Source organism: Thalassophryne amazonica, chromosome 4, assembly GCF_902500255.1.
Source record: "Thalassophryne amazonica chromosome 4, fThaAma1.1, whole genome shotgun sequence".
Classification (NCBI taxonomy): Eukaryota; Metazoa; Chordata; class Actinopteri; order Batrachoidiformes; family Batrachoididae; genus Thalassophryne; species Thalassophryne amazonica.
This window is the reverse complement of record NC_047106.1, coordinates 61,240,402-61,312,490: the sequence shown is the minus strand read 5'-3', so window position 1 is coordinate 61,312,490 and position 72,089 is coordinate 61,240,402. Positions and strand designations below refer to the sequence as shown.

Here is a 72,089-nt window from a genome sequence, read left to right as displayed (position 1 = left end):
GAAAATGAGGTAGAAATAGAATATGTATGTATATATGTATGTATATATATATATATATACACTCAACAAAAATATAAACGCAACACTTTTGGTTTTGCTCCCATTTTGTATGAGATGAACTCAAAGATCTAAAACTTTTTCCACATACACAGTATCACCATTTCCCTCAAATATTGTTCACAAACCAGTCTAAATCTGTGATAGTGAGCACTTCTCCTTTGCTGAGAAAATCCATCCCACCTCACAGGTGTGCCATATCAAGATGCTGATTAGACACCATGATTAGTGCACAGGTGTGCCTTAGACTTTCCACAATAAAAGGCCACTCTGAAAGGTGCAGTTTTATCACACAGCACAATGCCACAGATGTCGCAAGATTTGAGGGAGCGTGCAATTGGCATGCTGACAGCAGGAATGTCAACCAGAGCTGTTGCTCGTGTATTGAATGTTCATTTCTCTACCATAAGCCGTCTCCAAAGGCGTTTCAGAGAATTTGGCAGTACATCCAACCAGCCTCACAACCGCAGACCACGTGTAACCACACCAGCCCAGGACCTCCACATCCAGCATGTTCACCTCCAAGATCGTCTGAGACTAGCCACTCGGACAGCTGCTGAAACAATCGGTTTGCATAACCAAAGAATTTCTGCACAAACTGTCAGAAACCGTCTCAGGGCAGCTCATCTGCATGCTCGTCGTCCTCATTGGGGTCTCGACCTGACTCCAGTTCGTCGTCGTAACCGACTTGAGTGGGCAAATGCTCACATTCGCTGGCGTTTGCCACGTTGGAGAGGTGTTCTCTTCACGGATGAATCCCGGTTCACACTGTTCAGGGCAGATGGCAGACAGCGTGTGTGGCGTCGTATCCGTGAGCAGTTTTCTGATGTCAATGTTGTGGATCGAGTGGCCCATGGTGGCGGTGGGGTTATGGTATGGGCAGGCGTCTGTTATGGACGAAGAACACAGGTGCATTTTATTGATGGCATTTTGAATGCACAGAGATACCGTGACGAGATCCTGAGGCCCATTGTTGTGCCATACATCCAAGAACATCACCTCATGTTGCAGCAGGATAATGCATGGCCCCATGTTGCAAGGATCTGTACACAATTCTTGGAAGCTGAAAATGTCCCAGTTCTTGCATGGCCGGCATACTCACCGGACATGTCACCCATTGAGCATGTTTGGGATGCTCTGGACCGGCGTATATGACAGCATGTACCAGTTCCTGCCAATATCCAGCAACTTCGCACAGCCATTGAAGATGAATGGACCAACATTCCACAGGCCACAATTGACAACCTGATCAACTCTATGCGAAGGAGATGTGTTGCACTGCATGAGGCAAATGGTGGTCACACCAGATACTGACTGGTATCCCCCCCAATAAAACAAAACTGCACCTTTCAGAGTGGCCTTTTATTGTGGACAGTCTAAGGCACACCTGTGCACTAATCATGGTATCTAATCAGCATCTTGATATGGCACACCTGAGAGGTGGGATGGATTATCTCAGCAAAGGGGAAGTGCTCACTATCACAGATTTAGACTAGTTTGTGAACAATATTTGAGGGAAATGGTGATATTGTGTATGTGGAAAAAGTTTTAGATCTTTGAGTTCATCTCATACAAAATGGGAGCAAAACTAAAAGTGTTGCGTTTATATTTTTGTTGAGTGTATATATATACACACACACACATACGAGGTCTGTTAGAAAAGTATCCAACCTTTTAATTTTTTTCAAAAACCTGATGGATTTGAATCACGTGTGCTTGCATGAGCCAACCTTGAACCTTCGTGCGCATGCGTGAATTTTTTCATGCCTGTCGATTGCGTCATTTGTTTGTAAGCAGCCTTTGTGTGAGGATGGGTGGAGCCTCTAATTGTTTTTTCTTTGCAAGGAAAATGGAGGAACGACTGGAGCAGCGCGACTGCATCAAATTTTACCAGAAACTGGGCGACAGCCAGGTGGAAACCATTCGGATTATTCAGACGGCTTTCAGTGACGATGCTATGGGCATCACACAGCTTAAGGAGCAGTACAACCGGTTTAAAGACGGCCGCACAACGGTGGAGAGGGAGCCGCGCTCCGGTCGGCCATCAACATGCTGAAATGACCGGATCATTTCCAAAGTGAACGCTGTGGTGATGCGGGACCGTCGTGTGACTATCCCAGAAATTGCGGAAGAGGTGGACCTCAGCACTTTTTCGGTACATTCCACTGTGACAGAAAATTTTGCCATGAAAAGAGTTGCAGCGAAATTCATGCCGATGGCTTTGGCACGAAGCTGATGGCGGAACAAAAGCGCCTTCGTGTTGAAGTCTCACAGGACATGCTGTGACACGCCCACCTCTTCCACAATTTCTCGGATAGTCACACGACTGAAAAGTCACCGAAAGCCACCTGAATCTTCCGAATGGTTTCCACCTGGCTGTCGCCCAGTTTCTGGCAAAATTTGATGCAGTCGTGCTCCTCCAGTCGTTCCGCCATTTCCTTGCAAAGAAAAAACGATGAGAGACTACACCCATCCTCACACAAAGGCTGCTTACAAGCAAATGACGCAATCGACAGGCGTGAAAAAATTCACACATGCGCACGAAGGTTCAAGGTTTGCTCATGCAAGCACACATGATTCAAATCCGTCAGGTTTTTGAAAAAAATAAAAAGGTCGGATACTTTTCTAACAGACCTCATACATGCATATGTATATATATATATATATATATATATATATATATATATATATATATATATATATATATATATATATGCAGATGATTCATTCATCCTGTCCCTTTTGCACGGTGATGACTCCACAGACCATAGTTTGGTCTTGCCGGACTTTTTAGAGTGGTGTCATTCATCTTTTCTACATATAAATGTGGATAAAACCAAAGAAATGCACATTGATTTCAGGAAAACACCACCTGTTCTGAATCATATGTCCATTGATGGGAAGCCCATAGATATTGTTGAGAATTATAAGTATCTGGGCACCCAAATTGACAATAAATTATCCTTTGAATTGCAGGTTAATGCAGTGTGCAGTAAGGCTCATCAGAGAATGCACTTTCTGCGAAAACGTAGGAATTATAATGTAGATGGTGTCTTCATAAAAATGTTCTACAGTTGCTTTGTGGAGTCTGTGTTAACCTTTTCCTTCCTGTGTTGGCTCAACTTATTGAACCTTAAGAATCGCAATCGTCTTTGTAATATTGTCAAGGAATGTAGTAAAATTGTGGGAACTCAGTGCACGGACATCATGGACCTTTTTAAAACAAGGGTTGTGTCAAAAGCTAGGAAAATTATGGCCGATTCTGCATACCCTCTGCACCCACAATTTAAGTTTCTGCCCTCGGGCAGATGCCTGGTAATGCGTGGATGTATATATATATATATACATCCACACATACATGGGGAGTCAGAGGCCGTGTTCAGCTCCCACTGGCTGAAGGATGACAACGGGGATATCCTGTGTCCCTACCTGCGCCACTACGTGTGTCCACTGTGCGGCACAACCGGCGCCAAAGCGCACATGAAGCACTTCTGCCCCAAAGTGGACAGCGCCTACAGCACCGTGTACGCGCATGGACTCGAACCCTCGATGTGATATTATTTATTTGTTTGAAAAGAAAACCTGTGTGATGTGCTGTCCCCTTACGAAAAAATCTATAGGCTAATCTATAAAAGTTCCATAGATATAGACATCTGAACATATCACACCCATTTTGGCATCTCTGCACTGGCTCCCTGTCTCTGTGAGAGCAGATTTTAAGGTTTTGTGATTGACTTTTAAGGTTGTTCATGGACTGGCGCCATCTTATCTGGCTGATCTGATGGAACTTTACGTGCCGCCCCGGGCTTGCGGTCACAGGATGCGGGACTTCTCTGTGTTCCCAGGGTGAAGAAGAAGTCAGTGGGTCAAAGAGCCTTTTTGTATCATACACCCACCCTGTGGAACAGTCTTCCTGTGACCGTGAGGCAGTCGGAGTCCGTATATATATTTATAGTTTTATATGTATTGTCAAATTTGGACATTGTCTTACTAATGCTAATGCTAATTTTATTTGTCTAACCGAAATGTCTTTGGAAGTGTGAGGAACCCAGAGCAACCTGGAGGGAACCCACACAGTCCATGGCAACTTTACCTTCAAATTACACTGACGTCTCAGACGGCTTCAGTCCTGCTCAGCTGCTTTGTTGTTAATGACTGAAGTCAAATATCAAAAAGCCAAATGTTTTTTTAATTCCTGTGGTACTGGTTTAGTTTGAATTTCAGGACCAAGCAACAGTGCAGAAATGGTTAATAGGCTGCATTTATATAGCCCTTTTCCACCTGCATCAGATGCTCAAAGCGCTTTACAATTATGCCTCACATTCACCCATTCACACAGACACACTCAAACACCGATGTCAGGGTGCTGCCATGCAAGGCGCCCATTACACACTGGGAGTAACTCTGGGATTAAGCACCTTGCCCAAGGGCCCTTAGTGATTATCTGGTCAGGATGGGGTTTGAACTGAGGATCCTCTGGTCTGAAGCCCAACACTTAATGTCTACACCATCACCTCCCCAAAAATCATTCTAAAATGCTGACGGTAAAATGGTAAATGACTGTGGCTCTCATATGAGACAACATGAAGTCAACGAGGATGAAATTTACAGACGTAGATGCTGTTAATTAGTGGATTGTCTCAGTTTGATCCACAACAAATAAGAATCCACACAACACTTTGCATGCAAGCAGCATGAAAAAAATATTCACACATCAAAGCTTTTGAATCAGAAACTTTTTAATGATAAATATCCAATCTTAATACAATGTACATATTTACACAACAAAACAACAACAAAAAACAAGACATGGCGCACAGGCACTGGCAGTCACCAGACTGTCATGTCAACAGAGACCGAACATCCTCCTGAAAAACGTGTCAGATGTGTCCTCCAGGTTTTCCTGGTCTCTGTTGGCACCTCTAAGAATCACACAGAAATATTTTGTTAGTTTGAATCAAACATTAAAGAACCAGAGACTGTCAGCACAGTTTTGATTCCTCCTGCCTCATAGAGATGTGGTTCTCGGTCAGAGCAAAATGTTCCTCTGCAAAGACGAGTGGTTCATTTGCCACATTGTCCACATTGTTGGGGGAGGTGATGGTCTAGTGGCTAAGGTGTTGGGCTTGAGTCCAGAAGACCATGGGTTCAAATCCAAATCCAAATCCCCTGGAAAATCCTTGCAAGCCTTGCAAGGCCTGTGTAGTGAGCACCTTGTATGGCAGCACCCTGACATTGGGGTGAATGTGAGGCATAATTGTAAAGCGCTTTGAGCGTCTGATTCAGATGGAAAAGCGCTATATAAATGCAGTCCATTTACCATTTACCATTGTTCTCTTCCAGGAACGGGTGTTTCAAAACATCAGCAGGTCTGATGCGCTGGTCTTTGTCGACACACATCATGCAATTTAGAAGGTCCACAAACAAATGACCCTCCATCTTGGATGTGTTTGCGTCCATCATCTGATGAAGCAAGAAGTCACAAAAAACATGTCACATGACCCAAATGACGTGGTAATCATAGGTTGCAAAGAAAACAAAGCCACTGTGACATCACCAATAGGTTTTCTGAAGAGCAGTTTTGAAGCTGAAATAATGCAGCTCTTGATGTCGCGATGCTGGTAGCACTTACTACACCTAATAACATCCATGAAATATAGAGTTTAAAGGTTGCTCTAAACTGACTGGACCCTATCAAGGTTTAGGTAAGCTTTAATCAGTGCTGCCCTGCAGGAATGTTGCCTTTCAGGTGGGGGGAGATTTCCAGGGTGGGAGGGAAGATATTCAGGGGGGAAGATATACTGTTACACTGGGTCTGATCCAGATTATAGATTTTGTGGTCATTTAAACTGAACATTGAAAACCACATCTAACATATATTTTACATTATATCTTAAACAATCATGCCTCAGTCACTCTCATATTTGTAAGTAAGGTGCAGACTGGCACTCACTATTACCTCACAAAAGTCTGATCCGGATTGTGGATTTTGTGGACATTTGAATTTTGTATTGAAAAGCCCATTTGGTGTACATTTTGAATTATACCTCAATCAAAAGTGCCTCAATCACTTTCATTTTTCTGTTATGGATTTACCTAAACCATCAAAACTGGATACAGGTTCCAATTTTATGCCCATTTATCTTCCAGTTATCAGTCAGAAACAAAGTGCCAAAAAGCAATGCCAAAGTGTACATTGCAAAGATAACCAATGTTGTATGAAAATTATTTGAAAACAAATCAAGAAACTGAAAAAGTAAAAAAAACAAAACAAACAAAACTAACATACAATGAAATGATACCAACGCTGGTATTGATATTGAACGATCCTCATGTAAAAAGATCGATACTCAAGCTTTTTTTCTCTCCCGCATGCACTGACTGCTGCGCACAGATTCATCAAAGTCTACTCTCTGTCTGTAAGAGCAGCACTGCGCTGTGTCACACAACATGGAGCAGCGCACCTTGTATTGTGGTTTGTCAGACCTGTACCTCAGATTTTGTTTTAAGTTGTGTTGAGTGATATTTTTTTAAACAAAAATGTTGATTGTGATAATAAAGTATTTTGTTGTCACGTACAATGTTTGGTGAACTTTTATCCTAGGTCTTTTGGATCCTTTGGATCTATGAAGCTTAAATATGAAAAAGTATCGGTATCAATATCACCAATACTGGGCCTGTATTTACTTGGTATCAGATCAATACCAAAATTCCCGGTATCGCCGACCACTAATCTCCATCCAGAGATGGGTGTGGTATTTGTGCTGAAGACCCTCCTGTGCTGTGCACAACAGCATTTCTTGTATATTCGTTTTGTGAATTGTTCTGTAATTTGTGTCTGTAGCATGGCCCAAGCAGAGGATCATCCCTTTGAGTCTGGTCTCCTTGAGGTTTCTTCCTCAGAGGAAGTTTTTCCCTTACCACTGCTGCTCTGGGGATTAGTAAGGTTAGACCTTAGTTGTGTGAAGCGCATTGAGGCAACTCTGTTGTGATTTGGCACTATACGAGGTCTGTCAATAAAGTATTGTACCTTTTTATTTTTTTCAAAAACTATATGGATTTCATTCATATGTTTTCACATCAGACATGCTTGAACCCTAGTGCGCATGCGTGAGTTTTTCCACGCCTGTCAGTGACGTTATTGGGACATGTCTATCTCGGCTTTCAGTACTTACCAGTCGAGTGAGTATAAGAGAAATTGTGGAGACCTGGATATGTCCCAACTTGTCCTCTAACACTCCAAAACGGAGGTGTTCCTTTGTCTCGCTTCATCAGCGAATCGGTCGTGACGCACAAAGCCTCCGTGCGGCTTTCCATGACAAAATCTCTTGTTAAAAGTGAAATCTGCTGGAAAATGGCTGATGTCCAGCTCTTGTGATAACCAGAGAAAGAGCACATGACGGTCTCGTATCCACAGAGCCATCAGCTTAGAAATGATCCAGTGGTTTGTGCCGCGTCGTCGCAGCTCGGAGCGCGGCGCACCGACCGTCGTTAAAGCAGTCCTGAAAGCTGTAGTAAAAGCTGTGAAGCCCGTAAAATTTTCACCGAAAGCCAGATAAATTTTTCGAATGGTTTCCAGGTGCCAGTCTCTAAAAGCTTCTGAAAACATTCTGATGGAAAAAAAAGTCCTTTTCATTCCGCCATTCCCAGACAATGAAAATCCGACGAGGCGGCGGGACCACTCCTTCCCAAGGCGTGCTCACAGGCGAATGACGTCACCGACAGGCGTGGAAAAACTCATGCATGCGCACGAGGGTTCAAGCATGTCTGACGTGAAAACATATGAATGAAATCCATATAGTTTTTGAAAAAAATAAAAAGGTCCGATACTTTATTGACAGACCTCGTATAAATGAAAATAAATTGAAATTCATCCAGAGACTGAATATGGACTAAACCTATGAGCTCCATCTTCTGCATGAAACATTTCCTGGCTACATAGCGATGACATATACTGGACACATTTTAAAATCTACACTACAGTAATAATAGGCAGATTTTACTGAAGAATGATATTTTTCAACAGTGTAATTATTTAAAGGACCTTCGTGTGATATTTGGACCTTTTTAATAATTGTTGATTAATAATAGTCACTTAGCATGTGTTAAACAGTTATGACTTTGGATTTGATCTTTGAAGGTCACCCAAGGTTAAACGTTCACATAACCAATAGGAAGGCAAAAATAACTTGTTACAATTCTACATTTTGTTTCGCATTTTACACAGTCAACTTATGTGGGACCAGCTGATGATTAAGTAAATAAAGCAGTTCTTTTGTTGGACTGCAGGGCCGGTTTGGACAAAGATGAGACAATGTTTGGAGTCTGGGCAAATGGTACAACACGTACCCAATGACATGATGTCTGACCAACACAGACTGTGTCAAAATTTGTCAGATGAGTCTCATGTTCTTGTCAGATAATTCTGATGTGGCAACACCATATAATCATTTTAAAAATGTTTTTCAGTTCCGAGAAATAGGAGTCAAGTTCTTTTTCTGTTTCCCCTCTTTGCTCAGGGTTGCCACAGATCCACTATTGTCCCTGTACTTCAAAATATGGTGAAACTGACTGCAAAAACACCACCCAAGAGGCTGATGCAGCAGGGAAGACCGTTCTCTGGGTAAAGGTCCTGAGAGTCCAGCTCACCTGTCATACAACCCCAATTACAATGAAGTTGGGACCTTGTGTAAAATGTAAATAAAAACAGAATACAATGATTTGCAAATCCTCTTCAACTTATATTCAATTGAATACACCACAAAGACAATATTATAACAATATACAATATACAATATACAATAATAATATTCAAACTGATAAACTTTATTGTTTTTGTGCAAATATTTGCTCTTTGTGAAATAGATGCCTGCAACAATTTCAATTTCAGTTTATTTCCTTTAAATAGCGCCAAATCACAACAGAGCTGCCTCAAGGCGCTTCACACAGGTAAGGTCTAACCTTACCAACCCCCAGAGAACAGTGGTAAGGAAAAATTCCCTCTGAGGAAGAAACCTCAAGCAGACCAGACTCAAAGGGGTGACCCTCTGCTTGGGCCATGCTACAGACATAAATTACAGAAATAATTCACAGAACAATTCACGGACGAATATACAAGAATTGCTGTTGGTGCACAGGACAGGAGGATCGCCAACACAAACACAACTCCCATCTCTGGATGGAGCTGCACCTTAAACAGAGAAAAAACAGAGGCACCAGAAAGACAAAAAATACTGTATAATTTGCCAGCATTAATCAACAAGAAAAACAGAAGAAATACTAAGGTGATCGCTGGCCGCTAGCCCTAAGCTTCACTAAAAGACCCAGAATTTAGGTGAAGTTGAGGCAGCGGCCCACTTCAATTACTAATAACATGAATTAAAAGAGTAAAAAGCGTAAAACAAAACTGCACCAGTATGCTAGCCATATGAAAGGGAAAATAAGTGCGTCTTAAGTCTGGACTTGAAAGTCTCCACAGAATCTGATTGTTTTATTGACGCAGGGAGATCATTCCACAGAACAGGGGCATGATAAGAGAAAGCTCTGTGACCCGCAGACTTCTTATTCACCTTAGGGACACAAAGTAGTCCTGCACCCTGAGAACGTAAAGCCCGGGCCAGTACGTATGGTTTAATTAGGTCAGCTAGGTAGGGAGGTGCCAGTCCATGAATAATTTTATAGGTTAGTAGCAGAACCTTAAAATGTGATCTCACTGGGACAGGAAGCCAGTGAAGAGACGCCAAAAATCGGTGTAATGTGGTCAAACTTTCTGCTTCGTGTCAAAAGTCTGGCTGCAGCATTCTGAACCAATTGGAGACCCCTAATGCTAGACTGCGGTAAACCAGAAAATAGAACATTGCAGTAGTCCAATCTAGAAGAGATGAACACATGGATCAGGGTCTCAGCATCAGCCATAGACAGGATGGGATGAATCTTCGCTATATTTCGCAGGTGGAAGAAAGCAGTCCTAGTAATATTTCTAATATGGAGACCAAAAGACAACGAAGGATCAAAAATTACCCCAAGGTTCCTCACTTTGTCAGTGTGATGTATGACACACGAGCCTAGGCTGAGTGTTAACTGGTCAAATTGATGCCGATGTCTCACTGGACCAAGAACCATCAATTCAGTCTTTTCAGAGTTTAAAAGTAGGACGTTTCTAGACATCCAACTTCTCACTGATGCAAGGCAATCTTCTAAGGATTTTATGTGAACGAGATTACCAGCAGTTATCGGCATATATAACTGAGTATCATCTGCATAGCAGTGAAAGGTAATCCCAAAATGCCACAATATGTGCCCAAGGGGTGCTATATAAAGGGAGAAAAGCAGGGGGCCTAAGACAGACCCCTGAGGAACCCCAAATTTCATGTCACTAAGGTTAGAGGTAGTGTTACTGTACAAAACACAGAACGGACTGGTCAAATATGACGTCAGCCATGCAAGGGCACTCCCAGTAATCCCAAAATGATTTTCCAGCCTATCAAGTAGAATATGATGATCCACTGTATCAGATGCAGCACTGAGATCTAACAGCAACAGAACCGTAGTGGTGTCCGAATCCATTGTAAGCAGAAGATCATTCACCACTTTAGTGAGAACCGTTTCTGTGGAATGATATTTTCTAAAAGCAGACTGCAGAGGCTCAGAGATTATTCTCAGTAAGATAGTCTACAAGCTGCCGTGACACCACTTTATCCAGAATTTTAGAGCAAAATGATAGATTTGATATCGGCCGATAGTTTTTCAATACACTAGGGTCAAGATTAGGTTTCTTAAGTAATGGTTTAATCACTGCATATTTGAAACGTTTAGGAACAGATCCAGAAGTTAAAGAAAGATTAATAATTTCCAGCACAATCGGCCCAAGAGTGGGCCACAGGTCCTTAAACAGTTTTGTTGGTATAGGATCAAATAAACAGGTTGTGCTTTTTGTTGACGTTACGAGTTTCGTCAGCATGTCTAGAGAGATACCATCAAATTCTGTAAATCTAGGTAATACCTCAGTAGTGGCGCCCACCTCAATAGCAGGGTGTAGTGGCTGGGTTAAGGCATGCTGGGATATGTTCAACCTAATGTTATCTATTTTCTTCTCAAAGTAATCCAGGAAATCTTGTGCTGTAAAAGGAGAGCGAACTACAGGTGGTCGTCCATGAATAAGTGTTGCCACTGTGTTGAACAAGAAGTTTGAGTTATGCTTGTTTTTGTTGATCAAGTCAGAGTAATAGGTCCGCTTTGTAGCCAATAGTGCATGCTTATAGTCTAAGATAGCATCACGCCATGCAAGGTGGAATACAGAGAATTCACATCTGGCAAATCCAAGGGGAAGAACCGATTCACAGTTCGCACTGGCGAGTGTGATCGGGGTGCCACAACCGGGCACCAAGCCCTACGGGGCTTCATCCGCCTGGCCACAGTCCGAAAGCCGTCCTCCACAGCCGGCATTTCTAAGCTGATGCTAATGGGCTCGCTAGTCGGCCAACACTAACCTCATCTGGAGTGCCCGTAACATCTAACTCCACTGCGCTAAGAAGCTGCTCTAACATACGGACACGGCTCTCTAAGAGAGCCACCCTATCTTCCAACATCACGCAGGATTTACGGAGGGTGTAAAGTAGAATTAGTAGTGTACTTTGTGCACTAAGAAATTCAAAAATGTAGCCAAGCAAACACGAGCTAACCAATAATGGATAAGCTAACCACCCCTAAGGCTCACACAGACGCAGATAAATGAATTAAAATTCACAGCAGTTACACTGAAAAACTAACAGAAGTATTAAACAAGTAAAAAAGCAGCAGCTATAAAATACACTAAACAGTTAATTAACTAACAGGAGTGTAAAAAAATGAAATGAAAAAATGACAAGGGTCAGAAATAGCTAACACAAGCTAACCGCTAGCGAAAATGCTAGCCTATCCTAAGATTTTAAACAGGAGTAAAAATTACTTAAAATTCACAGCAGTTCAACTGAAAAACGAACAGAAGTATTAAATGGGTAGAAAAGAAATAGCTATAAAAAGTAACAACGGAGAGGGGAGCCCTTACCAAAAGTAGTACATACAAGTATGTTTCAAGTATACTTCCAGTTTACTTTTTATATACTTATCAGTACTATTTTGGTAAGGGAGGTGTCGACCTAGCTAGCGAAAGCTAACCGCTAGCGAATGCTAACTGCTAGCGAATGCTAACTGCTAGCGATTCACAACAAGACTGTTGTTATATAACTTTCAGAGTCAATACAATTAATAACCAGAAGACTGCTAAACAGAAATAAAAGAAGCGTACCGTGAGAAGTTCAGAGTGGCGTCACAGCAACAAACAATCCAACAGAAGCAAGTTGCCAGATCTGTGAAAATCAGCAAATCCGTGGCTGTGGCTGGTAATTGTTAAAGGAGAGGCAACACGTTTCAAAAAAGCTGGGACAGTGGTATGTTTACCGCTGTGTTACATCACCTTTCCTTCTAACAACACTCAATAAGAACTGAGGACACTAATTGTTGAAACTTTGTAGGTGGAATTCTTTCCAATTCTTGCTTAATGTACGACTTCAGTTGTTCAACAGTCCGGGGTCTCCGTTGTATATTTTGCCCTTCATAATGCGCCACACATTTTCAATGGGCGACAGGTCTGGACTGCAGGCAGGCCAGTCTAGTACCCGCAGTCTTTTACTACGTAGCCACGCTGTTGTAACATGTGCAGAATTTGGCTTGGCATTGTCTTGCTGAAATAAGCAGGGACGCCCCTGAAAAAGACGTTGCTCGGTTGGCAGCATGTGTTGCTGCAAAACCTGGATGTATCTTTCAGCATGGATAGTGTCATCACAGAGGTGTAAGTTGACCATGCCATGGACACTAACACACCCCCATACCATCACAGATGCTGGCTTTTGAACTTTGCGCTGATAACAATCTGGATGGGCTTTTTCCTCTTTTATCCGGAGGACACGACGTCCATGATTTCCAAAAACAATTTGAAATGTGGACTCATGAGACCACAGCACACTTTTCCACTTGCATCTGTCCATTTCAAATGAGCTCGGGCCCAGAGAAGGCCGCAGTCTTTCTGGATGTTGTTGATGTATGGCTTTCGCTTTGCATGGTAGAGTTTTAACTTGCACTAGATGTAGATATAGCGACAAACTGCGTTTAACTGACAATGGTTTTCTGAACCCCAACTTCATTGGAATTGGGGTTGTACCTGCAAACCCACTCCTGTTGCTCCTTTTCAACATAAAACAAACTATCTTTTAACAGAATCTATTTTATTATTTCAAAGAGCAGTTTCCTTCCATATTTTAAACAGTAAATGAATTAATTGTTAAACATGTTTAGGAAGTCAAACTTCAGTCAATAAGACACTTTTGCTTGTACAGGTAGAAGACGCCCCACCTTGTGCATGATTTCAATGCATTCATAAGTACTAAAATAGTCAAATTCATGTTTTTGTAATTATAACATTAAAAGCAACCATATATTCAATGAGGGCGATATTTAAATATTGAAATTACGTAAAGAAAAAGGTAATTTATTTTACCAGAAATTGAAGTCCAGTCCAACAAAGAGTCAAGAGTCAGATATGTTCAGCAGGCAGGAAAGAGGAGTCGATGAGCTAACAACTAAACACACTTAGATGAGCAGACACCGGTGCCAAACAGCAGCAGCAACAAGTAGAAGTCACAACATAGGAGTCCAAATAATCCAGCAGATGCCATGGGGAACAGTGAAGCACTAAATAGTAGGGTTGGGATGACTAATGAAAATCATTAGTCAACCAGTCGGGTATCATTAGTCATCAACCAGCCGACTAGTTAGCAACTAAATTTGACATTGAATAAATTAAGCCAATGTTGAATCTTCATGGTGAAACTCAAATGTGACATTTATTTTAACCAATATAAGCACAAAATCACAAATACAAAAAAAAAAAAAAAAAAAAAACAGTATTAGGATGAAGACAATACCTGCATTCATTTACAAGACATAGAATACCCATTTGAGCTGACTAATTCATCTGCCAAGGTTCACACACTTTCTTCACTGAGTTAAAGGATTGCTGACAGCTTCAGCAGATCTCTTCTTTTAAGGGTTAAATGAAATGACATTTTAAGGTTACGCTGTTAACATATAAAATTATTCACAGACTAACACCTCCCTACTTCGCTGACCTAATTAAGCCCTACGTACCGGCCTGGGCTCTGCATTCTCAGGGTTGTGCAGGATTACTATGTGGCCTAGGGGAATAAGAAGTCTGCAGGCCACAGCGCTTCTCTTATTGTGCACCTGTTTTGTGGAATGATTCCCTACGGAGATAAAACGTCAGGTTTTGTAGAGACCTTCAAATCCAAGACCTTTACTGATCCCTTGGGAAGACTCCCTCTGGGAAATAAAGGGTTCCAGGAGCATTGTATAGCAGCAGCACACAGAGTATCAAAGTGAAAGTAAAAAAAACAAAACAGTTTGCAAACATAATATAATACACAGATATAAATACCCAGACATACTAATCAATCCTGGTTTACTGGCTACTACTGTTCATCTCTTTCCCGTCCTCTGTCTTCCTGTTACTCCTCCTCCCCCTGAGTGAGGAGTTGTTGTCAGTCTGATGGGCCTGAGGAGCACAGGAGTATTTCTGTTGGTCCTGCACTTGGGAAGGAGCAGTCTGTGGCTGAAGAGGCTCCTCTGGTTGCTGATGACGGTGCGTTAGGGGGGTGACTGGCATTGCCTATAATGTCCATCAGTTTGTCTAGTGTTCTCTTCTCTTGGATGTGCTGCCTGTCCAGCACACCAATGTGTAAAAGAGGATGTTGGCTCTACGGACTGGGTATAACATCCACAGGAGCTTCCTGCAGCCATAATAGAACTGCAAATCCTCAGAAAGTTACAGCCTATTCTGTCCCTTCCTGTACAGTGTTGATTTGTGTGGTTGTCCAGCCGTTTGCTGTTCAGCCATATCCCGAGGTACGTGTAGGACTCCACAGCCTCCACCTTATCTCCCTCGATCAGAAAATGATCGCAGACTTGGTCCTGGACCTTCCCAAATCAGTGACCAGCTCCTTTGTCATCGAGGTGTTGACTGTCGATGGTTTGTGTGGCACCAGACAGCCAAGTCCTTCACTAGGCTCCTGTACTCCTTCTCTCTGTCATCCCTGATGCATCCAACAATGGCTGTGTCATCTGTGAACTTCTGGGTGTGACACAGATCAGAGTTCTAGCAGAAGTCAGGGGTGTGCAGGGTGAAGTCAAGAGGGGCCAGCACCGTGCCCTGGGATGCTCCGGTGCTGCTGATCACATTGTTAGACGTGGTGTCCATCAGCCTGACATACTGCGTCCTGTCGGCGAGGTAGCTGGAGATCCAAGTGACCAGGCAGGGGTCCACTCACATCCTGGTCAGTTTGACCTGAAGCACAAGGGGCTGGACTGGTGTTGAAGCACTCGAGAAATCCAGGAAGAGAATTCTCACCACTTCCCTTAACCAGTTGTGAGTGGACTTTGTTGTAGCAGGTAGAGGATGGCATCCTCCACACCACCGCCTACCAATATGCAAACTGCAGACAATCCTGGACGTGTTGCACCTTGGGTTTGAGGAGGTAGGAAGAGCTGCTGTAACATCTTCATCAGAAGTGAAAGTGATGTGATGAAGTGGTCAGACATCATTCAGCTCACTGGGCCGGGTTCTCTTAGGAACTGGACTGATGCATGAAGTCTTTCAGAGCGTGGGCACTTTCCATAGCTGCAGGCTAAGGTTAAAGATACATTGTAGTGCTCTCCCAGTTCAGTCACGCAGGTCTTCATTAGTCGGGGACACACCTTGTCTGGGCCTGCATTTAAGACGCATTTATTGTTCTTCTCGTATGGCTACCATGCTGGCATAGTAGGAACTATGCTTCCTATCCTTTTAAATTCATTTATTGGTAACACAACAGATCTTGGCCTCAACTTTATCTAAATTCTGAGTCTGTTAGTGAAGCTTCAGGCTAGCGGCCGGCAATCATGTTAGTATTTTCTCTGATTTTCTGTCAGACTGAGTTTGGAAGAGTGTTGGATAAACTGGATTGAAAAACAGGTCTGAGACAATCTAGCTAGACAGCAATCCAGATTGAATCCCACTAAAATCAGATGCCACCCAATAGTCTGAATGGGGTCTAACCGCTAGTCCACCACACCTGCATGGTAAACAAGCATTATTACTCCTTTTTTACTCTGACTCCCATTTCCTTTAATGCTCATGAAGATTTATTTTTATTTACTGCTTGTTTTGCCTTCCTTATCACTTTACTGTGTGACATCATGAATGAAGTGGATCACACTTGTCTCTGATAGGATGAAGCCTGGACGGAATATCACTATTTACTTTTTCCAGATGCTAGTGCATATACTCAACAAAATATAAACGCAACACTTTTGGTTTTGCTCCCATTTTGTATGCGATGAACTCAAAGATCTAAAACTTGTTCCACATATACAATATCACCATTCTCTCAAATATTGTTCACAAACCAGTCTAAATCTGTGATAGTGAGCACTTCTCCTTTGCTGAGATAATCCATCCCACCTCAACAGGTGTGCCATATCAAGATGCTGATTAGACACCATGATTAGTGCACAGGTGTGCCTATAGACTGTCCACAATAAAAGGCCACTCTGAAAGATGCAGTTTATCACACAACACAATGCCACAGATGTCGCAAGATTTGAGGGAGCGTGCAATTGGCATGCTGACAGCAGGAATGTCAACCAGAGCTGGTTGCTCGTGTATTGAATGTCATTTCTCTACCATAAGCCGTCTCCAAAGGCGTTTCAGAGAATTTGGCACTACATCCAACCAGCCTCACAACCACAGACCACGTGTAACCACACCAGCCCAGGACCTCTCACATCCAGCATGTTCCCTCCAAGATCGTCTGAGACCAGCCACTCGGACAGATGCTGAAACAATCGGTTTGCATAACCACAGAATTTCTGCACAAACTGTCAGAAACCGTCTCAGGAAAGCTCATCTGCATGCTTCGTCGTCCTCATCGGGGTCTCGACCTGACTCCAGTTCGTCGTCGTAACCGATTTGAGTGGGCAAAATTGCTCACATTCGCTGCCGTTTGGCACGTTGGTGAGGTGTTCTCTTCACGGATGATGCGAAGGAGATGTGTAGCACTGCATGAGGCAAATGGTGGTCACACCAGATTACTGACTGGTATCCCCCCCCAATAAACAAAACGCACCTTTCAGAGTGGCCTTTTATTGTGGGCAGTCTAAGGCACACCTGGTGCACTAATCATGGCTGTCTAATCAGGATCTTGATATTGCACACCTGTGAGTGGGATGGATTATCTCAGCAAAGGAGAAGTGCTTCACTATCACAGATTTCGACTGGTTGTGAACAAATATTTTGAGGGGAAATGGTGATATTGTGTATGTGGAAAAAGTTTTTAGATCTTGAGTTCATTTCATACCAACTGGGAGACCAACCCAAAGTGTTGCGTTTCTATTTTTGTTGAATAGATTAGATAGATAGATAGATAGATAGCTAGCTAGATCGATAGATAGATAGGATTAGATAGATAGCTAGATAGATAGATAGATAGATAGATAGATAGATAGATGAGATAGATAGATAGATAGCTAGATAAGATAGATAGATAGGAAGAATAGATGTGTGTGTGTGTGTTTTCAATCCAGCCTAAGCCATCAGTAACAGAACCAGTATTTTCCTATGTGAAGCCCTGCACAAACCACATAACAAGGCCACTCTCCAATTTGTTCAAAATATCGCGAGTGGTGTTCCTGAACAAGACCATTATTGAGTAGCTGCCATTAGTGTGCCCCATTCTCAGGCTTAGCTATCAGTGTATGATAAGCAGATTAGTGTGGGAGTTGGGGTGAGAAAGGGTGTTGAGAGTGGATGGTCACTTCCATAATCCACCGCTCTCTCTTAGCAGAAAATAAGCTTCCAACCAAAAGGTTTCTAATCATTTGATGGATTTGGGCACATTCAGGGAGGGCAGTGAAAAGGCAAATGGCACATTACTGTGAATGTCTCACCAACTCACATGGTGAAGTGTTAAAATGACTTGACAGCTTAATGAATTATTGGCAAGTCTGCCAGAGTTACATTTTTTTGAATAGCCTGGACTCTCTTTAATCGTGTTTGAATGTATCTAGTTAGTAAGATATGGTCCTGGGTATGACTATAAACTATATATAAGATATCTCAAGAATGCCTTATCTGAGTTGATTAAACTTGGCAGGTACATTGGCTGATTGATGGGAAAATTTATTTTGATTTTGGTGAGGGATCAGCAATCAAGGTCAAAGGCCATATGCTAATACATAGGAAAATGGCAAATTTTATGGGAATGAATTTTGACATTTTGTTCTTGACTGCTTAAAAGTTACATATACTCTATTGTTTTTTAACTATATGTTGTCACAATTCACTTGTTATTTTGGCTTAATATGCGTTCAGATTGACATTACAGATTACATGCACCCAATTTTTAGTAGGAGTGAAACCAAATATTACAAGATAAGTGACACACAATGGTGCATAGCTTGCTCATGGTACACTGTGTCCCAAACAGGAATTGCCAAATTTTGAGTCCACAGTGAAACAGGAATGTCAAATGTTAACACTCCCTGGATAAACACTTCATGGATTGACAATAGATGAGATCTTGTGGGATCTCACAGGAATTCAGTGGCAAGTTGAGACTGAAACAGAAAGTGCCATATTTTGAGTCCAGAGTGAAACAGGCAATGCCAAATATTGAACACTTCCTGACATGGGCAGAGCTAGAGGGGGTTGCAGGATGGCACTGGACTCCACTGAAATCTGATTGGACACCCCAGCACAAGCCATCTAGAAGCTGCGTCTTTTATTGATAAATCAGTTAGTTTAGTTATTTGAAGAAACAAGAATAATGCGTTTAGTTGAATAAGTCCAACAAGGACTGGAAGGACTTTTTTAATAACCTCTTGATTTGCTCTCTGAAGGACTCTTTTTTTAAAGATTCTCTTAATTGGGGAATAACCCTATTGTGTCTGATAATTTGTTGGACATTAATGCTGGATTTACGGTCGCAAATTGAGTTTTACCGGCAATACATTGGTGGAGCCAGTAAAACAGCTATTTGCCACCGTAATGGACTAATACATTATGGACTAATACATACATGGACTAATACATTTAATGTGAAAGGGTTAATATTTTGCCACTGTTTACGTGATATTTTTTGGTCTGAAATCTCACACAATTACCAATTAACAATTAATTTTGCTCTCTGCTGTGACACCAGGATGATGCATTTCACTTAACAATACAGATGCAACGGAGTGTTTCTCAGTTGCCCTCAAACATACTGGAACACTTGGTATTTCACACATTTTAATTTGTTATTGCCATTTTAAATACAAAAAAATTCTAAATGATCTTCCTAAACTCAAACTGAAAGCAAATTTCTACAACTTGATAAAAATGAATTAAAAATATAAAATACAGCTTCCTGATGACGTGGCATAAGGAGGATTTTCTTAAAAAGAAGACATGAAAGTTCAGCTACAATTTGCCAGAAAGCACATTTGAGATGAAAGTCTAGATTTGATGTTTTAGTGAAAGGAACTTTGTATTTCTTCATAATTGATGTAAATAAAGTCCAAGACATATTCAGTGACTTGAAAGTTTCATGTATCCATCCCCTGACTTGTCTGAAGAAAACTGGCAATAAAACAAATTATTATTTACAGGAATTATACCAAAGTCTACCATATCTTATGGCATGTTGTGATTCAGCATCACGAAATATACATTAATCTACTGGTTTGTGCTAATTGCCATGGAAAGCATCGCATTTTCATAACAGGAGCACGAAAAAACTTGAGACTGGGTTGACCAAAGCGAAGCATTACTTATGCAACTCATCATCTTGCCTTTAATATTTTTAATTAATTTATATGAAGTTTTAGAGATTTGCTTTAAGTTTGAGTTTAAGGAAGATAATTTTAGAAATTCTTGTATTTGAAATGGCATAAACAAATTAAAATGCGTTAATTACCAAGTATTCAAGACTTTTGGAGGGCACTTTACACTAACCTTATGATGAGTGCAAACTGAGTGTGGTTGTTATGTGCTGACGCGGGTCAGAGAACCGAACCAGCATCTGACAAGGGCCCAGCGCTAAATAACCAGAAAGCGGTTCCAAAACAAAACAAATTTATTTCCCTCCTGTGCAATAATTTGTGTACAACATAAATGTTCGGTTGTCTGGCGAGGTGAAGGACGGCGCGCTCTCCAGCGCCCAAATGGATCAAAGCCCGGCGCTTCTGGACTCAGATTCACCGCCGAACACCCCCAGGTGGACACGACAAACTGACTCTGTGAAGGACGGAAAAGGTGAGGTAAGTCAACAGAGCTACAATAAATATCCTTCAAAGGCACACACTATCAGCAACACCATTCAGGTCTGAATTTAAGCTTTATTGTAAATGAGCAGCTTCTCACAACAGGGGAGGATCATCAATCCGTACGCACGACAGTGAGGAGCAAACTGCACAATTCTCATCAATGTTCAACTATACTGCGTAACAAAATACCAAATTACTGTTAACACTTATTCAGACATCATCACCTCTGATGTGTGCTGACAGACATGTGTCCCTCACCCGTCCTCCGTCACAGGCACGATTGTGTCAAACCCTGGCGTGGTCCTCAGCGTCTCACAAACGAACGTCACAAGGTCGAGTCCCCGGCAATTCTACTCGAATAAACTCATGGCTTAAATGCAGAACGCCATCTCATTATCTGCTTCAGCTGAAAGTCTTTAAGTTTGCATGTGAGCATCATCCACAGGTTGCTGCAAGTTGTTAGGCCTGCACGTGAACATCCTCTGCAGGTGCAGCCAATAGTTCTGATGAAGGTGACGACTCTTCCGCCAGCACTTCTCCACAGAAAAAACCAGTTTGCATACCACATGGAGAGCAAAGAAAAAGAAAACAATACCAAAATGTCCAGCCAAACCCCCCAACACACAACAGTGGTATTATTACTGTTTTGTTTAACAATGCTTAATTTTCACTGTTCCTGCACTTTGTGTGAAATCATAGTCATATGTGTCATTTCAACAGATATTTTGGCGTCAATATTGAGATACAATAATTGGCCATATTGTGCAGCCCCATAATGTCAACAAGCTGAAAAGTTAGAATATTAATTTACATCTATATTACAAAAAATGCTTAAAGTGGCAGGGGGTTAAGAGGGCTGTACGTAGGGGGGTCTAGGGGTGAGGCCTCCCAGAAGCTGAAGTTTTTTAGACATACTAATGCTCCCCAGAAACATTTATTCAAAGAAAAAGTCTGAAGGACCTAAATGACATGGTGAGATGCTGAAGAGCTTTGTTCGTTCATGTCCGCGACATATACATATTAGCGACAATTAAGAGATTAAAAGAATTCTGAAAGATGTCAATGTTTCTAAGGCACTATTTTAATATCTGAGGTCAAAAATTATGTGTATTACATAACTAGAAACTAGGTTGCTTTTCTCATGCTACTGACTTCCAAGACAGTGTTAACATAAGCGTGTGATACTTAAAGACAAAATTAAATTCCAAACAAATTCTGAACATATAAACAATAAAGAATCAAATCAAATCAAATACATTTTATTTATATAGTGCTAAATCACAACAAACAGTCGCCCCAAGGTGCTTTATATTGTAAGGCAAAAGCCATACAATAATTACAGAAAAACCCCAATGGTCAAAACGACCCCCTATGAGCAAGCACTTGGTGACAGTGGGAAGAAACAGGAAGAAACCTCCAGCAGAAACAGGCTCAGGGAGGGGCAGTCTTCTGCTGGGACTGGTTGGGGCTGAGGGGAGAGAATCAGGAAAAAGACATGCTGTGGAAGAGAGCAGAGCTCAATCACCAATGATTAAAAGCAGAGTGGTGCATACAGAGCAAAAAGAGGTGAATAAAAGAAACACTCAGTGCATCATGGGAACCCCCCAGCAGTCTAAGTCTATAGCAGCATAACTAAGGGATGGTTCAGGGTCACCTGATCCAGCCCTAACTATAAGCTTTTTCAAAAAGGAAAGTTTTAAGCCTAATCTTAAAAGTAGAGAGGGTGTCTGTCTCCTGATCCGAATTGGGAGCTGGTTCCAGAGGAGAGGAGCCTGAAAGCTGAAGGCTCTGCCTCCCATTCTACTCTTAAAATCCCTAGGAACTACAAGGAAGCCTGCAGTCTGAGACCGAAGCGCTCTATTGGGGTGATATGGTACTATGAGGTCCCTAAGATAAAATGGACCTGATTATCCAGAACCTTATAAGTAGAGAAGATTTTAAATTCTATTCTGGAATTAACAGGAAGCCAATGAAGAGAGGCCAATATGGGTGAGATATGCTCTCTCCTTCTAGTCCCCGTCAGTACTCTAGCTGCAGCATTTTGAATTAACTGAAGGCTTTTCAGGGAACTTTTAGGACAACCTGATAATAATGAATTACAATAGTCCAGCCTAGAGGAAATAAATGCATGAATTAGCTTTTTAGCATCACTCTGAGATAAGACCTTTCTAATTTTAGAGCTATTGCGCAAATGCAAAAAAGTCCTACATATTTGCTTAATATGTGCATTGAAGACATATCCTGATCAAAAATGACTCTGAGATTTCTCACAGTATTACTAGAGGTCAGGGTAATGCCATCCAGAGTAAGGATCTGGTTAGACACCATGTTTCTAAGATTTGTGGGGCCAAGTACAATAACTTCAGTTTTATCTGAGTTTAACAGCAGGAAATTAGAGGTCATCCAAAAAGAGAGAAGAGACACGTGAATTTCCCACCACAGTTAAGAGTTTTTTATTGTCATGTGGCAATCAAAAACAGGCAGTTATGCACACAATGAAATTCTCGCTCTGTTCATTCTCTCAAAAAATTTGCATGGTAGAAGTTCACATCAGATGATTCGCAAAGACACTTAATAAAATGCCCAGTGTAATTATCCAGTGTTTTGGAAAAATGCATGCACATAAAAAGTTTAAATGTTTCAAACATTTCATATACTGATGTATTTAACACGAGGCAGAAATAAAACGTATGCTTTTTATGCACACGTCTGCAGTTCAGAGGGTCAGAGTTGACTGCTGAATGTGTTTGACAAACTGCACAAACAGTAATCGCAGCGTTGAGGTCAGCGGTCTCAGACTCTAATTACTTTGGGGCCACTGGCCCAATCATTCACTCCAGGGGCCCGGGGGTTACTTTTACACTCAGCCACAAAATAAAAATCCACTGAAAGTTTCTCCCTTTTTCTTCTAAACACTGTTGAGAAAATCCACAATCTCCTTGCAAATGACACAGGTGGCTATCATAAAATAAGAGATTTTTTTTTTTTTTCCCAAATGAACAGTCCATTAAATAAGATTGTTCAACTTAAACAGTGTTATACATCTTTATTTGCATTTAGGATTAGATTGCTTTATAAAAATAGAGACAAAAAGTTGATCATCAGATTGATCAATAATTTCAAAATACATACATCAACTTATTCAATATAAATACAAGCGAAGCGCCGCAAAGCTCGCTCATGGTACAGGGAAGTGCCAAATTTTCAGTCCACAGGAAAAAACAGGAAATATCAATGTTGAACATGTCCTGGCATGAGCGGAGTGTATGGAGCTAAATCAAGGCCAACAAGTTTTGTAATCTGAAAAATAAAAAAAATTGAAAAAAATAAATTTTGAAACTGAACAATTAAATGTTGTAATCTGAAAAAAAAAAGATTGAAAAAATAAATTTTGGAAACTGAAAATAAAGTTTTGTTCTAGAATTGTATAAACATTTAAAAAGTATTATCAAAAGAAAAATAGTGTAAGCTATATATTTTTTAGTATTAAATAATTTTTGAATCAGCTCTGTAATTTTTTTTGATCAAATAATTTATTTTCATTCATATTTCTTTGTTTTTCACCACTGCGATCTTTTTTTCACTTTCAGATCTTATTTTTTCGGGGCGGCTTTGGATTTACGGGTGGTCACTTTGTTACATCGTCATTAAATTCACTATCCGGTACAACATACGGATCCACTGAACCAACTGCTACACTCGATCACAATAAATAGCTTTATCTCGACGGTTTAAAACCTCGTAATAAGCTTTCATTCTCTCTATTTCTTTCACGGCCCAGCCGCGTAGTAATAAACGATGGAGATGGCAGCAGAGTCATTATCTATCAAAGTACCCAACGTTTCCTGAAAGCAACATCAGGTGAGACTGATGCTCTCCTGTCCACTCAAAATTCCACGCCCTCCCACACCAGAATGAGCCCAAAAGTTTGAAACTGAAAAAATAAGATCCGAAAGTGAAAAAAAAAAGATCTGAAGGTGAAAAAAAGAAATATGAATGAAAATAAATTATTTGATCAAAAAAATTACAGAGCTGAATCAAAAATGTATTTAAACTGAAAAATATATATCTTACACTTATTTTTATTTTGATAATACTTTTTAAATGATTATAAAATTCAAGAATAAAACTTTAATTTTCAGTTTCAATATTTTTTCAATCTTTTTATTTTCAGATTACAAAACTTTAATTTTCAGTCTCAAAATTTGTTTTTTCAATCTTTTTTATTTCAGATTACAAAACTTTTGCCCTTGATTAGCTCCATAGGAGCAAGAGCAGAGGCCAGGGTTGCACTGGACTCCCCTGAAATCTGACTGGACACAGATGATTGATGTCATGGCACCGCACATCTGGTTGATAAGAGCTGCATTTTGAAATCAGTGAGTCACATTGACTGCTATGTTCCTCCTGTCCAGTAGCTGGTGCTGTGTACCACAAAAAGTTCTAATCCACCTTAGTAGAAGAAGAAAATGTTTGCCTCAGGTTTGAACTGAACACGTCATTTGAGCCATGGACTAATCATTACACCAAAGTTATATTGGTGAGTAAACGATCGTATTTTATGCCAGAAATGAGGTCCAGGTTAGTTAAAAGCTGCAATTCTCCTTTAACTAGGGTTATTCTATATATGTGTGTTTCACACATTTTAATTTGTTTATGCCATTTCAAATACAAATAAATAAATAAATCTAAAGTTATCTTCCTTAAACTCAAACTGAAAGCAAATGTCTACAGTTTGAATAAATTAATTAAAATATAAATCCAGCTTCCTGATGAAGTGCCGTAGAGGAGGAGTTTCTAAAAAAGAAAACCTGAATGATTAGCTACAATTTGCCAGAAAGTACACATGAGATGCAAGCCTAAATTGATGTTTTGGTGAAAGAAACTTTTGTATTTCTTCGTAATTGATGGATATAAAGTCTAAAATATATTCAGTGACTTGGAAATGTTCATGTTTCCATGCCCTGACTTGTCTGAAGAAACTGGCAGTAAAACTGATTATTATTTAACAGTATTAATCAAGTTTAAAGATTTGCTTTCAGTTTGGAGTTTGAGGAAGATATTTAGAATTTTTTTTTTTGTTTTAGAATTTTTATTTATGTGTGTATGTGTGTAAGTGGTCTTAAGACTGTTAATTTTTTTAATGATCTGCTGTGAACTTGGTGATTCATGCAAACATCCAGTGATGACAAACAGGGAAATAATATGTCAGCCTTGTTCACTGTATTCTTCTCAAAAACACTGCGTTCAGTACGAGCAAAGTTGTCTAACTGACTTTATATCACCAGCCAAACTAAGAGCAAGCATACAGTAAAAAAAAAAAAAAAAAAAAAGAAATCCCTGACCGGAGTGGAGGCGGTGACTGACGTGACATGAGCTGTTTTCAGCTCTGTCTTGTCAAATGCACCACTTACGTTACCAAGTACAACCCCAATTCCACTGAAGTTGGGACATTGTGTAAAATGTAAATAAAAACAGAATACAATGATTTGCAAATCCTCTTCAATCTATATTCAATTTAATACACCACAAAGACCAGATATTTAATGTTCAAACTGATAAACTTTATTGTTTTTGAGCATATTTGAAATGGATGCCTGCAACACATTTCAAAAAAGCTGGGACAGTGGTATGTTTACCACTGTGTTACATCACATTTCCTTCTAATAACACTCAATAGCGTTTGGGAACTGAGGACACTAATTGTTGAAGCTTTGTAGTGGAATTCTTTCCCATTCTTGCTTGATGTACGACATCAGTTGTTCAACAGTCCGGGGTCTCCGTTGTCATATTTTATGCTTCATAATGCGCCACACATTTTCAATGGGCGACAGGTCTGGACTGCAGAGAGGCCAATCTAGTACCCGCACTCTTTAACTACGAAGCCAAGGTGTTGTAACACGTGCAGAATGTGGCTTGGCATTGTCTTGTTGAAATAAGCAAGGACGTCCCTGAAAAAGACGTTGCTTGGATGGCTGCGTGTGTTGCTCCAAAACCTGGATGTACCCTTTCAGCACTGATGGTGTCATCACAGATGTGTAAGTTGCCCATGCCATGGGCACTAACACACCCCCATACCATTACAGATGCTGGCTTTTGAACTTTGCGCTGGTAAAAATCTGGATGGTCTTTTTCCTCTTTTGTCCGGAGGACACGACATCCATGAATTCCAAAAACAGTTTGAAATGTGGACTCATCAGACCACAGCACACTTTTCTACTTTGCATCTGTCCATTTCAAATGAGCTCGGGCCCAGAGAAGGTGGCGGCGTTTCTGGATGCTGTTGATGTATGGCTTTCGCTTTGCATGGTAGAGTTTTAACTTGCACTTGTACAACCCCTGGCAATAATTATGGAATATAGATGTAGCAACAAACTGTATTAACTGACAATGGTTTTCTGAAGTGTCTCTGAGCCCACGTGGTAAGATCCTTTACAAATTGATGTCGGTTTTTAATGCAGTGCCGCCTGAGGGATCGAAGGTCACGAGCATTCAGTGTTGGTTCTCGGCCTTCTCGCTTACATGTAGAAAGTTCTCAAGATTCTCTGAATTTTCTGATTATATTATGGACTGTAGATGATGGAATCCCTAAATTCCTTGCAATTGAAGTGTGAGAAACATTGTTTTAAACTGTTGGACTATTTTTTCACGCAGTTGGTTACAAAGTGGTGATCCTCACCCCATCTTTTGCTTTTGAATGGCTGAGCCTTTTGGGATGTTCTTTTATACCCAATCATGAGTGTCCTCAGTTCCCAAACACTTACTGAGTGTTGTTAGAAGGAAAGGTGATGTAACATAGTGGTAAACATACCACTGTCCCAGCTTTTTTGAAATGTGTTGCAGGCATCCATTTCAAAAATGAGCAAATATTTGCTCAAAAACAATAAGTTTATCAGTATGAACATTAATACCTTGTCTTTGTGGTGTATTCAGTTAAATATAGGTTGAAGAGGATTTACAAATCATTGTATTGTTTTTATTTTCAACCCCAATTCCAATGAAGTTGGGGCATTGTGTAAACTGTGATTTCGGGTCAGCACGTCCGCGTCTCATTTAGTCAATGATCCGCGGTGCATACAGCGTTCATTAATCAATATCATGGCTTATCACTTTGATGAAGTCGGTTAACAGCTACCGAGGAGGCTTCGCGGGATGAGTCCTCACATTCCAGTGATTCCAAGGAGGAAAATGCAGCCAGAGATATGCATGATGTCAGGTCAAAATAGCTAGCACACCCCATGGTGCCGATGCAGGCCTTGCTCTGCCATGCAAAAACACATGGAGTCATAATGTTGCAAAGAGCATGAACTCATTGCAGACTGCTTATCAGATGGCTGCATAACTTCAACTACTAATCTTCATGAATATATACTGCATAAACTGGTCCCTGGAAATGGCCTTTATTGATGGCATGATCCACAGGTACCTCTGTGGACCTGCACCTGAAGGAGAGCTGACAACAGCAAGTTCCGAGTCAATTAACTTCAGAACACATTGAATAATCTTGATATACTCTATTTTTTTAATTAAATAATTTATTGAATTATATTCACGGTACTTTAGAGTGTACATGGTTGGAAGAAAATACATCAAGATAAAAATTCTTTTAAAATGTTGACTGCTATTATATGCGAACATAACCACCAGACACTGAACTTGAACTGAATGCAATAATACTTATTTTCAGACATGTAACTCCCTGCCTTGCAAAAAATATTTTAATGCTGTTTTTCAAAGTCATATATTGTCAGTATATTGTCATGTACAATGAAGTCAAAAACAATAAACTGGAAATAACATTTTCCAGCAGTAATGTACAAATGGTAATTTCCTCTGAGAATATATACTTTAATATTTTGTGATTATAAGGCCAGTGTTTCATGCTTGAATAAACAGTGTGTCAGAGGCAAGGGTGAAATAATGAACAACACATATACTGTACATAATCAATGGGGGGCACAGTTCCGATAATCCGATAACAGATAATTAGCGAAGATAAATGTTTTCATTATTGGATTATCTTTTTAGATAACTTTAAAAACCATTATCAGACTAATCATCTCGGATAAAGTTTTGTCTGATAACAAAGCTGAACAGCAGCAAACATTTTTAAAAATTTTAATCAGCTGAGCACCTACCTTAAAAGTGTCCATAACAGATGTATAGTTTTTACCCTCTTGTAACAGTCCATTACCATGGTATTACAGTATTACGCCTCAAGAGGGCGCCCCTTGGTTTTACCATAGATAATGGTCCTTTTTTCTCTCTTCGCTCTCATGTCATGGACTCGGCCGTGTGTACTCAGACCGCTGTGCAACCTCCAGTAACTTGTGGTAAGCTGGCAACTTCTCTTTTTTTTTTTGGTAAATAAACCGGTGTTTTGTGGAAAGCTACAACTACAGTCGTGCTCTTTTGCTATCCAGCAGCACCTGTCCATGGCTAACTACAGCCCGCCCACCACATGTTACAACTGGCGCCCGAACATTATTGTCCTCTGGACCTCGATCAAGTTTTGGATCCCAAAAAGGATTCTTTTGCCTCATGTATACATTTTTTTAGTGATCCCAGTGCTTTTGTGGACGGTCCGGATGACATTCCCAGGCATAGCTGCAGCCTTGTGCAGGCGGGACCCGACTATTTCCTGGATGCCCATGAGTGCAATACAGTTTTTACTTGACTGGATGAAGCTAACGCCGCCAAGTAAATGCAACCTGTGGATCAGTTATGTAGAAAATCACCACGTGGATTTTTTCTACAAATGCCCACATCCGTTGGAAGACAAACTGAACTTTTCACGCTGTTTTGGCACTGTGAGGGAATCTTTTTGTCCACATTAAAGTACACAGACATTTACCCCTCTGCTGAAATTAGACGGACCCTTGACTGTGAGTAGTGACTTTTTTGACCACAAACAGTAGTGTTAGTCATATATTATAAATACGACTATATAGAAACTACACTATTTACTAGTTGTACTTTGTCATGCTTATAGTAATACAGTGATAATGACCATTCTGGTCTCAGTCTAATTTTGGGTAACATTTTTTTTGTTGAGTGGCTTTCTCTAAATTTAGTCTTGACCAGCCCCTTTAGGCGTGTTTTTTCACTTTTGGTCAGCATAGCTTGGTCTGACTGACTCTTTTTGTTACTATTAAGGCTCTGTGCTGTGTTTAGTGTGCTTTATTTTTGGGAAAGCACAATGGCACGTTACCCGCGACGATTTTAACTCAGACATGGGACTCACCCCTTACCGATATACAGTATTGTTGAAAATAAAATTCCTGACCTTAACCAACAAGTAGTGGACTTGAGAACAGAAGTTGACAGACTTAGTGACTGTTTACGTGACTCATTGGAACATGCAGCAGACTTTCCTGAAGCAGTGGGGACCGTCTCAACGAGGAAAACCCTTTTCCTCCTGCAGTCATACAGTCTCCTGTTTTCCCAATGGCTACGTCCACGCCTCCACGTCCCTACAGCAGTCGGAGCTGAACCTACAGTCAATGCCAGTGGCACTAATCCATTCCTGCCTACCAATCCATTTCTACACACCAATTCTTTCCTGCCACCTCAGTCACTTGAGCTGAGCAATGCATCGAGGGTGATAGCAGCTGCTTTACATCACGCCAAGCTAGAGCCACCGGTATATGCTGGGGACAATAAAGTACAACCTGAGGACTGATTACAAGCTGTTGCCACATACAAATCCTCATTGGGCTTAACAGATGGACATCTACTAAATGAACTGCCACACTTTCTTGCTAAAGAGCCCGGGAAATGGTTCAAAGCCCTGAGCTCCCACATCACCTCATGGGCCCAGTTCTGTCAGCTCTTCAGGACAGTTTTTCTACCTTCCGACAACCAAGAATCCATTCTGAGGGACTTTTTGATCATGTCCAGGCTCAGGATGAACTGCTCCCAACCTTCGTGGCCCACATGCTGAGTGAGTTTAATAACCTGAAAAGTCCGCCACCTGAAAAAGAGCAAATCAACCTGATTACCAAGCACTCTTTTGAAAAATACAGAGTTGCACTGTATGGAGCTAATATTACTTCTGTAATGGAACTTTTACTACATGCTCATGAGCTCCACTCAGTGCTTGGACCAAGTGGACCACAGACTTTTTCCCGTTACAAAGAACAAGGCAAGCCTGAGCCATGCTGCTTTAAATGCTCTCAACCAGGATTCACATCGTGCAAACCCCTGCAGATGCTATGGGGCCCAACCCATTCCAACCATCTCCAGCACCTGGTCCCCCTGACTCAAGCCATCACAAAAACAACGACAGCGCCCGGGCCCCGACACAAAGCAAGTAATCGGGAAACTGCAGGGGAGGGAGGACATTTCACAGAGGCCAACCTCCCTCCAGCCGCTAACAGAGCCTCATTCACCTACGACACCGCAAGATGGTCCAATTCTCGGACACTTAGAGGACAATTTTTCCAAAGCCCACTGGAATACTCCTCTGAGAACAAAAGTCAACTTCAACGCTACACCTGTGGAGGCTACTCTTGACACTGGTGCTTCCCTCTCAGCAGTAAGAGCAGATCTCATTCAAGTCAATGACACCTACCCCAACAAAACAGGTTTACCAGACGCTGACTCAAATACCGACGTGGACACTGATTCCAATGGTCTTTCACTCAGATGTAGCCCAGAGCTGGTTTCTACTGGATATTACAACCTCAGGCCCAGATGGTGCCCCAGGATCACGTCTGGTTGGCATGACAAAAAATGGACAAATGTTTTTCACACTGACAGACTTGATCTGAAGTGACTTGTTTAGGTGGAATAACTGTTTCCCTCTGTCGCATTGTTTCACTGCATTTCAATGTTTCAGGGTGTAGATGTTGTTAACGCTACTCAGCCCATGTTAAGTGCTCTTCAGTGAGCGGTGGTTCGTGTTTAAAAAAAAAAGATTTCCATTGTACATATTTCTGTTTTTATCTTGCCTAATGTACGAGATCTGTTAGAAAAGTAACCAACCTTACTAGTTTTTCAAAAACCATATGGATTTGAATCACGTGTGATTTTTTCATGCCTGTCGGTTACATCATTCGCCTGTGGGCAGTCTTTGAGTGAGGAGTGGCCCACCCTCTCGTCGTTTTTTTCATTGTTTAGGAATGGCTCAGAGAATGCTGCTTTGTTTGATAAAATTTTTTTCAAAAACTGTAAGGCACAACTGAGTGGACACCATTCGATAAATTCAGCTGGTTTTCGGTGAAAATTTTAACGGCTGATGAGAGATTTTGGTCTGTTAGTGTCGCTTTAAGGATGGCCCACGGCGCCTGATGGCGATCTGCGCTCCGAGGCGGCGTTGTGTCATTGTTTCAAGCTGAAAACTTCCACATTTCAGGCTCTGCTCACCCAGGTCATCATCAGAGAACAGAGAAGTTTCAGAAGAGGTCGGCATGGGGAGTGTATGCAGACATTCCACTGTTAAAGGAGATTTTGTAATGAAAGAACGTGCGGGCAGATTCGCATGTCGGCCGGACCCAACCACGGGGGGTCGCGACAGAAAAAACACCTCCATTGGAAACCTTAACGGACAAGTTGGAACATGCCCAGCTGTTAAACAATTTCTCAGATACTCACTTGTTGAAAGCCATCAAAAGCCGCCTGAATTTTACAAAAGAGGTGTTTTTCCTGTCGCGGCGCAGACAGATTTGCGGCGGCGTCACGAAACCGACTCAGCGAATTTGCCCGCATGTTCTTTCATTACAAAATCTCCTTTAACAGTGGAATGTCCGCATAAACTCCTCATGCCGACTTCTTCTGAAACTTCTCTGTTCTCTGACGACAACCTGGGTGAACAGAGCCTTAAATTAGGATGTTTTCAGCTCGAAACAGCCAGACAGACTCCACCTCCGACCGCGCCGCACCGATCCGCTTTGTGAGCTGTCCTTAAAGCGAAAGAAACTCCACAATCTCTCATCAGCTGTTAAACTTTTCACCGAAAACCAGCTGAATTTCTCGACTAGTGTCCACTCGGTTATCCCTCACAGGTCCTGAAAAAATTTTGATAAAGCAACGCACGCCGTCTTCAGCAGCGTCTCAGACAAAGGATTTCAGCCGAGAGGGCTGGACCAGTGCTCACTCAAAGCCTGCCCACAGGCGAATGACGTCACCGACACGCATGAAAAAACTCACGCATGCGCATGAGGGTTCAAGCATGTCTGGGGTAATCGCACGTGATTCAAATCCATATAGTTTGTGTTTTTTTTTTTTTATAAAACTGCCGGTTAGTTTTCTAATAGACCTCGTATTTCCATTTTGTTTTTGGTACATTCTCTTTGCCCTCAGTGTTATCCAACCTTAACTGTGCTCTATGTACAGGATGCTAGTAGGTGTGGTATAGTGCATCTTCAGCTGTGTACGGCTGGGGACAGCCTTTTCTCACTAGGAGGGACTATGTAACAGTCCATTTTAATAGTCATTACCATGGTATTACAGTATTACGCCTCAAGAGGGCGCCCTGTGTTTACCATAGATAACGGTCCTTTTTCTCTCTCTTCACTCTCATGTCATGGACTCGGCCGTGTGTACTCGGACTGCTGTGCAACCTCCAGTAACTTGTGGTAAAGCTGGCAACTTCTCTTTTTTTTTTTTTTGGGTAAATAAACTGGTGTTTTGTGGAAATCTACAACTACAAGTCATGCTCTTTTGCTATCCAGCAGCACCTGTCCATAGCTAACTACAGCCCGCACCACCACACGTTACACTCTGCAAACAGACAAGAGCTGCTTCCAGGAGAAACCGCTCTATCCTATGCAGGCAAAGAAGAACTGATCACCAAAAAAAGAATAATAATAATAATTTCCTTAACACCATACTGATACGCTGACAATATCACCCAAGTCATCCAGAGGCATTCATTATTAACTTATGGTTCAAATTTTAACCAAACTAATTTTGGACAAGTTATTTAAAATTACTGTCATGTCTGAAGTTTATAAAGTGAAAATATCAGATATATGTTTTAGTTTTAAAGTAATGTGCTAATTTTAAGATTTTAGTGAGCACATGCTGTGCCCAGTAGTGCATTATGGGTAGGATAGGGTAATCTCAGTACATTCATGACAGGACAAATACATTTCAGACACTCTGTTCAGGCTCTACAGACAACAGCATTAAACTCTAGTGCCTAAAACTGTCATGAATATATTCTCTGAGTTTATAGGCGTTGTTATTGTATTTTTGTTTGTTAAATTCCACGCATCTTAAATGTAGCAGACATGGATTATCTGGAATTTTGTTTTGGCAAGTTTTCAAGGCCTCTACTGCCATCTACTGGCCAGTAGTGTTCATGGCAGTAGAGGCCTGAAGCTGGGCAGACACTGTATGATATTTTTAATCACTGTACTCGATTTCAGTTCAAACTGTACAACAGAACCGCACGGTGTAAAAGTTCAGAGCGCCCGATTTATGTTCTCACACACGTATGTTCAAAAACCACACGTCGAACCCGTGTTTCCAGAAGCAAAACGTAAGCTTTTTTTTTCAAACTTAATTTATAAAAACTCTCGATGGGAGACATCAAAGTTTAAAAACAAAACAAAACAACAATAAACATTACAAAACAGCTCTGCGGTGTTTGCACATGCACAGTGTGAGCAGTTTGGATGCTTGTTGCTCTTCAGTAGCAGGATACCCTCACAACGGCCGACCAGAATAATATCAAACAGGTTTGATTTTCATCTGACCATACGATCGCCGATCAGGAGGTGGTCATGAGATGTTAAATGCAGCTTGTTACTTCATGTACACTACACGATGCAGGACACGAGATTAACCTGAAACTCGGTCCAAAAAAATCTTGCACGAATGAAAAACATCTGAAAAAGGGCCAAAACTCGCACAGTGTAAAGCCAACATTTATGTGTCAAGACAATATTGAGTGCACATTTTACAACATCATAAAACGTGCGCACGGAACTAATAAAATGAGTGCACATTCTCTCCACATGCAAACCATTTAGCGATGACACTTCCAGGGCTCTGTAAAAATGCCTGTTTTTACAAATAAAAAATGGAATATTTTACGAAGCACATTTATCTGTAAACACCACACACGTCACATTAACGTGTTGGTTACATAATGAACCAATCAGTGTTTAGCAGAGGCACTTTTACCCAGAATCCTTTGCGATCTGTCTGTGTTTGTTACAAAACCTCAGAATTAGTGCATTATTCAACATTAAATTATATATGTTTTAACGTTGTACAAATGACAGAATTGACATTAATGGAGTTATTCTATCAGTATTCACACCAAACCATAAGTCAGCATGACTTTATTTTCCAAGACCTCCTGCTGACCGGAGCGGTGTGATTGGTAGAGAGCTGGCTTTGTAGCTGCTCTCAACTTGCTTCTGTGCTGGAAGCTGTGTAGTAAACAAGAGCTTCCAGCAGGGGACAGGATGTTCAAACATAGAACTGCGGGCTCAATGTTTGGGTCTGTTGTCACTTTTGATGCTTCCAAAAGCGATTGTGGTGTTAAAACTCAAATTCAGCTTGTTTGTAGTTGCAAATGTACCAGAGATAATACTGGAATTTATTGGTTATCTGTAACTTTCAATACATTTTTGGGTGGTTTATTGGTTTATCTTTATCAAACATAACTTTTCAGTTATGATTATCTGTTATCAAAGTTAATTTTCTGGTTATCTGTGCCCACCACTGTACATAATGTTGCAATTTCAATGAGACAAGCATGCCCCTTTTGCCAACATGAGCTTGTATCTTCAGCATATACCCCCCCAAAAAAAAGGACATGAATTTCATGATGGGCCTTTGAAAACTGTAACAGCTGACATATATACAATTCTATTATTTCCAAACAACAATCATATAAAATTAGTTTGACACAATAAATAAATAAATACAATAACTCTCTCTTTTTCAGGCAGTACCAGCTCATGACATATCACTGCTTCACAAGATACATAAACAGGGGACAACTGTTGGGCAGACATGTCCGGAGACCATTGCCGTCATGCTGTGTACAGTATATTAGGCAAGCATTTCCATCGCCGAATGGAGTTTACAAGGGCTACAAAGAAATGAGGAGAAGCCAGAACCATTCAGAAGATTAAAGGTAATTTTGTAATTAAAATTTTTTGGTTGAGTTTATCACATGGTTAATAAAGAGTATATGCAAGATTCCCTTTGTGTGTGCATTTGGTTTATATATACAGTGGTCCCTCGCTATAATGCGGTTCACCTTTCGCGGCCTCGCAGTTTCGCGGATTTTTTTAAGTGCAATTTTGCATGCTTTTTTTTTTAACAGCGCATTGTGTTCTGCGTCCTTATCTGGTGGGCCGGTCGCGGCACCGGTCGGCATCACCGCGATTGCTCTCACTGCCTCTGATGTGCTTACTGAGACTGCGGGCTCGGTAAACGCAGCAGCGGGCCACTCACACCGCCTCCCTCTCTGCTGTGCGGAGCTGCGCCAAATCTGGCAACAGGTCCAGAGGCTACGCTTACTGTTTTGATGTGGATGTTGATGACAGCCACAGAGCTCCGTGGCCACCGAGAGAGGACTTGGATTCTTTGCGGGTCCCGCATCCGTACCTCCAGAGGCAATGAGCGAAGGTAGAGTTCTGCATGTGTCTGTTTATAATCTTCTCACCCAGAAGAAAAAAGACAGTGTTTACACAGGAGAGAAAAGTGGGAAAATGTTAATGGCTGTTTGAGAAAAGTGTATAAAGTGTGTAGTGAGGGGTTTTACAGCAATAAAACATCTATAATAATTACAAAAAATAGTGCTGACTACTTCGCGGATTTCGCTTATTTTTAGAACGTAACTCCCGTGATAAACGAGGGACCACTGTATACAGTGGGGAAAATAAGTATTTGACCCCATGTCAGTTTTGCAGGTTTTCCCACCTACAGAGAATGGAGAGGTCTGTAATTTTTTATCGTAGGTACACTTCAACTGTGAGAGACAGAATCTAAAAAAAAAAAAAAAAAAATCAAGTAAATCACATTGTATGATTTTTAAATAATTAATTTGCATTTTATTGCATAAAATAGGTATTTGACCCCCTACCAACCACCAAGAATTCTGGCTCTCGCAGACCTGTTAATTTTTCTTTAAAAAGCCCTCTTATTCTGCACTCTTTACCTGTATTAATTGCACCTGTTTGAACTTGTTACCTGTATAAAAGACACCTGTTCACACACTCAATCAATCACACTCCAATCTGTCCACTATAGCCAAGACCAAAGAGCTGTCAAAGGACACCAAGGACAAAACTGTAGACCTGCACAAGGCTGGGATGGACTACAGGACAACAGGCAAGCAGCTTGGTAGAAGACAACAACTGTTATGATTATTTATTAGAAAGTGGAAGAAACGCAACATGACTGTCAATCTCCCTCGGTCTGGGATTCCATGCAAGATCTCACTTTGTGGGGTAAGGATGACTCTGAGAAAGCTCAGAACTACACAGGAGGACCTGGTCAATGACCTGAAGAGAGCTGGGACCACAGTCACAAAGATTACATTAGTAACACATGATGCTGTCATGGTTTAAAAACCTGCAGGGCAGCAGGGTCCCCCTGCTCAAGCCAGCACATGTCCAGGCCTGTTTGAAGTTCACCAGCGACCATCTGGATGATCCAGAGGAGGCATGGGAGAAGGTCATGTGGTCAGATGAGACCAGAATAGAGCTTTTTGGAATCAACTCCACTTACCATGTTTAGAGGATGAGAACAACCCCAAGAAAACCATCCCAACCGTGAAGCACGGGAGTGGAAACATCATACTCTGGGGTGCTCTTCTGCAAAGGGGACAGGACGACTGCACCGTATTGAAGGGAGGATGGATGGGGTCATGTATTGCAAGATTTTGGCAAACAACCTCCTTCCCTCAGTAAGAGCATTGAAGATGGGTCATGGCTGGGTCTTCAGCATGACAATGACCCCAAACACAGAGCCAGGGCAACTAAGGAGGGGCTCCGTAAGAAGCATTTCAAGGTCCTGGAGTGGCCTGGCCAGTCTCCAGACCTGAACTCAATAGAAAATCTTTGGAGGGAGCTGAAACTCCAAACCTGAAAGATTTGGAGAAGATCTGTATGGAGGAGTGGACCAAAATCCCTGTTGCAGTGTGTGAAAACTTGGTCAAGAACTACAGGAAACGTCTGACCTCTGTAATGGCAGACAAATGTTTCTGTACCAGTTGTTAAGCTCTGTTTTTCTAGGGGGTCAAATACTTATTTTATGCAATAAAATGCAAATTAATTATTTAAAAATCATACAATGTGATTTACTGGATTTTTTTTTTTAGATTCTGTCTCTCACAGTTGAAGTGTACCTACGATAAAAATTACAGACCTCTACATTCTTTGTAGGTGGGAAAACCTGCAAACCTGACGGGGTGAAATACTTATTTTCCCCAATGTATATATATATATATATATATATATATATATATATATATATATATATATATATATATATATATATATATATATATATATTTCCGTTTGATCAGACGCTTTTCTTGTCTGTCATCATTCCTGACACTTCTGTGCACGAATTGCATCTGAACCGTGTCTGGTTTTAAGCATAAAGGATTGGGCTTTGTACCCAACAGTTCTGTCTGCATTTCCCACAGGTAGCAGCTTGCCGTGAATTGGTCTTCACATACCACTGAATTCCACCCAAATGGGAAGGTTTTCAGTGTATGACCCATACCAAGGTTGTGTAGCCAATGTTTGACTAACTCCGACTTTGTGTCGTCCGTTGGTTTCGGCACACAAAAGAAATGTTTGCCTGGGTATTTCTGCTTGTTGTTGCTGCAACTGTAAGCTTTGCACTCCACCATTGTCCTCAATGCTGGGCGAACCACAGGGCCGGCCATCCACTGCAGCTCAGCCAATCGCAAAAATCAGCGACCATGCGTCACTACTGGGGTTGGAACAGCCCATGTAGGAGGCAACATGTCGCCGACCATGCCTGATGGACAGAGCAGCGACTTACAACTCAAGCGTACTTAATGGGGACTCATTACAAGCATAACCTGACAGGATCACTGCTATCATATGTGTTTATTTAAAAATATATTTTTTTTAAATGCACTACAGGTACACTTTAAAAGGCTTCATTGTACTGTGTGTCACATTGGAAAGCTGTAGCTTTTGGTGCTAAATTGATTAGCTCACTCAAAGAAATAAAATGTTCAATTTAATTGATAAATTTAAGGTAAGTTTTTCCACATAACTTTCTCAATTATGTGCAAAACAATATTGGGATTTAAGTAATAATGTTTCATTTGATTTAATTAATTTCAACTACAATGTCTTGCACTTAAGTGACAATGTTATGTGGAAAACGTTACCTTAACTTTAGCAATTAAATTCAAAGTTTTATGCCTAAGAGTGTATGTATTATTTCTTAGAGTGCTCTTACGGATTATACGTATGCCCTAGTCTTCTCTGTTTTTTTGTTTTTTTTCTGGGGATGTTGCAGGGCCACACACAGGCCTGGAATATGTACTACAACATTAAGGGCCCCATCACACATAGTACGAATTTGGTCAAATTGCACACGAATTGCACAAGAAGCAGGAATCGTCTGCAAAATGTGTAAAATCATAGCTGCCTCCAATGCCTCGTACACCTGTTGCTATAACTAATTGTGCACACCAGCGGCTGAAAGACAGAGCTGTGAGAGCTCATCAAACCCTCTCGCAGCAGGTGTCAGCCAAATTCCAGCTGACACACACAAACATCTAACACCGCTCGTTTGGCCAGTCACACTATTGGCACGAAAACAGTCAGCAAACAATCACTGTCGAGCTGGATGAAATTTGTCTAAGTGCCCCCACGAGTGTGGCTTTGCAAACAGACACAGTGACACTTTTGCGTGTGCGCTGAACTGACAGGGGGTGTGGATGTTTGGATGGAGATGATCTAATAACTGTCCACTGTGATGCGTGTGTGTCTGCTTGCTGTCATCATGTGGACATACATAAAAACATATATCACTGTTGCAATGGGCTGCAGCAAGTGTGTGCACGGTGTATGACCTAAAAAGTTTGGGAACCACTTTGTGATTGTTATGAATTACTTCATAATTAAATCACAAAAAAGTCATCCCTCATAAACAACACCATTGCAGGCTTATGTATCTTTCCTTGTAAATTGTGGTGTGCACAGGCTGTGCATCAGCCCTCTGATGCCTTTGGGAGGTATTGAAAGTTTCAAATTGGATGGAGGATCCAATTTTAATCCAGCTTGTCTTCCAGAAAGCACTCTTCATTCAAACAAACTAGTTCAAAATGAACAAAGTTGCTGTTACAAACATATTTTTTTTTATTTTTGCACACTGTGTTGTGTGGGCCGCCAGAAGAGGAGGTACTGCTGGCCCACCACCAGAGGGCGCCCTGCCTGAAGTGCGGGCTTCAGGCACGAGAGGGCGCTGCCGCCACGGACACAGCCGGGAGTGACAGCTGTCACTCATTATTTCCTGACAGCTGTCACTCATTCATGCTTCATCATCTCACTCCATAAAACCCAGACGTCATCTCCACCTCATCGCCAAGATATCGTACTTCTATGGAGGTAACCTTCTCAGCCTGCAGATTCAGATAAGTGGTTACACAGACGCTGCACGAGTGTGTGTTAGAGGTGGAGGTGGCATTCCCACCGTTGTTGTTACGGGGTGTACACACACCCACACTTGACTGTCTTTGCTCTTCGCCAGCAGTACCAGATCCGACAGTCGGGGACGGTGATCACCTGGGAATTCGGGACTTGGCGGCTCCAGTATTCAGCAGGTTTGGTGGCGGCGGAAATCGTGTGGCTCCGGCTCTTCTCAGGACAGACGTCTTCTATCCTCGAGCCTGCCCACACGTCACCTTTGTGGATTGACTGTTATCAGATTCTGAGATTGTCTGTATATTCGTTGTGCACCTTCACAACATTAAATTGTTACTTTTTGGCTCATCTATTGACCGTTCATTTGCGCCCCCTGTTGTGGGTCTGTGTCACTACACTTTCACAACACACTGTTTGGGTAGCTCATTATTCTGAAGGTCTGTTTGGCTGAAGGTCCCTAAAAAAGACCGGTCAGGTAGTTAGCTAGCTAGCAGGGTAAAAGCATGAAGCAGTGACTATTCAATATTCCGAAGATTCCCCCAAAAAACCTGTTCATAACAGCAGGGACACCTTTCCATTCTCTAATCTTCCTTGAGATTTTAAAGTTTTTTCCTTGTCATGTCCTCAGTTGGCTTCTGACCTTGCAGCATGGAAGTGCTAAAGCTCTGGGTGCACGCCTGCACACTCCTCCACCTCTCAGGAGCTTCTCGGTCTGGCATTACGCTATCGCCACATCCAGCCTGATTGACCTTTGTACCAGTGGGCCTTAGGAATATTGAATAGTCACTGGTGTTGTGTAGCTATGACTCAGTCACCCACAGAAATACATTGCGGCAGTAAGCTAGCTGAGCTTTGCTTTCCCCTGGAACAGGTCCGCTCCAGAGATACAGATAACAAAAGTTAGTTGGTTAGCGATAGTTTCAGCTTAAAGGAAAAGAAAACCCACTGATAAAAATACAGCTGGGAAGATAGACTGTGCTATAAACTAAAGATTGATGTGTATCAATGAAAATAAGGAGCTCTTACAACTGAAATATCTGCCTCAGAAAGTCAGCATTTAAGCAGATTTCATCCATCATCGACAATTTCATAAATGCTGCCATCGACACAATTTTAACCAATCAGAAAAAAAACCAAATCGCTTGCAGAACTGCTGCGACGTAGCATGGGCACAGAAAGCAACAGTTGACAAACTCACCATTTACCTGCTGAGCAAACACAAAGCCTTTGAACTGTAAAATAAGCAAAATTTCTAAATGTATCATCAATGGTGCTCACAGGAATAACTGGGTAAAAACTGAAGGATTTTGCTGGAGTTTGTCCCATTAAGTGGAGAGAAAGTGAATCTCTGTTCGGCTGTCCTCCTCGGCTGTGCTCTGACCTGCTATTTAAGCGTTTCACAGTCTCGGGACGCTGAAGCGGCTGATGTTTCAGTAACAATTCAGTTCATTTTTCGGACAATCCGTGCTCAGCGGCACAGACCATTTGAACCCGAGAGCCAGGTGGAAATTTGCCGTTACCGGTGGCTTCTCAGCTCTGGTGCGTGGAAGAAACAGCTGGGCATCAGCGCAGAAACTTCCCTCCTTCCCCTCCTCTCTTCCTTTTCAGCAGTAAACACAACAGAGAGCAGACAGCACGAGAGAGGTTTCACAGACATGATTTCTCTCCAGTATCGGAAAATCCCGCAGGTTGGATCGGGAAATTCCGATCCGTTAATTACGTGAGTATCGAAACGCAATACCGATCCGGGATATTGATTGCCGCTTACATGCTTTGCCCCTTCTATACTGAAGATTGACAGTGGCGGAGTTGTGAACCTCTCTGTGCCCATGTGACATCACACATCACTGTTATAGCAGAAGGCATGGCAGCCTGCTGGCGGCTTTAGACCAGCCATACAGAAACGCTCATACCTTTAACATAAATGATCACACATGCCTACAACTTTTCATATGGGTTCTCAATATCATAATCTACCAACCCAGTCATAAATTATGTTAACTTTTCTTTTCCTTTAAATGTTTTAATGGTTTGCAATTTAGTGTTTATCACAGTTCATTTTCAGTTTGCGGATTAGCGGTCTCAAAGCCAGTGGTGGGCACACTTCCAATAACCGATAATTATCGAAGGTAAAGTTTTCATTATCAGATTATCTTTTCAGATAACTTTAAAAACAATTATCAGACTAATTATCTTCCAATAAATTTTTGTCCGATAATTTTTAGACCGTTAACGTGGTAAACAAAGGTGAACAGATGTGTAGTTTCTCTGTTTCTAGAAGAAACCGCTCTATACTCTGCAGGCAAAGGAGAAGAGGTCACAAAAAAAAAACTCATTTCTTTTAACCCCGTAATGATACGCGGCCAATATCACCCAAGTCATCCAGAAGCATACATTCTTAACTTATGGTTCAAATTTTAACCAAACTTATTTCGGACAAGTTATTTAAATTAACGTCACTTCTGAAGTTTTATAAAGTGAAAATATCACATATATGTTTTAGTTTTAACGTAATGCACTAATTTGTAAGGTTTTAGTGTGGGCATACTGTGTCCAGGTGCATTGTGGTTGATAGGGTAATCTCAGTACGTTCATGACAGGAGAATGCATTTGAGGCACTCTGATCAGGACAACAGCATTAAACTCTAGTGCCTAAAACTCTCGTGAATATATTCTCTGGGTTTATAGATGTTGTTATTGTGTTTGCTTTTATTAAATTCCACAGATCTTAAAGGTAGCAAGTAGCGACACAGATTATCTGGAATTTTATGTTTTCAAGTTTTCAAGGTCTCTACTGCCATCTACTGGCCAGTAGTGTTCATGGCAGTATTCAGACTGAAGCTGGGCAGACACTGTACCAGAGAACCGCACGGTGTAAAAGTTCAGAGCGCCCGATTTATGTTCTCACACACATTGTACATTCAAAAACCACACGTCGGACTCATGTTTCCAGAAGCAAAATGTAAACAGAAGCTTTTTGTCATGGATTGGGGGGTGTTTGGCTGGGCCTGCTTTTCTCTGTGTCTCCTCAGGTGGTTTGCATTTGGCCCTGAGTTGAGAAGAGGTGAAGTGTGCAGAGGACCAGAGAACCTCACTCATTGCCTGCACCTGCTGCCTGTCTACACGTGCAGATCAACAGGATCCACAGCTGGAGTGCATTCCCTGATGAGGCCTGCTGGATTTAAGCCCTGAAGATACAGGGCTTCTTTGCCAGAGGATTAACTTTGTGCCATCCGTGTGAGGCTGACTTTGAGAGATCAGCCTCGTTACTACAGACGCTGAGGACCGCTCCAGGTTTGATGCATGTGTCTGTGAGAGAGGAGAAGTGAGGTTCTCAAGCTTTACTGCGCACTTCCTGAGGTACTTTAATGTTTATGATTCATAATAATTAACAGCTGTAATTGAACGTTCCTGTATGCTGTTCTATTTGAGGCTGTTACGTTAATTGTTTGGTCTGCTCCTCACCGCCGTTCATGGAAATTGTTAGTTTGGCACTTGCTGTGAGGAGCTACCTTTAAATTAAGCCTGGAAGTGTTTGCTGATTATATGCTTGTGTGAACTTCCCTCTGAGTTGAAGGTTTGGGCTTACTAACCTCGTTCTCCTCTTCACAGACTCGGTGGTCCGTGCAGCCGCCTGGGGGGGGGTGTCGGCAGGGTTCCTGAGTCCAGAACATTTGTGGCTCTGGTCCATTTGCGCGCGCCATTCTCCCACGCCAGACCGCTGCTCCCTTTTGCACATTACTACACAGTTGGTTAATAAATCTTTTCAAATTTTCTTTGAACCGCTCTCTGTTCTTTTAACGCTGGGTCCGGTCAGACTCCAAACCGCGTCTGCGCACAGAACACTTTTTTTTCATACTTAATTTACAAAAACTCTCGATGGGAGACATCAAAGTAAAAAAAAAAAAACATTACAGGACAGGTCTGTGGTGTTTGCACATGCACAGTGCAAGAGGTTGGATGCTTGTAGCGCTTCAGCAGCGTGATACCCTCACAACGGCTGACCAGAATATCAAACAGGTTTGATTTTCATCTGACCATATGATTGACGTTCAGGTGGTGGTCGTGAGATGTTAAACGCAGCTCGTTGCTCCATGTATACTAAACGATGCAGGATGCGCGATTAACCTGAAACTTGGTGCGATCCCAAAAATTCTCACACGAATGAAAAATGAGCTGAAAAAGTGCCAAAACTCGCACTGGCACCAGTAGATCATGGCAGTGTTCTATTTATTTTGACACCGGTTATATCAGACGGTTATCTAATTACAACTTGGCTTTTTTTTTTTTTTTTTTTTGGAAAATCCAATCAGTGTAGCGGGGAGGCACATTTTACCCAGAATGCCATCTGTCTGTTTGTTACAGAACTTCAGAATTAGTGCATTATTCAACATTAAAAGATATATGTTATATCTTAACTTTGCACAAATGACAGAATTGACATAATGGAGTTATTCTATCAGTATTGATTTTCTTTATACACCAAACCATAACTCAGCACTGCTTTATTTTCCAAGACCTCGGCCTGACGGCAGCACTGTGACTGAGTAGAGTTGAGCTTTCTGGCTCCTCTCAGTTGTGTCTGTGCTGGAAACCATGTAGTAAATTGAAGTTTCCAGCAGGGGGCAGGACACTGAAAGACAAAAGTGCTGATTCATTTTTGGCTCTGTTGTCGCTTTTAATGCTTCCAAAAGTGATCGCGGTGTTAAAACTCAAAATCAGCTTGTTAGTAGTTGCAAGTATACCGGAGACAGTACTGGAATTTATCGGTTATCTATAACTTCCGATACATTTTTGGGTGGTTTATCATTTTATCTTTATCGAAGATAACTTTTCAGTTATCTGATTATCTGTTATTGAAGTTAATTTTTTGGTTATCTGTGCTCACCACTGGTCAAAGCTAACTTTTAGGGTCTGTGTGCACGCCACTGTCAGGAAGTACAGTAAGACAGTAAGTTCATCTTTCAAAGTATCAGTTATGTGAAGAAAATATTACGTGGGCTTTTAAACAGCCATGCTCATTGGCAAAAACAAAAACAATTCTGAACTCGTTGTGTGGGCTGCTGAAGAGGAGGTACTGCTGGCCCACCACCACCAGATGGCGCCCTGCTTGGAGTGCGGGCTTCAAGCACGAGAGGGCGCCGGAGCCACTGGGAGTGACAGCTGTCACTCTTCATCAGCACCAGCTGTCACTCAGTCAACTCATCACCATCTCCATAAAGGCCGGACTGCAACTCCACCTCCTCGCCGAGAAATCAGCTACCATTCAGGTAATTTTCTCTGCTGAACAAAACCTTGTGTATTAGTCTGAACTTCTTTTGCAGCCGTTTTCCTGGGACGGATACCCTGTCTGCTGAGTTGGCGTTTGGTGTGGACTGCGACGGCTTCGCCTCACACCCCAAACCAGATAAGTGGTTAAACAGGAGCTGCACGAGTGTGTGATTGGAGGTGGAGGTGCTCCCTCCTTAAAGAACACAGACTGTGGGATTACTGAGTGTGCGAACTCGCACTCATCAATACTGTTTCTGTTCTCTGCCAGCAGTACCGGGTCTGACTGCTGAAGACAGTGGCCACCTGGGGCACAGGGCTTGGCGGCTCCGGTGTTCTTCAGATCCGTTAGTGGTGGAAGCTGTGTGGGATCCGTCTCTTCCCTCGCCAGACGTCTTCTATCTTCGAGCCTGCCCACACGTCACCTTGTGTATAATTGACATTCCACCATATTGTTATTGTCTGTACTTCGTTGTGCGATTCACAACATTAAATTGTTACTTTTTGGCTTATCCATTGTCCGTTCATTACCGCCCCCTGTTGTGGGTCCGTGTCACGACACCTTCCCAACACTCATATCCATAACATTCACTATTTTCCTATTAGCATGGGACTAGAAACTTGACCTTGAACTCTGATAAGAGTCACTGCCTGAGACTAATGAAAAACCAAATCACATTTCAGCTGTAGGCCCAGCATAGCTCCCAAGATTGAAAAACCTTGGAATAGGTATTTCTTTTTTGTAACACATATTGCTAACATACGTACAAACATATAGATCACACAAGTGCACCTCTGGTTTCATTGCTAACAAACATGGACCAAAAACATCCTTGACAGAGTAATAAAAAAGAAGAAAAATCTTGTGATTGAAGGGATTTGTAGTTTTTAATTTGCTGTCCTGTATTAGTTGAGCATGCAATGATACTACATGTAAAAAGATGAATTAAAATCAAATTATGTACTTTATTCTCCCTTTCGGGAACATCCTGCTAGTCCGAAGGTTCACTAGTCCGAAAGTTCAGGTCAATATATGAATATATTTTGATGCTAAATTTCAGTAGGCTGCACTACTAGCTGTATACTTGCATGTGCTTTTCGTTTCAATTTAAAAGACCTTTCTTTCATCTGTGATGCGAGAGTGGATGTTACTTTATTAACAAAAAAAACACGTCACTTTGTTCTTAACTTGGCTGGTTACAAAGATGCATCGTACAATGTAAATGTTATACACAATATTCCGTAATTAAGACTTTGGCATTTCATTCAAATGGCAATTATCCAACCTTCACAGGTGACTCTGTGGACTGCAAGGTTTGGCTTAATTTGGAGTAAATACACACAGACTACGGAACCTTGGGACTAGTGAGCCCTTCCCCTCACTTTCACCTGTAAAAGTACGTGGTGAGTTTTATGACATTATTCCACTGACCTGACCTTGACTGGCACTCTAAGCTTCACACTTGCTTCCTTTGCTGATTTTGTTTATGTCCTGTGTAACAGTCTACGTTTCCCATAATCCTGTTTGTGCTATTTGTTTGTTTCAGTGACCTCTTATATGCAGGGCACAAGCAAACAAAGCATCATTAGGAGCAGTTTGCTTCACATCTTCTCCACTCGGCTTGTGCTGTTCAGCAGTTAGGTGATCTGACAATGACCTTTCTAAAGTTCACTAATCTTTTCACATCAAATCCTTGGAGCATAAATGTCTTGTTTATCAACTGGTGTTCTTCTACAACAAACTGTAGCCATCAAACTTTGAAGCTTGAAATAATAATCAGCAGCGACAGACTTGAGTGTTCTCATCTCGCCTGGCAAATCTAATTTTATATTTTTTCTCAGAAATTTACACTTGACATTGTGACAGATTGACTTATGTTGCTGTGTTAAAGTTTTAATTAAATTACACAATGACAACTGAGTGGAGGAAAAAGTACTTAGATAATTTACTGAAATGAAAGCTGTAGCAATATTCTGTTGTCGGTGGTGGACAAGTGGTTAGTGTTCTTGGTTTCAGTGTGGAAACCAAGTGCCACATTTCTCCATGCAATGTGGAGTTGTGTCAGGAAGAACATCTACAGTAAAACTTGTGCCCAATCAACATGCAGATCCACCTTGGATCTGATGTGGCAACCCTGAGTGAAAACAAGGGATTAATTAGTGGCAGTATGGCACCTAAAATAATAATGATGTAAAATTCAAGCATTATTAGTGTCAAAATATGCTTATCGTGCTAAAAGTACTCCTTATGTGCTGGTGATGGTCTAGTGGTTAAGTGTTAGGCTTCAGACCAGAGGATCCTCTGTCCAGCCAGACTGGAAAATCACTAATGGCCCTTGGGCATGGTCCTTAATCCCCTAGTTGCTCCTGGTGTGTAGTGAGCTGTCTTACATGATGTCAGTGTGTGAGTGTGTCTGTGTGATGGGGTGAATGTGAGATATAATTGTAAAGTGCTTTGGCCTTCTGATGCAGATGTAAAAGCGCGATATAAATACAGTCCATTTACCATAAAGTGGTCCATTTCAGAATAGCACTGGATCATAATTATTGATGCATTAGTGTGTTCATTTATTTTGTGTTGCATCTGATATGTGTTGCAAATTTTATTTATTTAGATATATTTTCTGTGTGACTTTCCACACTTCTGGGAAGCTTGTGAATTTCCTCATAATGGACCAATAAATCCTAAATGATAGAAAAATTACATATTATTGATTGATTGTTATTTTGGATTGTAATCTGATTTTTAAAGGAACGATAGGGATTAAAGTTCTCCTTCACTACGATGAATTTCTGTCAATTGGCCTGCCAAAAGCTCATATATAAGATCAATGCAAGTGCGATGAAAATTTTAAAAAAGGGAGGGGGGTGATTATGATATACAGCTTCACCGATCAGATGCTTCTGTTAATTGTTGTTGGGAGGGGTGTTATGTCCTGGATTTCTGAACTTTAACTGATACCCTACATTGTGGATTAAACAGATTTTTATCAGAGCACTTCCAAAAAATCATGGTGCCCATGCATCCTGTCTGGCCACAGAGGAGCAGAACCATCCAATAAGTTTTGTGCGTGGCCTGGCTGTGAAGGCACACTGGAAGCTACACCTGTGTGGAGAACATGAATGAGGTGATCCGGATTTATTATTTTTATTTTTATTGTGAGTACATCATTTGAAGTTAAGAGATGCAGCTCCTGGACATCATTCTGTAAGTCAGTGAGCAGTTGTTCACACTTTTCTTCTTCTTTTTTTTTTTTTTTTCATTATTATTTATTTATTATTATTTTCTTATTTACGGTGCTTTTCCGGCCTAATTTTCACAGCCTCCTTTACATAATAACAATATAATAGTCTACATCCACCCTGCGCACTGTATGCGCAAATGTGTAATTTCAGCCACATCAGTGATGCTCAACATCTGTGAGAGTGCCATGCAGCATTCGCGTGCAAATCCTTGCAGCTGCAAAGGACTTGCCAGTGCCACTCGACTTTCGCTACACAAAAGCTCAGGGGCAGATCCGGGTGTGGGGGTGCACCCCTTCCCCTTCATGCACCACAAAAATTAAAATCCCTGCTGAATGCTCTTTTGAACCTTTTATGCAGCAATAAGTGCTTCAGCTGGATACATTTATACCAGACCATGATTCAGAAATAGGTGTTCACTTTGTAGCCACAGACATTTCAAATGTTCTTGTGGGCAGGAATGGAGGCCAAGTGGTGTAATATGTGCCAATTCAACATGGAGATCCACCTCAGCTTTACTGCAGCTCTGTGAAGGTTTCTGTGCACCTGCACGGCCATGAGTTATAAAAGCAGCCTGTCACTAACCATCTCTGCTCCAGGTTCAGCTTTGTGCACAATTAATGATGAGTGTTGTTATCAATAAAATCTAAAAACAAATCTGCTGCCGGGGGAAAAAAACTGTCTTGGAAATATTCTTTTTTGCAGCAAGCTGAGAGGAGCAACAAGCAGCAGCAGCACACACACACTCCAGCTCCTCAAAAACAAAAAAAAATAATAAAAGGCTTGCCACAAAACACAAAAAGGGGTAAAATCCGAACATGCCAGACTTGCCGTGTTATATTGTTTTCCAAATGTGAACACACAAACAAGAAACTAGTGTTACAGACCAAATGGTCCCCCCTAAAAATAGGTCCACTTTTTACATCTGCACATGTGTCATGACCCGGATTAAAGCCTTGTTTCTGCTTAAAACTGCACTCCAGTCATCATCTCTCTCAGCGACAGATATGTGTAGCTTTAATGCAACAGTCATTTCCACATAAATTCAGCATTATTTCATCATAAAAGCCGGCAGGACCGATCAGAGCGGTGCAGCTAAATGAGCTGCTAACTGATGCCTTTACTGGACATCGGCCATTTCAAAGCGTCATGGAATTTTGCAGAGTTTCTGCTTAAAACGGCCTTGTTTCAACTTAAAACTGACTTTAGAGTGATTTAAGAGGTTTTATCTTGTGTAGCGAGAAGCCTTGTATTCACCATTGAACCTCCTAAGTTTGAATTAAGCAAAACAACACAGCTGGTCTCACAACTGTCTTGTACACTTTCCCCTTCACTCTAACAGATTATCATTTGATCACAAATCACTCCTGCCACCTTTCCCCACCCACTCCACTCTACACTCTCGTCTTCACCTCTCTACCACACTCTCCGTTACTTTGGACAGTTGACCCCAAGTATTTAAACTCATCTACTTTCCCCACTTCTACTCCTTGTAACCACACTGTTCCACAGAGTTCCTCTCATTTATACACATGTAATCAGACTTGCTCTTACTGACTTTCATTCCTCTCCTCTCCAGAGCATTTCTCTACATTTACAGGCTAGATGTCTTCTCTACTCTCACTACAGATTACAATGCCATCAGCATCTCCTGTCTAATCTCATCCGTCAACCTGTCCATCACCATTGCGAACAAGAAAGGACTCAGAGCTGATTATTGGTGTAATCCCGCATCCACCTTGAATGAATCTGTCATTCCTACTGCGCATCTCACCACTGTCATATTATCCTTCTGCATATCCTGCACCACCCCCACATACTTCACTGCCACTCCAGACTTCCTCATACAATACCACAAGTCTTCTCTTGGCACCCTGTCATAAGCTTTCTCTAAATCAACATACAATGTAACTCCTTCTGACCTTCTCGATACTTCTCCATCAGTACTCTCAGAGCAAACATTTAATCTGTAGTGCACTTTCTCAGCATGAAACCATATTGCGGCTGACAGATCTTCACCTGTTTTCTAAGCCTACCTTCTGCTTGTCTTTCCCATAACTACATGCTGTGGCTGAGCAGCTTAATGCCTCTGTAGTGCACGTCACCCTTATTCTTAAAAATAGGAACCAGCACACATTGTCACCACTCCTCATGCATCCTTTCAAGATTTTATTAACAATCTGGTTACATATTCCATTGCCATCTCTCCTAAACTTTTCCATGCCTCCACTGGAATGCCATCTGGACCAACTGCCTTTCCATTCTTCACCCTCTTCATAGGTGCCCTCACTTCATCCTTACTAATTTCTTGTACTTCCTGATTTACTCTCTCCACATCATCCAGGCTTTTCTCTCTCTCATTTTGTTCATTCACCAATTCCTCAAAAATATTCCCTCCACCTTCTGAACAGTCGCTTGTCAGCACATATCCATCTGCATCCTTTATCACCCTAACCTGATGCAGATCCATTCCAGCTCTGTCCCTTTGTCCGGCCAATCAGTACAAGTCCTTTACCCCTTCCTTTTCAACTTCTTGTATTGCTTGCTATATGCCTTTTCCTTAACTCTTGCCACTTCTTTTTGCCTTATGCCACATCTCTTTGTAATCCTGTGTACTTTCTCCATCTCTCTGACTATTCCAATTGTTTTTCACCACCCTCTTTCTCCTTTCCTGAACATCATTCCACCACCAAGTCTCCTTGTCTTCCATCCACTGTCCAGATGTCATGCCCAGTACCTTCCTAGCTGTCCCCCTTACCATATCTGCAATACCTTTTGAGTTGTCCATTACTGCTTCCCCTCCATCAAGCATTGAGCAGGCTACCATTGACCTTGACTTCACAGATGATGCTGTGATCTTTACGGAATCAGTGGATGCCCTGATTGCTACAAATGAGAAGCTGAGTGAGGAATTGGACTATCTGGGTTTGCGACTGTCCTGGATCATGACTGTTGTCGTTGTCCATTCGGCTGCTCTCATTTTAGTTCAGGGTCAACACAGGGGATACAGCCAGATCCGCATCAGTATTTGGCACAAGTTTTATGCTGGGCCCTGGTGTTCTGAAGAGGTATCCCATCCAAGTACTAACCAGATCCTGCACTGCTTAGCTTCTGAGATCTGATGGGATCAGGCTTACACAGAGCAGACTGGCTGCTGTCCTGGATCAAGACTAAGATCCAGAATTTCAGTTACTTCCTGGATTTTCCCTCCCAGATGTGTTTTATTATGAGATTTAAGTACTGAACTTGAAGAGGCATTCAATCAATCAATCATCAATTTTTTATATAGCGCCAAATCACAACAAACAGTTGCCCCAAGGCGCTTTATATTGTAAGGCAAGGCCATACAATAATTATGTAAAACCCCAACGGTCAAAACGACCCCCTGTGAGCAAGCACTTGGCTACAGTGGGAAGGAAAAACTCCCTTTATCAGGAAGAAACCTCCAGCAGAACCAGGCTCAGGGAGGGGCAGTCTTCTGCTGGGACTGGTTGGGGCTGAGGGAGAGAACCAGGAAAAAGACATGCTGTGGAGGGGAGCAGAGATCGATCACTAATGATTAAATGCAGAGTGGTGCATACAGAGCAAAAAGAGAAAGAAACAGTGCATCATGGGAACCCCCCAGCAGTCTACGTCTATAGCAGCATAACTAAGGGATGGTTCAGGGTCACCTGATCCAGCCCTAACTATAAGCTTTAGCAAAAAGGAAAGTTTTAAGCCTAATCTTAAAAGTAGAGAGGGTGTCTGTCTCCCTGATCTGAATTGGAGCTGGTTCCACAGGAGAGGAGCCTGAAAGCTGAAGGCTCTGCCTCCCATTCTACTCTTACAAACCCTAGGAACTACAAGTAAGCCTGCAGTCTGAGAGCGAAGCGCTCTATTGGGGTGATATGGTACTACGAGGTCCCTAAGATAAGATGGGACCTGATTATTCAAAACCTTATAAGTAAGAAGAAGAATTTTAAATTCTATTCTAGAATTAACAGGAAGCCAATGAAGAGAGGCCAATATGGGTGAGATATGCTCTCTCCTTCTAGTCCCCGTCAGTACTCTAGCTGCAGCATTTTGAATTAACTGAAGGCTATTTAGGGAACTTTTAGGACAACCTGATAATAATGAATTACAATAGTCCAGCCTAGAGGAAATAAATGCATGAATTAGTTTTTCAGCATCACTCTGAGACAAGACCTTTCTGATTTTAGAGATATTGCGTAAATGCAAAAAAGCAGTCCTACATATTTGTTTAATATGTTGTATGGCTGGGGGGCCTGGCTGCCTTTTTGTTTCTGTCTTTTGTTTTTCCTTCCAGGTGGCTTGCATTTGGGACTGAGTGGCTGTGTTGCTGAGGTTATCAGGACCTCACCCTGATCACCTGCGGCTCGTCAGGACTCACAGCTGAGGTGCATCTATATGGATTGGAACATGGTGGCATTTAAGACTGGAGTGTGCAGTGTGTGTTTGCCAGAGACTCGACCTTGTGACCAGACGGGTGAGATCGTCGTCTCGGGAGCCATCTCATCATCAGTGGATGCAGAGAACGTCCAGGTTTGATGCACGGTCTGTGAAAGAGGAGGGGGTGAGGTCTCACGCTCATCAGCACACTTCCTGAGGTACGTTAGATTTTGTGACTAACATTTATACAGTCAGTAAATGTGGTGTCCCTCACACCTTTATTATATTGAGCTGTATGTTAGTCATGTATCGGCTTCCACTGCAGTGGAGTTTTGTGAACTGGATGTTCCATGCCTGCAGGTTGGGAAGCTGATTAGTAATCAAGCCAGGAAGTGTTTGCTGTTTGTACATCTTTGAGTGTTCTCTCTGTGTGTAGAGTGTGGACTCACATAATGGTTCCTTCTTTCACAGACTCGGTTTGTTGCGGCCACCTGGGGGGTGTCGGCGGGGGTCCTTGGGTCCGAACAGCTTCTGGCTCCGGACCGTTAGCGCTGCTGGGAGCGCACCACGCCAGACCGCACTTTCTGTTATTTTTGTATCACTGTTATGTATTAAATTCAGTTAGCCTTTGTACCGTGCTCTGCTTATTTCATACTGGGTCCTTCAAACACTGGTCGGTTCTCCGAGCTGCGTCCGACACATAACAGTAGTCTCTGGCCAAACATCACGGACCCAGCGGTAGCAGAGACGGTAACGTGCCGGGAAGGCGGCAGCAGACGTTCAGAAGTTATCCGGATCAGTTGCGGGTGCTCTCCGCCCGGATGGTGCGTGTTTGAGACCCATTACTGAATACTGATTTGTGCTCTCTTGCAGCCGTGTTCCTGTGTTTGTGCCTTATCCGTGGGTCGTGGTGGAGTGTGACTGGCGACGGCTTCACGTCACGCTCCGACCGGATAAGAGGTTTAAACGGGAGCTGCAAGAGTGTGTCTATAATGGGTGCACGCGCACGGCGGAGCCTCTGTGGCACGGGTCCGCTGAGCTTCCTGTGTTACAGTTGTAGCCCCGTTTCCCCGGATAAAGATAACTACTGCGTCTGTTGTATCAGCTCCGGCGTTATTTAGTTGAGCACATTTTGGTTGTGTGTTGCACACAGCTGCGCACGGAGATGCAGCTCGTTTGTTTTCTGTCACCAAAGGGTTTTTTTTTTTTTCATTTTTAGCACTTTGGCTCCCTCTTTTGGTGAGTTAGTCACATTACCGTTAAGCTCTTAAGTTAGAACAGGTGTGTTCGATTTGTTTGAGCTTAACGGTATACGTCACTGATTTGTTTTGTGTTAGTTCATTTCGTGTGGGTGTTTTTTGAGTTGGTTTTTGTGTGGGATTTATTTATTTTTTGTTTTTCACTATTTAGTGTCTGGGGTCGTGACCCTGCAGTTCTGCCAAAAAAAAAAAAAAAAAAAAAAAGGACCCGAGCAACCTTATGTCAGTCTGTTAGTCTTTCTTTTTATTTTTTTTTCAGTTTCAACCTCCCAGGGTTTGATGGGACGGTCCCCTGGGGGGTCATGGGGGGGGTATTTGGGTTGTTGTTTTTTTCTTTCTTTTTTTTTGTTTTGTTTTTTGTTATGCCCTCTCTTCTCCTCTGACTCCAGCCGTGTGAGCCGTAGTGTCGGCGTTGCTGAAGTGGTGCAGTTAGGTTGTGCTGGGCGTTTCCCAGGTAACCTCTGCACCCGGGAGGGGAAGGGGGGGTTTGGGGTATTTTCTTTTTGTTCCCTCTCTTCTCCTCTGGCTCCAGCCGTGTGAGCCGTAGTGTCCGGCGTTGCTGGAGTGGTGCAGTGTGGTTATGCTGGGGGTTTCCCAGGTAACCTCTGCACCTGGGGGGGGGGGTGTTTTCCCCCCAGTTTCCGCCCTCAGGGTTGACTGTGGTGTCCTCTGTGGGGGGAAAGGGCTGTGGGGTCCATCTAGCCATAGACGGGGCCGGGGCTGGGTCCGTGGTCGTGAGGGGAGGCGTCTCCTGGGGTTTGACGAGTGGTCCTCTGGGAGGCGCTGGGAGTCCCAGTGGTTACGTTGGATCCCAGAGGGACCTCGGCTGTGGTTATTACTCCTGGAGCTGGCGGGAAGTCCTCTGGGGGGTGTTGGTCCCTACATGTCGTTTGGGGGGGGGGGGGTTTTAGGCGCTTTTTTTTGTGGGCTTAAGTTTGGGGTGTTTTCTTTTCTCCTCATCCCGGGGTTTGATAGGACGGTCCCCTGGGGAGGGGGGGGGGGGGTGGTTTGGTTGTTTGTGTTTGTCTTTTTTGTTTTATGACTAATGACCGCACATGGTTGGATAAGGGCTGACTGCACAGGTTTAAGAACTCCTGGCCACACCTGTGCTAAGTACTGACTGAAAACAAAGGCAAGGATGCAGCCAGAGGAGAGGACATCAACCATTCTATTGGAAGACGAATGCAGATGCGGTTTCCACCATGGTCCCCTGGAGGGGGGTGTTTCTCCTGGCCAGGTTTGTGTGGTCGCCGGGAGGCTTCCCGTGAGGGTGGGGTACTGTTGTATGGCTGGGGGGCCTGGCTGTCTTTTTGTTTCTGTCTTTTGTTTTTCCTTCCAGGTGGCTTGCATTTGGGACTGAGTGGCTGTGTTGCTGAGGTTATCAGGACCTCACCCTGATCACCTGCGGCTCGTCAGGACTCACAGCTGAGGTGGCAATCTATAGGGATTGGAACATGGTGGCATTAAGACTGGAGTGTGCAGTGTGTGGTTTGCCAGAGACTCGACCTTGTGACCAGACGGGTGAGATCATCGTCTCTGGAGCCATCTCATCATCAGTGGATGCAGAGAATGTCCAGGGTTTGATGCACGGTCTGTGAAAGAGGAGGGGGTGAGGTCCTCACGCTCGTCAGCACACTTCCTGAGGTACGTTAGATTTTGTGACTAACATTTATACAGTCAGTAAATTGTGGTGTCCCTCACACCTTTATTATATTGAGCTGTATGTTAGTCATGTATCAGCTTCCACTGCAGTGGAGTTTTGTGAACTGGATTGTTCCATGCCTGCAGGTTGGGAAGCTGATTAGTAATCAAGCCAGGAAGTGTTTGCTGTTTGTACACCTTTGAGTGTTCTCTCTGTGTGTAGAGTGTGGACTCACATAATGGTTCCTTCTTTCACAGACTCGGTTTGTTGCGGCCACCTGGGGGGTGTCGGCGGGGTCCTTGGGTCCGAACAGCTTCTGGCTCCGGACCGTTAGCGCTGCTGGGAGCGCACCACGCCAGACCGCACTTTCTGTTATTTTTGTATCACTGTTATGTATTAAATTCAGTTAGCCTTTGTACCGTGCTCTGCTTATTTCATACTGGGTCCTTCAAACACTGGTCGGTTCTCCGAGCTGCGTCCGACACATAACATAATATGCGCTTTGAGTGACATATCCTGATCAAAAATGACTCCAAGTTTTCTCACAGTATTACTAGAGGTCAGGGTAATGCCATCCAGAGTAAGGATCTGGTTAGACACCATGTTTCTAAGATTTGTGGGGCCAAGTACAATAACTTCAGTTTTATCTGAGTTTAAAAGCAGGAAATTAGAGGTCATCCATGTCTTTATGTCTGTAAGACAATCCTGCAGGTTAGCTAATTGGTGGTGTGTCCTCTGGCTTCATGGATAGATAAAGCTGGGTATCATCTGCGTAACAATGAAAATTTAAGCAATACCGTCTAATAATACTGCCTAAGGGAAGCATGTATAAAGTGAATAAAATTGGTCCTAGCACAGAACCTTGTGGAACTCCATAATTAACTTTAGTCTGTGAAGAAGATTCCCCATTTACATGAACAAATTGTAATCTATTAGACAAATATGATTCAAACCACCGCAGCGCAGTGCCTTTAATACCTATGGCATGCTCTAATCTCTGTAATAAAATTTATGGTCAACAGTAGCAAAAGCAGCACTGAGGTCTAACAGAACAAGCACAGAGATGAGTCCACTGTCCGAGGCCATAAGAAGATCATTTGTAACCTTCACTAATGCTGTTTCTGTACTATGATGAATTCTAAACCCTGACTGAAACTCTTCAAATAGACCATTCCTCTGCAGATGATCAGTTAGCTGTTTTACAACTACCCTTTCAAGAATTTTTGAGAGAAAAGGAAGGTTGGAGATTGGCCTATAATTAGCTAAGATAGCTGGGTCAAGTGATGGCTTTTAAGTAATGGTTTAATTACTGCCACCTTAAAAGCCTGTGGTACATAGCCAACTAACAAAGATAGATTGATCATATTTAAGATCGAAGCATTAAATAATGGTAGGGCTTCCTTGAGCAGCCTGGTAGGAATGCGGTCTAATAAACATGTTGATTCAGTCATCTCAGCAGTGACATTCATGTCTCTGGGGGTCTTATGACATCATTGGACAGAGGTGCTTGGAGATGGTGATATCTTTGCAGGAGAAAGAAGGTCTAAATGTTCCCGTCTTACAGCATGGTTGTGAGACTTGGTCAAACCAGTTACCTAAGCAGCCATTTGTTTGACACAAAGTTATTTCAGTGGTACCCAAGGATCCTCTGAAGAGACTGAGCACCAACAACATCCAGTTATCACCATTGAGAGACAGCAGTATTTGTAAACTCAGCAGCTGAGAAGGCCAAGGACACATTTCACCTGGCTGTGGCAAGATAGATGGTTTACATCAGAGGTGGACTTGCACCTGTTTTCTGCTTGGCTTGTCATCATCCACGGCTGGGGCAGTTCTGTTTCATGGTGGATGTGACATGGGTTTCAGACATGATCACGTTTCTGTGGGTGATAAAAGCTGTTCAGCTCTAATAAGAGTGTAATTTGACTCTGCAAATTTACTGTGAACATACAAAATCATAAAACGGTGTTTGGATTCAAATTAAATGCAGTTAAACATAAATGTAGTTGAACATAATTATGATTTTCACAGCTTACAGGCATAAGTTTGAGAAACACAGAAAAATAAAAACTAAATATATCCAAGTACCATATATGTGATTTTCCATATGAGAGACATATGTGACATAATTATCCCTTTTACAAGAAATTAAAACAGAGACATATTTTGTGCCAAAGCAAGCCTCAAATGAAGGAAAGAAATCAACCGTGTCTTTAGCTATAAAATTTCAGAACACTGAGGAGTCTTTGTAAGCCTAAAGAGGCGAACTAGCGCCTTTTGTTGTAATAACCAGCTGTTGTTGATTGAACCAGGATGCCTGGAGGACTGAGCAGCCAGATGCTGTGGTGACACGGGGAGTGACAGAACGCTGTCTGTCAGCATCTGTATCTCTACAAATACGGGTACTGGCACACTGGTTTTACACCGTTCACAGCTGGGACAGTATTGTCATCCACAGCAAATGAATGTGGACAGTTCTATAGGGGTGAACAGAGAACACCTATAGTCACCACAGCGCAGTACAAAGTCACACACTAACGAATGATCACTGGGAAATTAACTATTGATTTATTTATTTGTTTGTTTAGCATGTAATCAAAATCAAGATAGATAGATAGATAGATAGACAGACAGACAGACTCCACTATGAAGCTGTATAACTGGTGATGCACCAGAAAAGCACACAGACAAACCTGTTAACTCCTTCAGAGCTCTTTTAGTGGTTTGGTGGCTTATGGTCATTCAGTATTTGGAACTTGCCTACTTCAGACAGAATTAGCATAAAATATCACGCTTTGTCTTTCGTATTAAAGGAGAACTTTTTCTACCTATAGGCTCTATTTTTAGATGTTGTTGGTGGTCATCTTTTTACTTGGCCAGAAAATCAATTTAAGTGGTGCATTAATGATTTAGAACACAAACACCACCCAGGGCTAAATGGCTAATTGGTATTGGATGGGGCAGCACGAACCACTCAGAGTAAACTGCTTCTTTTACAGTACCACTGATGAGGCAGAAACATCATTAGGAGTGTCCAGCTGCTCAGTTTGTTGCAGAGGTAACTATACGCATATTTATCTTACTAAATATACAACCCCAATTCCACTGAAGTTTGGACGTTGTGTAAAATGTAAATAAAAACAGAATACAATGATTTGCAAATCCTCTTCAAACCTATATTCAGCTGAATACCCCACAAAGGCAACATATTTAATGTTCAAACTGATAAACTTTATTGTTTTTGTGCAACTATTTGCTCATTTTGAAATAGATGCCTGCAACACGTTTCAAAAAGCTGGGACAGTGGATGTTTACCACTGTGTTACATCACCTTCCTTCTAACAACACTCAATAAGCGTTTGGGAACTGAGGACACTAATTGTTTGAAGCTTGAAGGTGGAATTCTTTCCCAGTCTTACTTGATGTATGACTTCAGTTGTTCAACAGTCCGGGTCGTTGTTATAATTTTGTGCTTCATAATGTGCCACACATTTCAAACGCACGACAGGTCTGGACTGCAGGCAGGTCAGTCTAGTACCCACACTCTTTTACTACGAAGCCACGCTGTTGTAACACGTGCAGAATGTGGCTTGGCATTGTCTTTCTGAATAAGCAGGGACGTCCCTAAAAAAGACATTGCTTGGATGGCAGCATGTGTTGCTCCAGAACCTGGATGTACCTTTCAGCATTGATGGTGCCATCACAGATGTGTAAGTTACCCATACCATGGGCACTAACACACCCCCATACCATCACAGATGCTGGCTTTTGAACTTTGGCTGGTAACAATCTGGATGGTCTTTTTCCTCTTTTATCCGGAGGACACAATATCCATGATTTCCAAAAACAATTCAAAACATGGACTCATCAGACCACAGCACACTTTTCCACTTTAACGTCTGTCCATTTCAAATGAGCTCGGGCCCAGAGAAGGTGGTTGCGTTTCTGTCAGGGATTTGGCCAGGTCAGGGCGCTGAGCCCTTGTTTTTCCCCTTTTTGTGGTTTCGTGTCTGCTTCGGCTTTGATTTATTAGTAATTATTTTCATCATGATTTATTCTGTCATGTTTTTCTTGTCACTTTGTTCTTGTTATGATTCACTAGTTATTTTATTTTCATCATATGGTTATTCTCAGTTCTGTTTTGATTTGTCACATTGTTTTCTTTGTTACTTTCATCGTGTTTTATTCTACGTCCTAATTTTGCTTTGTCACTTTCTTTCCTTGTTACTTTTATACTTTGGCCATGTTTCAGTTCCATTCTATCAGTCCTGTGTTTTCATGGTTTATCATTTAGTTATCGTTTTATCTATTTTTGCTGTTCTCTTTTCTGTTTGCACTTGTCAGGTTTGTTTCTTTTCAACTTAGAGTTTATGTTTGCCTGTTCCAGTTTAGTTTTGTCATTGTGTTAAATTTCTTATAATTCTCTGAGCAGTTTTTATCTAGTTTTTCTCTGGTTTGCTTTCTGTCCTGTTAAAGTCTATGTTGCCAGTTCATGTTTAGTTTAATTCTCATGTTCATGTTTGATTCCTGTTCACGGTAATATTATTTAGTTGCAGCTCAGTTTTGTTTTTGGCCTTTTGTTCCTACTCCACATCCTGCACCTGCAGCCCATGGTCCTCGTCTCATGCCCAGTTACTTATGTTCACTTCACGTCCTGCACCTGCCATGGTTTTTCTCTCACTTTAACTCTGTCTGCTTTGTGTTTTCCTTCAACTCACGCTCTGTGCACCTGTTCACATATCTTTGTCTTTTCCTCACTCCACCTTGTGTGTCCTTCCTCACTGTCTTGCACAATGTCGTATCTTCGTTCAGTAGGCCCCTTCTTGATTGTTGCTCACGTGCACCTTGTTAACTCCTGTCTTATTAATCTCCTCCCAGCCACCACAACCCTTGCTCGTTGTTGCCTTTGCACTCTTACAGCACTGTATTTAGTCCTGTTTTGATTTGCCGTGTATCCAGATCCTGCTTGTGTTTTTTGACTGTGCCTTTTGGCTCGTCCATGATTCTGTGTCTGCTCGTGCCTTTGAACCCTGCTTGCCCATGACTGCGTTTTTGCCTGACCGTTGTGCTTCTGCCTCGCAGACTGATCACCTGTGTACCGAACCAGAGCCTGAAATGAAAAACTAGGATTTCTTCTACATCCAAGCCTAGCCCGAGAGTTTGCATTATGGGTCCTAACACTTCGAGTGGCCTGGCACCCGCCGTGCCTGACAGTTTCCTGGATGTTGTTGATGTATGCTTTCCCCTTTGCATGGTAGAGTTTTAGCTTGCACTTGTAGATGTAGCAATGAACTGTGTTAACTGACAGTGGTTTTCTGAAGTGTTTCCTGAGGCCCATCCGGTAAGATCCTTTACATAATGATGTTGGTTTTAATGCAGTGCCGCCTGAGAGATCAAAGGTCACGGGCATTCAATGTTGGTTTTTCAGCCTTGCCGATTATGTGTAGAAAGTTCTTCAGATTCTCTGAATCTTCTGATTATATTGTGGACTGTAGATGTTGGAATCCCTAAATTACTTGCAATTGAACATTGAGAAACATTGTTCTGAAACTGCTGGAGTATTTTTTTCATGCAGTTGTTCACAAAGTGGTGATTCTCGCCCCATCTTTGCTTGTGAGCAGCTGAGCCTTTTGGGGATGCTCCGTTTACACCCAATCATGACACTCACCTGTTTCCAAACAGGTGTTCTTTGAGCATTCATCAACTTTCCCAGTCTTTTGTTGACCCGTCCAGCTTTTTTGAAACGGTTGCAGGCATCCATTTCAAAATGAGTAAATATTTGCACAAAAACAACAAAGTTTATCAGTTTGAACATTAAATATCTTGTCTTTGTGGTGTATTCAATTGAATATAGATTGAAGAGGATTTGCAAATCATTGAATTCTGTTTTTATTTACATTTTACACACGTCCCAACTTCATTGGAATTGGGGTTGTAAATATCATTGTTAAGATGATCGATTGTAGAGTTTGCCACTTATCTTAGCCTAGCTGTACTCTTCTGGGACTACTGTTCACTGAGTGATTACAATTTGAGTGCTGATGAGGGGCTGGGTCTTACAGAATGAGCTTCTTTTTAGCAAAATGGTAAATCTGCATTTCTAGAGCAATTTTCCAACAGAAACAGATGCTCAAAGTGCCTTACTGTGATGGATCAGATCGCCCGCTGCGTGTTCTGATCTGACGGTCCATTTCAACCTGGGGGCTGTCAGTGTCTGCTCCATGCGCGCACATCACTGTGCTGCAGCTTGTCGCCACAACAGCATTATGTGTTTTATTTATGTCCACATAAATACAGCAATCAGGCATATGCGCCTCACAGTGGACACGTGTCCATAACTGTTCAAGCATAGTAGATGTTGTCCAGCTGGAATGTCCAGAATGACAAATCACCACAGCTGCTTCTGTCGGAAGTCACTCCTATGGCGAGTGGAGCACACACACCCACATATCAATGTGTGTATTTGCAAAGTCACACTTGTGGGGAACTTAGATAAATTTCACAGCAGTACGACAGTGCTCCTCTGCAGTCTCTTGTTGTGCCAAGAGTGCGACTGGCCACATTTTGTAGGTGCCATGCAATCGGTGTTAGATGATCATGCGTGTCACCTGGGATTTGGCCGGCACCTGCCGTGAGAGGGTGCGATGGGTTCTCACAGCACACACTTTGTCTTTCAGGCGCTTGTGTGCGCAAATACTTGTAGCAACAAGTGTACAAGGCATTGGCGACAGGGACGACATTACACGTTTTTCACACGATTCCTGCGTCATGTGCACTAAGTGTGCACTTCGTCCAAACTTCGCACTATGTGTGAAGGGGCCCTTAACCATTTATAGGTTGACTGAGTGTTAGGTGCAGTCAGGCATTGCAAAGATGGCAACATCCAAAACCAGCACACTTGAGCATCACACATGAAATGTTTGTCAATAACAGTGTGTGTCCATACAGTCTATGTTAATACAAGTAATTTTTTACTGCTTGCTTAATTTTAATCCTGATGGAATATAATATTTTAATAGCTATGAAACTCCTTCTTCATCATTGTATATACAGCCACACCCCCGAAATCCTAGTCTTTTTAGTTCAGTGGAATTATGTTGAAAATAACTGTTTGAAGATTTGTGCTGTTTCAATGAAAAACAGTGTCTTTGAGGCTGAAAATGTGTGTTTCCATTACAGATGTGCATAAAAGATTATCCATATTTTCATTCATTCACTCAGCTCTTTCTTCACACAGTATGGTCTGGTACAAAGTCCACAGAACATTAGACATGATTATTTCAGAATGTAATAATAATAATAATAATAGTAATAATAGAAAATGACAGCATTTCCATTGAGTTCTTGAATGATGCTGCTGGGTAATTCCAATAATGATGGTAATGGAAGCGAACGTCCTACTAAATATTACTATTTTGTTGGGGGTTTTTAATCCAATATTGCCATAACATCATCTCTTAGAACGTTGAACAAATGCACCATCTCTTACTGTGTCCACATGTACCACGTCGTGTATTTTAGAAAGTTATGACACACTTTCTGTACATGCTGTAATCGCAAATTTCAATTAACATTTTCAAAAAGAATTTCATGCGGGCGCAAATTTTTTTGGCAGTATTTGAGTTTTTTCAAAATACATGTTTCCATTAAGCATATTTTCACTTCAGTTTGCACAGTTTTGGGGGGTAATGGGAGCCCATCCACTGTTGTGAACTTGGATTACAAAGGTTATCCTTTACCTCCAGCTCGTGTTGTAACTATGAGTAATACTGTTATTTCACACAGTGTAGAAGGTGCTCATCTACTCATCCTCAAAATATAATGTTAATATATAATTTTTATTTTAAATCTGTTCCTTTGCCATATTTACATTTCATCCTGTACAACCATTATGCATGAATCAAATCACTCTCAACGTTACGTACTTCAGAAATAAACCCTTTCTTCCTGTCATACATGACATTATGTGAATGAAAATGTTGAAACTTCCATTTCGCAAAGCTTACAATATAACTCCTCAAGACACTGATTGATCTGCTTGATTAATTGTTTCATCATTTATCATTTCTGATTTTGGAAAAGGTTTTAGAGCTGGATGACCTTCCTGCTGCTAATCCTCGCTATTTTGGCTTGGGACGAGCACCAAGTTGGCAGTTCTTTCCCCCAGTAGTGAGATTTATTTGATTTATTTGACATTTTATCAAATGTATGGCCATTATCGTACTGCATGGCCTCATATTAGCACTCAGTGGTCCTGGATCGAGTCCAGTAACAGCTGTGCCTGCCTGTGCACTTGATTTTAAGCCATTATCCTTTATTGTCTCATAAGATAAAACTATCAGATGCGGATGTCCAACAATTTTAAAGCTCTGCCAGCAAATAGCCTCATAATTAAATAATGTATTGGCAGCATTTTTGACATTCTTATGTTGAGCTTTTTAATAAAGAGATCCCGAGTTTAGACATTCTGTTTATCCTCTGTATTTCATTATATCAAATGAAAATAGGTACAAAGGAAGCTTGAGGTGGATCACAACTAGTGTCTACATATCATAAGTGTCCTTGAGCAAGACACTGAACTACTCCACACCACTGTTTTTGTGACTGACATTGAGGCATTATCCAAAGACAAGTTGAGTAATATGCTCCATAAATGCAGTTATCTTTTATGTGGAGCTGCATTTTTGTTTATTTATTTTAAATAAGGCTTTGAAGAAGGTTAACAAAATTATGAACCTGTCGAATCCATTTTTAGGAAGAGCCACTACAAAGGCATACTGCAAGTAAGAACCGATCTCCCATTGACAGTTTTTGATAACTGATTGTTCATTGATTTTGGGGAGTGACAGATATGCATAGGGGCCTAAAATTCAGTGCAATTGGTGGTAAAAGTAGTTCTTTGTAGAAGATTGTGAAATCAGGTTAGACAAATCAAATTAACAACAACAAAAAAAAAAGACATCACATTTAATAGTTGCATATCAGGGGTAATCTTGTGTAAAAATAGATGAAAGGGCAGAATCAGGTACAAGATGTAATAAACAGAAGCCTGCTTCTGATTCAACACGAAACCCATGAAACGCATGCTGTGTGCTTCAACAGAAAACACATTTGAGATGTTAATAGAGAAGGTTTCACTTCCTGGAAAAAGTGTGGAAGAAATGCAGAAGGTAGCATTTTGTGCACATGCTGGTGTAAATGCAGAAACAATCACATAAATGGAATCCTACATAATTGGTGTATTTGTGAATATGCGGTTATTCCCGTTGATAATTGGATATGAAATAGCAGGCCATAGGAAGAAGTAGGATTACATATGAATTTTTGCTCCGATTGTGAACAATTGAGAGAATCAGAATCAGAATTCTTTATTTGTCATTGTTCCTCAGGGGCTGTCAAGGATTTTATATAGTTCATGCTTATATTATCATTTATTTTATATAGTTCATGCTTATATTATCATTTATTTCCTTTTATGACTATGTGTACTTTTCCTCTTTGTGAGAAGAGGAGGTTTTAAAAAGATAGACTTGTTGTCTGCATTCTTCATGATTGAGCAAACTATTTTTCCTTTTGCATAAGTGCCTTACCCTGTTTTTGACGAGCCACAAGGCTCATGTCGCAGGAATGGAAGGTTTCAGCCGCTACCTTGCCTTGCTATCTCCCTCATGCAGACATGACTCATGTGTAACCTCTCCCTGACTGTCCTTGTTTGTTTTTTCTCATGTTGGTGAACTAAATAAAAAGCCGAGCCAGAGGAGGGGATTTTAGTAGAGCTTTGGAGCTGAGCACTTACAAGCTGCTACTGCCTGCTCTCCTCCTCTGCGCAGAGCATAAAAGATATAGTTGTCTCTCTCTGAATGGTTTTTTTTTACAGTGTCCTGTGCCTCTCATTTCTTAAAACAGGGTGCAAACCCAACAGGGGCTCACGAAATTCAAAAACAGCTCTAAAAAAAGTAAAGCAGTGTAAAAAAAAAACAAACAAAAAAAACAACGCTAGTGCATATAAAAGTTATAAAAAGACATAAAAATATGAAGTTATAAAAAGACTGTTACAGTGGGGTTGAGGCGTTTCAGGGCAACAACAGCTCTTGGAAAGAAGCTGTTCAGTCTGTTTCGGTCTGTTTTGTTTTACTCCTTATTGTTCTAAAAAGCGCCTCCCAGAGGTAAGAGTTCAAATAGGTGGTGACCGGGTGTGAGGAGTCCGGACCGATGCTGCGGGCTCTCCTGAGGCAGTGGGTGTGGTGAATCTCCTCCAAAGATGGGAGAAGGTACAAGCCATTCTTGTGCCAAATTTCCTCAATGTGTGTCATCAGGATGGATATTTTGGGCACAATCAGCAAATGGGAGGACTGCTATAAGAATGGAATATAATTACTTTACCTGAAACCCTTCACCGGCATTTGTGGCAACCCTAAGAGTTGCAGTTCTGGTTGCCTAAGATGTCCCCGTCAGCGAGCACCAACTGGATCCAGTCCCATGGCCATGCAGGGCCCTCACAGCCACAGCAAGCATATCACAGTCCACCATGTAGCAAGGAGGGCATGGCACTGGGTAGGGCCGTTACCTCCATGCCACCCGGGGCAAGAAAACAACCACAGGGACATAGCCTAGCCATCCTAAAATAAAAGTGCACCCAAACACCCCACGCCAACGAGTGTGAAGCTACCCCAGGAGCATAAGACACAGGTTACAAACCCAAGTTCCAGTGTCAGGCAGAACACAGAACTCCACCAGGATTGCGGGCCAATGGCTAATGCCACTCCTTGGACACATCACTGCATCTCCTGAGTTAGGGCTGCACACTTACCATGCCCAGCCACCTTTGAGGCAAACCACACCAACCTAGGGGGGCCTGGGCAGCCCTGCAGCATACCACCCCCAGACAGCAACAATTTGGAACACCTCCTGATATTAGCCAAGCCAACGACTACAAAAGTGCACCCACACCCTCTAGGTCCTACATCACCACAGGCTGACACCCACAGCAACATGGGAAAAAAAACCCTGCGCCACAATGAGCACAGGCCCCATCCATCTAAAAGGGCCAAGCCTCACGTTGTGGACAGAAAAGTGCTGCCTCATATCTACGTTATTGAAATTAGCAATCAGTGTTTATTCAACATATCATAGCATGGTCCTGACCCTCGTCAGGAATGAACGCAACAGTCACAAGACAATAAAGTATGCGTCATTTTTTGAGTTTCATGACTTATTGCTGCAGACATTTTTTTCTGCAGATTGTACTCATAAGATTCTTTTTCCAATTTGCAAAGTTTGTGCTGTTCCATGATTTCCAATGCATGAAGATAGTTTAGTTGGCCATAGTGAGAATATGAGGAGTCAGTTCTGATAAATCATCTAGTGAGCAGAGCATTGGGGAGAGTTGGATGGGGCAGCCCAAAAAATTTGGAAAGACTCTCAGTAATTTCTGACAGAAGAGTTTGATGAATGTGCAGTTCCAGGTAGTGTGGAGGTAAGTATCCGAAACATCATGTGTTCATATGTCAGTCTGGGCCAAACTCATTTTAAACAACTTTGTCTAGTATAATGAAATCTGTGAATTGTTTGTATTGGATTACCTGCATGTTAGTATTATTTGTCATAGTGAAATTTTTGTTGCAAATATTCATCCAGACACTCTGACTTTGAGGTGATTGATAATTCTTGTTCCCATTAATTGAGGGGATAGAGATAGTTGTCACATTAAGATATTATTTATGTTGTCAGTTCAGCTGCTCCCGTTATTGTTTCTGGTCGTCACAGCAGATACAGTCAGAGCCGCATAGGTATTTGGCACAAGTTTTACACCGATGCCCTTCCTGACGCAACTCCAGTTTTACCTGGAGAAACATACACAGTCGCTGGTGTTCCAATGAGGTCTCCCATCCAAGTACTAGCTAGATGCTGCACTACTTAGCTTTTGAGATCTGACAGGATCAGGCTTACACAGAGCAAATCGGCTTCTTAGATATTAATTTATATATTTTGAAAAATAACTTCTGAAGTTGAAGGTGTAACATTTAGCAATTCCATGTCAAAGGAAGGGTATCTGAAACCTTAAAATTTGACTTGATTGTTCATTTAAGTGCTGATTTAATTTGCAAATATTGTCAGGGTTTGAGTTTTGTTTGGTTGTCTGTTCTTATTTCGTTCTTTTGATCTCTTTCTTATTTTTTTGTATTTCATTGGTTTTTGTTTGTGTATTCTCTTGCTGGGTTTTTCTGCTTGGGTCTGTCTGTCAGTGCTTCTCTTGTCTGTCTCTTGATTTTTGGTGATGGATGTTTCCCTCTGTCTGGCCCTGCCCTTGTTCTGGTGCTTTCCATGCACACCTGTTTCTGATTTGCTGATTACCACCTGGGGTTATATAAGCTCACTGGGTGTGTTAGTTCCTCTGCCACTATGTCATGCCTTGTGCCTTCATTTCAGCTCTGGTACCTGCGTTCCATAGTCCTGCCCTGCCTCCTTGTATGTTCCTGACCTCCAGCTCATTGCAACGAACATGCCTTTATGTCTGATGATTTTTGTACTGCTGCTTTTCTTTAACTGCCTCCTCGTGTACCAACCTCTGCAATCCATTACAGTAAAGCATTCTAAAAAACCATAGCTGTTTGTCAAGCCATGCATTTGTGTCCAGCAATTCCTGACCCTCCAGCCTGTCAATTTTCACCTTTTCAAATTTCTGACCCTAATAGAACAGTGAGACCAAAATTTATTTGAAAAATAATGGTAAATGGACTGCATTATACAGCGCTTTCCATCTACATCAGACACTCAAAGGTCTTACAATAACACCTCACATCCACCCCGATGTCAGGGTGCTGCCATACAAGGCACTCACTACATACCAGGAGCAACTAGGGGATTAAGGACCTTGCCCAAGGGCCCTTAGTGATTTTCCAGTTTGAACCGGTCTCAAGGTCAGCCCAATGCTAACCACTAGACCATCACCTCCACCTTTAATATGTTGAAGATGTGTTTTCCCATTTATTAATCCAAATCTAATTTTTTAAAACAATCCACACTGAGGTACTGTTATTAGAAATGGAATTTGTAATGTTATGGAATTTCTATCATGCTGTCAAAGTTGTACAAATTGTTGGAGTTTTGAAACAAGCATGGTGTTTGATGGATTGGCTCATAAAAGATAAATCCATAATTCAGATTTCCCCACACATGTTTCCTCAATGCCCATCCAGATGTTGTCTGACTTTGATTTTGTAATAACAGAATCTAATCATTAACTCAGCACATGGGATGTGCAGCCAGTACATTCTGAGTGCTGGTCCAAAGCCCAGATAAATGAGGAGGGTAGATGGAGGCAGGGCATTAACCTAAACGTTTGTCAAATCTCAGCCACGTGGGGTGTGCAGCCAGTCCACTTTGAGTCCCGGTGACCCCAGATAAATAAGTAGGGTTGCGTGAGGAAGGGTATCCACTGTAAAACAAGCCACCCCAATGTACAAATCGAATTTCCATACGGATCGGTTGAGGTCCAGGTTAACAATGAACGCTCTTGGTGCCGTTTGCCCAACTGGGTGCCAGCGGAAATTGGGCTACTGCTGGGTGAAGAAGAAGAATAGGAGGAGAACTTGTCCACAGACAGTGGGAGAAGAGGAAACTAGAAGGGTGGAAGTGAGAGTCGGGACTTTGAATGTAGGCCGTATGACTTGTAAAGGGAGAGATATGGCTGATATGATGGAGAGGAGAAGGTAAACATATTGTGTGTGCAAAAGACCTTTTCTTAAAGTAGGTATTAACCACAGGCATATCAATCTTTCTGCATGATCAACTACCATCTGTCCTTCCACATTCCTGTCCTTGATATCATATCTACACATTACGTCCTCTTCACCACTGTTACCTTTGCCAATATGGCCACTGAAATTGAAGTCTGCTCCTATCACTACTCTTTCATGCTTGGGCACACTCTCCACCACCTCATCTAACTGACTCTAGAAATCTTCTTCCTCCTTCATAAATGGACTGCATTTATATAGCACGTTTCCATCTGCATCAGATGCTCGAAGTGCTTTACACATCAATGCCTCACATTCACCCTGATGTCAGGCTGCTGCTGTGATAGGTTAGAAGGGTAGGGTTGCCTTTAATACTACACTCAGTACCAATAAATAGTGATTAGCTCTGTGCCAATAAATAATGATAATTCATAAGGTGATGTCATTAAAACAGTAGGGAATAGAAAAGTTAAAAACAGGTAAAGTGCTTAAAACATTAAAAAGGTTTGTAATAAATATATATTTACATAAATGCCTTCAGAAGAATACAGTTATACACAGTTAGCACAGTCAGGTTGCCAGCCAGACTGTGCACTCTGATTTCTCTTCTAGTTTATATTTGTTATTGTGCAGGTCTGCAGGTCTCACTCTGATTTTTCTTCTAGTTTATCTTTCTTTCTTTGACCGCGAGCTGCGCGTGTGTGAATGAACCATTCGTGTGTAAATGTGGAGATGTCTGGAGTTATACTTGATGTGGACATGTCCTGTCTCTGGGCAGTCAGTCTGTGAGCAGGACTATTGTCCTTTTTGTTCCATTATTTAACACAGTGACGAGAGAAGAGTTTGAGGGGAGAGTGAGGAACTGCCTGCAGCCAGCCAGTTTTTTTTTTTCTTTTAATTGTTCACATGTGCGTGCAAATGAATCATCCGTGAGTGGACTGGAGATGTCCGGACTTTTTACTGGATGTGGACATGCCCTGTCTTTGGCAATCAGTCTGTGAGCAGGACTTTTCTGGACTTTATTTAAACACATTTGTGAGAGAATTTAAGAGCGAGGAGCTGTATACTTCAGGATTTATACTTCAGGAACAATGGAACACAGCAGGAATCATAAATTGGTGTTTGGTAACGTTGTATTGTGAGGGTGTGGCTTCCAGTCACATTGAGTAGCATCATGTTGCCCTGACTTGCACTGAAATCACTTAATTTTTTGCGTCGAGCACAGGACGCAAAAAAAAAAAAAAAAATTCAACATGTTTAATTTTTGGCGTCCGATTCGCTTCGTCCTTTGCATCCCTCGCGCTGTTGTGGCGTTGAGCTACATCGTCTTGGCACTGGGTTGCTTCCATGTGGCATCATCATGACGCTGCACGACGCAACTCAAAGTGGGTCCGGTGTGAAAGAGGCTTTATGGCTCACGCACATTAACCCTCTGGGGTCTGAGGGCATTTTTTGGACAGTTCACATCGCCTGGCATAAATGTTTTATTATTGCTGTTAACAGCTCTTCCTGCATCTCACAATCAAGTTTATGTCTCTTTTTCAGGACAACCTGTGCTTTCAGAATATATATGTTTTTGCTGTGTTTTATAAGTGTAATAAAGGATTACAATCAAAAATAGGCAAGGAAAAAATAAGCGAAAAATAATTTTCCACACACATTTATTCAAAACACCACAGCAAACTATATAAACAACTGTTTAAACACTTTATAAAGGTAATTTGAGGTCTGTGTGAAAGACTGTACAACAAGGTTCAAACAATAAACACAATGCACATTTGAACAATATATACAAAATGGTCTGTGCGTTTTGTTGTCCATTGGTATGGTAACAGTGCTTTATGCAGAGAAAGCAACAGAGTTATTCAGTAACATTCACATGCAAACTAGTGGAGATATGCTGATAGTTGCACACATCTTTCTTTGAGCTCGTGAGAGGCTCTCCATGTGCTCCTGCTTTCACTGATCGCTGTGCGTAATGGTGCAGGGCACAATGAGTATGTACTAATAGTATGTACTCATTGGAGCACCCAGGGGGCCTATTCAAACGGGCCAACTAGTAACACATCACTCTGAAAATGATCTTGGCTTTTCTGCCCTATGATTGGATTTTGGAAAAACCATGTGACAGTTAACCAATTCCGATTGGACACATCACATTGTGCACACGTCATCACACAGCTTCTATGAGGAGTACAAAGATGGCCGATGACTGGCTCGAAAGTCCGCAGAGTTAAATTGAACTCTATCTCATATCATTCAAAAGTTATTTATGATTTAGTAAAGCTTGGTCTTAGCCGTCATATTCGGGTATAAGGGTTAACAGCAACTGAGAAGAAATACCACTTTCATGCAGGCAATCTAGAGTTTTTAGCTTTAAATTTGGCTATCACAGACAAATTTCGAGACTACTTATATTATGCCCTGACATTCACTGTGTTTAGCGATAACAATCCATTAACATATGTTTTGTCCACTGCCAGACTGAATGCAA

At 41.8% G+C, this 72,089-nt stretch overlaps 1 long non-coding RNA gene across 1 annotated transcript; it reads right to left on the bottom strand.

Moving 5' to 3' along the window:
* Window positions 1-41,329: 41,329 nt before the first annotated feature.
* LOC117509181 lies at window positions 41,330-49,234 on the bottom strand. Its single transcript, XR_004560293.1, has 3 exons — window positions 49,086-49,234; window positions 45,717-45,718; window positions 41,330-41,341 (listed from the first exon to the last, which is right to left on the bottom strand). It is a non-coding gene; the product is annotated as an uncharacterized LOC117509181 (long non-coding RNA).
* Between the last annotated feature and the right edge of the window lie 22,855 nt (window positions 49,235-72,089).